Raw genomic sequence first — 60948 nt, 5'->3', positions numbered from 1 at the left:
TTGTGATATAAGAATTATATTAATGAAATTTAAATGCAGATCGGTAAATCCACTAATAAACTCCCGATATGAATATCGGAATTTTTATTACTAGATTCACTTTTATAGATCTTAAAAATATTATTTTTGGCTAATAATTTCTGAGCACGTTTCACCATATTATTTTTCTCTGCTTATTGTTATGTCTACCTAATACTTTACTTTTCCCGTTATTGTCAAAATAAACTATTTACAGGAACAATTATTGTTTAACATCAAGTCATTTATTTAGTTTAATACTGCACTAACATAAATTTCAAACATACAATATGTGCAGACACTATTTTGAATGGAAAAAAAAAATTTAAATAGCTCAATTGCAGTTTTGCATTATTGGAAAATTAAAATGTTCAGTATACTTTTGTAATGCAATCGACAAAGTCACTCATTCTGTGCACTAAATTGAAATAATTAGTTTGTTAGGAATTTTGCAGTATGCCATCGTTACGCCCTGTCTCCACCCAAGAGGAACGGAGAAATGTGTATAGTCAAACAATTCAGATTTTTAAAAGATGACTTGATTATTTTTTCTCGTCATCTATTATTATGAATCTGAGTAGTTGACTGAACACATCTCTTCTCTCCGCTTGGTGGAGACCGGGCCTAACAGCTCTGCAGTGTCGACCACTCTGAAGCTTACCATATTATGTTAATAAATGCGTGACGACTTTGTAATTGCATTAGAAAGTTTAAGACTTTTTTGTCGGTGGGACAAAATGATAAGCTAATATTTACAATAGATTTATTTACAATTAATGACATTTTACTTTTAAACAATAAATAATTTATAATCATTTCAACATCTACAGTTAACTCCTGTGTGTTCTCTCTGTTACCCGAACTACTACAGTTGCCCCACCGCTTTTTTTAAATATAGATATAATTACACGAAATGTTAAATCACAGTTGCGGTTTTCGGCGTGGTTTCAGCACGCACAGGGCCGCCCGGGGAAGTGACTAGCAACAAGTCCTGTGACGGACCCATCTCACGAGTAATAGAGACGCACTGCATTCGTGAACGTCCTTCGGCACATTGGGCATTTGTCCGTGGACAGGGCGCACTTGGCACAGGCAACCACGTGGCCGCACGGCACAAAGCAGACGTTTCGCTCCTCGTTGTAGCAGATCTTGCACAGCTTCGAGTCTTCCACGGGGCTCGCCTCCTTCTCGCTAGGCTTCTCCACGGAGGTCGACGGCGGAGCTCTCGTTTCCCTTTCTTCCGCAGGGGCGGGGATGACGTTCGCCTCCGAAATGACTTTCTGAATGTACTCTTTACCCTTGACCAGCTGAACGTAAGCGCAACGATGGAACCAGCGGGCGTGTTGCTCCCATGGGACGTCGTCGTTTTCCCAGTCTTTTAGACCACCATCGCAATAAAAACACTTCGTTTTATCGCCTTGGCCAGTATAGAAGAAGCCCGCTTCGGCGAGTTCTTCTGGTTTCTGGCGCAAACTCCGCGGCCAATCACTAAAACTTCGGAGTCTGGCAGCTTCGGAAGCGTAACGAGGGTGAACTGGCCCCGGCATACGAATGGGGTTGGGCGTAACGGGCGCTCGGACTCCGCACTCGTCGCGGCCGGCGGAGGTGGGAGAGGACCCCATGGGCACGTTGCCGGAGCTAGCCTGGCGTCGCAGGAACGTACACTGCGGAGCCCAGCGCTGGTGATCTTTGGAAGGGTCGTCGCCTTCCACCCATTTCATAATTTCTACTTTACAGAAAGCGCATCGCACTTCGTCTCCGCGGCCAAGATAATAAAATCCGTTACTCGCGAGAAGCTGAGGCGATAGAAAGGTTACGGGCCACTTGTCGAAAGTCTTGAGCCGCTCCTCTTCGCGGCGCATGTCAGGTGCGTCCGGATAGAGGACGAAAGGGTCGCGGTTGTCAATTTTATCAGCGGAGGAGGAGGGCGAGACTGCGGTGGGCGAGGTCGACGGGCTCCCCGGGTTGGAGTCGCAGCCCGGCGCCACCAGCATCAGCTGGCCGAGAGGCGGACGCGTCTTGAGCAAGTGAGCCAGCATCTCGGCGGCCATCGGCGACGCATTATTCGCAGGCACTGCAACCAAGGAAAATAATCTTTATAAACACTAATTTGAAACCAAAGAACAAACAATAATGAAGATTAAGTTCTTTATATTTATAAACTAAGTGACTTAAAAAAAGGAAAATCTGCTCTATGCGTATTTTTGCCTGTGTACCTTGTTATATAAATGTGTTACACAAGTAAATAGCATGTTTTATATACCCTTTTGCAATATCATTTTTCTGAGAATGCATAGAAACGATATGATAGGTATGCTTTGACAATGAAGTACCTACTGATAAGACAACACATTCTTCGAAAGCCTATTTACTTCTGAGTTCTGGCACTGTCCATAAAGTAGGAGCGTCAAACGTTGGATAGAAGCAGGCGTTGCGTTAGGTACTTAGCGAAAGTCCTTGATATACCTACTTACCTACAAATAATACGCCAAATATTAGGTGGCAAAGTTTTGGCAGATTATATAGTGGATTAATTATTATTGTAGTTGCTTGTTTATTGTCAAATATTGCAGGTAAAAAGAGGCAATTCACAAAATGGTCAATGCCACGGTGTGGCAACCGAGAACAATTGACAAGACACTGGAAAGTCTACCTTCCTCATTTTATTTAACGAAAAAGTTGGAACGTATGCCTTTTTAGGGTTCCGTATATCTAGAGAAAAAGGAAACCCTTATTAGAGTCACTTCGTTGTCAGTCTGTCGGATGTCCGTCATGTCTATCCCGTCAAGGGAATCAAAATTATAACCTATTGGATTTACCTACCTACACTAGCAATGTCTTATAACACAAGTATAGGTAAAATCCGAATACCATGAACCGTGTTATTATTTCTTGTACGATGGTACGGAACCCTTCGTGTGGGAGTCCGACTCTTAATAAATATGAGTAACTGTTTTAATTACATATCTGGAGCAAGCATTACTAGGTAAATTCGTGACTACACTATAGTGGGAATTGAGCATACGTATAAGATTAACTTATCAATTTTATCAAGCAATTGATAGAAAATACTACTTTTGCGACAAAATAATTGATCGGTTCATCTCTTGCAAAGTATCCAGCGGTTACATAGGCCCTTAGCAAAGACTGAAAGCCGCCGACTTTCATATGAACTTTTTTTTCCATAAAATTTGTAGACCAGAGCTTGGTTGCAATTCAAATGTAGATAATGTGATGATGCAGCCTAAGATAGAGCGCGCTTGTCCAGATCATGCCTAATCACACTTGATTTGAAGATATATTAAAGATGGAGGGGAAAACTGAAGTCTGAAGGGCATTCTATATATTATCACGTCAGCCCTCGAGTTGTTATTCTAAGGTCACCCCCCAATAATCTGATTGTCTTCAGTGGAAACGCACCTATAGTCCGCGACAGGATGAGATAGCAATCGGGGTATGAGGGGGGGGGGGGCGCCCCGCACACCCGCGCTCGCCCGCACCGGGTTAGCGCGGGGGCTGTGCAGGTGCGGGGCGTTCCCTCCCCGATTGTCATCTCGACCTGCCGCGTACATTAAGCATCATGTCTAATCCATCCAGTCCTATATTACCTAGAGACACGGTGTAAGTTAGAAAGGTGTAAACTAAAAGGCAAAGCAGCAAACAAGTGTTCCAACAGTTCACATAACAACAAGTTCGCGGCCATTGCGGCCCCGCTGCGTCATCGACATTCCATTCCCGCAGCCTCCCGTCCCTCGCCCTCGCGCCCTCGCTACGTGCACTCAGTGCGCATGCACCAGACGACCGTAATCAATTTTTCTCCTCTAAGTTTCAGGCCTATTGATGGTTTTCAACACTCCTATTTCCGAAATTGTTACCCTTCCTCCGAATACCTACTGAGAAGCATCTTAAAAGTTAGGTTTTATCTGACGTGTTTTTGTCTTAGCCCCATAAACTTCAAAAATAGCCAATTTACATGAGAGTTTAATTGATTTTTCATTAGTCGGCCATTAGTCCTGACTCCTGAAACTTTTACAGTACCTACAACAAACCGATTGAAAATAATGGAAAACATAAGTCAAAATCTCACAAGTGTTTGGACTAGTAATACCTACTTAATGTTCTTGAAAATGATTTCTTAATTGTGCTGATGAGACTAATAATAATAACATTACCGTATTTACAAAGCCCACTACTTTTGTACTTAATTAGGTACTTTTGGTTTCGTTAACTGAAACTAGTTATAGGAAATTTACCAAAACGACGAGAAAAACAACTGAATTAGGGTAGTTAACAAATAGTACCTACTGACTTAAACGTTATCAATGTTTGGTTGGTCTGTAGTTCTATTCATCACTATTCTAGTCGTGGAAATTATAATGGTCATCTCACATACCAATTCCGGTTTACAAAAGGGCATAAATTCCAATTGAAAACAATAACACAAACAGCACCAGGGTAATGGCCGCGAAAAACCGATCGATATTTACCATTCCTAAGCTTGCGATCGACTAGTATCGGCATTTTGACGTTCTTGCACTTCTGTTTTCACGGAACACAAGAAACGCACATTTCAAACTCGGTAATCACGAATAGTATGGAATTGTATTTAATTTTCCAGAATTTATTGACGATTTTCTACGAACTACTAGCATCGTCAGCTTCCCCATTTGTTGTGTCGCAGAGGGTTGGGGCGACATTGACGGAGCAGTTGCGCATGCGTGCTTGCTTTTGGGAGGGTTCATTTTCGCCTACGTGGGGAGCTTTGCACAGCTGTGTGTAGTCTAGTATGGATTGGGGTCCCCCATGCTGAGGCACTTTCTGAGGCATTGTTATGGAAGTTAATAGCTAAAATAACCATTGCATAAAAGTTTCTCCAAAGTCTCTGACTTCCCCAAAAACTTAATTTCTTATACCAGTGCACTACAGAACCAGATTTTCTAACTTGGCATACAAGCCAACAACGATTTAAAAAATCCATTAAAAAACCAATGACTTCTATGTAGAAGTCATTGAAAAAAAATCCAGTCGCATGAACCAATTCATTCCCACACAACATGAACTGAACATATTTTTTTAAAAATAAACGGATGGTGTTAACTATCACGTGTGGTTAACAGATGTGAAATAAGTATGACCACCGCGATTCAAGCCTCGGCTCTCTCTGGTAGTATCGGTCCATTGGTGCACACTTAGATCTACTACATGTCACGAACAAGGCGCTCCTCGCAAGGGACGACGCGGGAGAGATGTAGCTCGCAGTTCTCAATCAGGCGAGCGTCTGGGTGCGAGGTTGCCGCTCCGTTCACCGGCGACCGGATTTCATTCATATTTGAGACGCGACGTTGCCGTCTTCAGCGGAAACCGCGACCACACAGCGTAAAAAAGGGCCTTTGGAATGTGGCGGTACTGCTGGGCGGGTCTAAGCTGTACCAAATAAAAAAGTGACGCTGTGGAATGCGGACGGTACTTAGTAGTCTTGACTCTGTAGAGGTACAAATATCATTGTTAGCTGTCAAAATTTAAGGCATTTAATTTAGATGTTCCGATTCTACTGTGGCTAGGATTTTTGTTTATTTACAAAGAATGCAGTCCTCATTTAGAAAAGATTTGGGATATTGTACCTATGTTCGTTTAATTAGCTAACTACCATTAAGATCCACAAACGCTGATAAACAATCTCTAACGTGTTTTCATCATCAACGTGACATGAGCGAAAAAATTAACGACTTAGGCACGAGTTAAGCCATAAAATTAAAGAAGTGAAGCGAAATAATCAGATCAGATCGAAAGCTTTTAAATAATGACAATATTTCAATGCTGTGACATGTGTTTCATTCGGGATAAAAAGAGCAGACAAGGAAAATAAAACAAAAGGGCCTCGCATCCAAGGTCCATAGCACGTTAAGAGCAAATGAAATTCAGCATTGTGTCTTAAGAGAGCGGCGAGAGGCGGCGCCGAGCCGTGGGGAAGGGGACGCGGCCGTGTTCTCATGCCTATGGGTGGTCGGCGCTCGGCTTTCGAATTCCAATGCCTCGCCTGTAGCACCTACGCAGCACTATGTACATACTGTATACCTACACTGTACACCGGTTTATAACTCTATACCTATGTACAAGACACTTTATCTCCTGAATTAACTTTTTCTTGGAAACGCGCAAGCTGCCTATATTCGTTTAAATCTTGGACAAACACGGAACATTATGTAAGCACTCCTGAATTAGTATTTTCTTGGAAACTCCGTGCATCTAGCCCATATTCGCCAGTAGCCCAAGCCTACCAAATCCTTTTTCTGAGGAGTATTAATAGGTAATTAAGTAGTAGGTACGTAACTCACTTATAGTGAGTCAACTTTTTCTTGCTAACGCGGAAATGTGTATACAGTGCACACATTTCGTTATCACAATCCGCCCGTTACTAGAGGTTAACTAGATAGGCATATGCACCATATAAACAAAAAAAAATTACTAAGTAGCATCAGTCTTTTTGAATTCTAGGAAGCCATTTAGGCAGATATTTGGTTATTCTCTACCTTCATGTAGAACTTTATGGATACAAAAATTCCATTCTCAGATATAGTTGACACTAGGTTTGCAGACCACCCAATTGAGTGCCTACCTATTTCCTAAGAAACATATTATGTGCTTGATAGCGTTTCTTTTGTACCTACTGTGTTGAACCGAACAGAGTGAGTCAATTTGCGTACGAAGTTACGAGTCTACATAAACAATTAAACACTGCTTGTCATCATAAAAGAGAGAAAAACAAACCAAAAGGATATAGCCCGGAAGCGATATCAGAGGAAATGAACATCCGCCAGATGGGGAGATTATTTACAAAGGCGGCGTCCTGTTGAATATAAAACTGAATGAATTAAGGCGACCAACAGCATCAGCTATTTTTGAATATGAATGAACCGTGATGCAGAGGGATAGTGCAATAAAAATGTTGACTATTAAAATATCGATGAAATTATTCAGATATGTACCGAATAGGAAGACATCGTTAATGTAAGGCCGCTAGCCGCGAGCGCCGACGAGACGCTTCGTATAATGATACTCCTAACTCCCACGATTGTAGTTGCAGGGCTGCATTCCATTCTCTAAGTGTTTCTAACCTATAGTTTCCCGCGGCCGTAGAGTTGTTTAGGCAAGTAATTCGATAAGTAGTGTTGGTACAACGCTGTAAAAAACCTATTATAATAAAAGTTTAATTACTGTAATGAATGATAAAAGTGAAAGATGATGAACCTCAATACAGATAGAAAGGTCTAATTTCGAGAAAAAGCTTAGGCATCGAATCCAACACGGCTGAAAGGGAAGCTTCGAGATGTCTCCTCGTTCGGAATTCCTGTGCTTGACAGTCTTCGAAAAGTCAATCTAATCTAATCTAAATCAGCCTGTGCTGTCCCACGTCTGGGCAAAGGCCTCCCTCCGATCCTTCCACAATTTTCTATTTCGTGCCTCTTCAGGCCACGTAACTGTAAATTTATCTAATTCATCACGCCAACGTCGCCTCGGCCGACCACGCTGGCGTTGATGATTCTGGGGCGTCCAAAAAGAAGCAGATTTTGCCCATAACTCATCTGGCATACGGCACACATGACCTGCCCAGTCCCATTTGAGTAAAGCGGCTGCAAGGCCAACGTCAGCTACTGGCGTTTTGGAACGTAAAGTCAATGCTCAGAGTTTTTGTATGCAAACTGTGGAATCAACTCCCATCGGCGGTGTTTCTACTAGATTACAACATTGGGTTATTCAAGGGGCGGACCAATGACTTCTATACTATGTACATATATACAAGTCATTGGGGCGGACCAACAAATTCCTGAAAGGCCAGCAACGCATCGGCAGTTCCTCTGGTCATGCAACTGTTCATGGGCGGCGGTAATCACTTAATATGAGATGACCCGCCTGCCTGTATTTTAAAAAAAAATCTTGTGATCTAATTAGAAATGAAGATATATACGAATCAAGAATCAAGAGCACCTAGTTCAACGGGTTGCAAGGCTGAAGTACCAGTAAGTAGTAACCAGTCGTCATTGGGTGCTAGAATAGCGACCTCGCACCGAAAAACGCAACACTGATAGACCTCTTACAATGTGGACAGATGATATCAAACGAGTCATAGGGGGGCGGGGAGCTGCAGGATTTAAGGCAGTACCTATAGGTTGATGACGATAATGCTACATGCTATTAGGTAGGTAAGTTGTTACTACCTATGTGCCAAAGTGAGGAAACAGGATTCTCTAAAATTAAGAAATTAAGTAGTACCTACTTAATTTCTTAATTTTTACAGTTTATAGGTATTAAGTAAATTACTTATTAGTTATTTTATTACCTATAGACATTTTTAAAGCAGCTAACCATAGACGTAGGAATGTAATATGTTGGTCTGAGCAGCTTTTTGCCACTAAGTACAATAATAATAAAAATTTAAAAATGGCTGTCATGTTTTAAAAAAAATTAAAAGTATATTTAATCTTGTACGATGATACGGAACGCTTCGGGGGCGAGTTCGACTCGCACTTGACCAGTTTTTTAAACTAAGTAAAAAGGCATGTGCTTGACTACAATCACACCAAATAGTAGGTGATTGATGACGAAGTCTATAAAATAGAGCGCGCCTACCTAAGAGGTGCATATTCACTATACCTACCTAACTACTTAGTTTGCTAAAAGTATAATTGAGCCCCAAAACCTTCAACAGATATTTATATAAGTAACTAAGTACCGTCATGTTATATTAACAAAAACATTGTAATGTACTTAATAGGACATAAATAAGTAAGCAAGTATCTTTGTGATTAAAACTTCACGGAAATTGTGATCTACTTTAAAGAACCTAACGACAGATGGCGCTAGCAGGGCTACTACAGCAATATACAATAACTATGTACTTAGTTACAAATTATTATTTGTAAATATTGTTATATATAATATAATTTTAGCATAATTACATAAAATGCAGGCTTACTTAATGACCTAGGTGGTACTTAAGTAGGTATTTTAATTACTTATTTTGAAAATGCAGGTAAAGTGTTATTTAAGTATAAATAAGCATTTATATTTTATTTTATTAGGTAGGCACCCTAATTTTTCAATATTTTCATGGTTGTAAGTACGTAAGTAAATTCATACTTAATCAATCCAAGGGGCGAGCCAAAATATTGGTAAGCCAATTAAACTCACATATGTACCTATACAGAGTTTGTGAGGTCATGCCACCAACTTATTGGGGCTCAGTTGGGTAGACAAGGTCAAATTGTACTATGACTAGTTAGTTGTTATTCTAACAAAAAATGTTTATAATAAGGTAAGTACCTACATAATTACAGTACAGTGCAGAAAGTAATATGCATCTACCTTTAGATAGTAATTTGTAGAGCATTGTCTCTGTCTTGGAGACCGACAAAACGTCAAATAGGTATGAGTGACAGAGACAACACTCTACAAAGCCGAAATGTCATTCTAAAGGCCGGTGTACATTATTTTCTGCCACGTACTGTACTATTTAGTGAGTGACAAAAATAAACCTGTGTGTTTCAATAACATGTAAGTTACTTGTTTTTCAGTCATAGCCTTAAAGGAGAAGACAGAAATCAAAAAGGTTGGCGGTTTAAACCCCACCACAATACACTCTATGTCATACTCACTCCTAGCACCTAGCTCCAAGTCTGCTTAGTAGAGGATTAGTCCTGACTCCTGATAAACATGGTTAATTTTTTTTAAAGGAGAAAATAATAGGAAGTATGAGGGTGCTTCTCTGAGAGACACTAGGTATTGGACAGATTGGCTAGCTTTCTTAATGGTTTTTAATCTACATTTTATACTTTGAAGTGATTTTATATAGGTACAGTGAACTCTAGCTATTTGTTGTCAAAAGTTGTTTCATGTTTAGTAGAATATTATACAGATTATTTAATAATTATTTATATCACTTATATTATTATTTTTAATAGACAAAGCAGCTTTCGCTTTTTAATTAAATAGATTTTGCATACAGTAGGTACATACCTAGTTAATGTAAGCTGTTTGCAAAGATATAAAAGACAAATTCGTATGCTTGTGTGTCTGTAACACAATATGACGTGCATAGCGACACAGACTACATAGATATTAGTGTGGGGTTTACACACCTTTGGACACCTTCAAATGTGCTTCAAAATATGGCAACCCATTACCAATCAAGTTTGCCGTTTGCAACAGCATACTGATTGTAATGGCTAAGAATGAATACTCAAATCCACCCATAATAAGTACTTAATATCTATGATTTCTGATTAAGTTTATTCTGTTACATACTTAATCTTACATGCACATCTGCTAAGAATTTCACACAAAATATAGTTAATGGGTACTAATTACTAAATATACTTAAGTACTAACTTTTGGTACATTTCTATTTTTCACAGTGTGTTAGCAGTTTTCTGTCATGATATTATGAGTATCATAAAAGTTTTGATATTATCATAATTATAGGTTTTAATCATTTCGAAGAATCAACATACTTCACATTTAATGCTGATAGCTTTATCTACTTAATGATAGGTACCATGTGACTAAAGTCTACAATATACAAATACAATTGGAAGTGGGAAGGCACTTACTAGATTAGATAGGAAATATTGCAAAAACAATAATTAATAATTAAAAAATAATGTTGTTAAGTAGGTATTGATATTTGTATTTTAATTAACACTGAGATGTGCCAGAAATATCCACTTTCAAATACTTACTTAATTTATTATTATTGAAACAGCTGACATAATATGTAGGTACCTACTTAAATATTATTTTTATCTTATTTATTTAATAAGTTATTATTGTAGCTGAGTGTACATATATGTTTCAACACTTCAGCAATAGATGGCGCTACATAACACATTTGTGACAAGTCTCTAAATAAAGAAATACTTTGTGTATAATATCTATTTGTCTCGCTGGGTTCAAATCCAAAAGAAGCATTATTCTAATTTCTAAGCACTGAATTTCCAAAAATTAAAGCAGACTCAAAATTCTTGTCCATTCTAGTAGGTTATGTCGATAACTTTCTCATGCTATTTTCTACAAATATTAAGTACCTATACTTAAGTAATGTACATTTACAAAATAAATCTTACAAAGAAAATTAAAAATTATTAAAATAGAGTAGAATGGAAATAGAAACAAAATATTCTTGAAACTTACAGACCTCAAACAGCTGTTTGCAAACCTGTCTTGATTGCCTTAATTAAAAATAAGCTGTTTAATTAGGTTTTTGCTATGTTGTCATGGCAAAAACCAAGCATCAAATCAGCATTGAAATCAGCATTTTTCCAAGTTTCCAATACCATTATTAAAAAATAAAGGAGGTAAGTACCTACAGTTATATTATAAGTTACTAGCTGATCCCCGCGGCTTCGCCCGCGTAGATTTAGGTTTTTAAAGATCCCGTATAGCCTATGTCACTCAGGAATAATGTAGCTTTCTACTGGTGAAAGAATTTTTAAAATCGGTTCAGTAGTTCTAAAGATTACCCCCTACAAACAAACTTAACGACATTACCTCTTTATATAATACAACGGGCCGTGCAGCAGAAATCGTAATATTTTAATTTCGCCATAACTTCAAACCAAACGTCCAATTTTAATCATTCAAAGACCAAATATTATCTCCATAAACTGTTCTTAGTGATGAAATCATTTATTTTGATAAGGATTAATAGCATGAGTAAAATAAACGCGTTTAAATGTAGTCCAAAAAAAATTCAAGATTTTTAAATAAAAAAATGGTTGCTGTGCCTCACTCGACATAGATGGGTATAGTGTGTCGCGGACTTTTTTGTAGATATTTATAAGATCTACAATTAATTAGAACATTTTATGGTTCTATCTTTTATAGTTTAGGCAGCGTACGCAAAATAAGTAACTTTTCTGGTTGATTTTTTACACCTTGTGTCCGAAAAACCCAAATATCTTACGGAACCCTATTTTTTTCCAAAATAAAATATAGCCTATGTTACTCGTGGATAATGTAGCTTTCGAATGGTGAAAGAATTTTTAAAATCGGTCCAGTAGTTTTTGAGCCTATTCAGTACAAACAAACAAACAAACAAACAAACAAACAAACAAACAAACAAACAAACAAACAAACAAAGTTTTCCTCTTTATAATATTAGTGTAGATAACAGTCCATCGGCTGACTACATCTGGTTGAAAAAAATGCGATGATTTGAAAGAATAACCTAAAATGTATTTAGTACTAAACGCAAGCATATTTTTTGTAAAATACATTCCGTAACGTACTTAAATACGTGAACGGCTCGACGGTTATCAACAGGAAAGTCAATTTTAATGACGTTGTCCTCGTTTCGAATCACAGAAATTAACCAAATGGGTAGGTTAGGTTAGTGTAAAAATAATAATCACCTCTTATTGAATCCATTATTGTAACCGGGCAAATCCACTTAAAATAGGCACATCAACTCCCAACTAGCAACAGTTCTTGTTCTCACTCTCACTTTAATTAGGAAAACCCGATAATAAGACTAACAACACAACTCTTCCATGAGCGCGAAACTCGCAACTGTCGGTGGAATCGATGGAAAACGGAATTGTACGGGTGGCGCTCCGAGCAAGCCGTACGTGTGCCACGTTCAGAAATGGTCTGTGGCGCGCACCGCGATGCTACGTTCGAATCGTTCCGAATGACTTGCCTAGACTACTGACTTGCCCGGCGGTACCCCGCGCCCGCCGCCGTCCACCACTCTACGCCGGCCGCGTCTACCAGATCAGTGCCAACTGCCAACTATTTTATCAGCTGTTTATGTAATTTATTTTAAAACATCAACAAAGAACTACATTTTATAAATAATTGTAAGTACAATTTTACTAAACTAACTAAACACTTATTTTATGTTAAGTAGCGCAACAAAATCAACAATTTAATGGTTTTCTTTATATACCTAGTAGGTACTTACTTACTTATTGACCTAATGTTTTTCAATTTTTTTTAGTTGCTCTGTGTGTACCTATTGTGTTACATAGACTTGAATTAATACCTTGATAAATCTAAAATAGTTATTATTTATTTTACTCTGCTTCATTTCCGGTACAATATTGTGATAATACCTACTTTATAGGTAACATACCTACCTAACTATTTAGACAGGTGGGTATTGCTAGGCACCTATTGCCGTACCTACTTGCTGTCTATTCAAGTCAGCTCATAGCCCATAGGGTAGGTATTACATGGCTACGAGAGAATTAGTTTAGTCTTATTTTTAATCTATTTGCACATAATCAAATATATTTATCTAGGCAAAAGCTTACAATAATGCTTGTTATAACAGTTAAATTACTAACTGCTAAGTGGACAAAGGTGAAGCTTATCTCTCTTGGAAATTTCTAGCTTCCCTTGAAAGTAGGTAAGGAAAAATTAGAATACCTAGGTCGAATGGATCTCAAATAATAATTGGACTGACCACCCGCCTCGCCTAGCCAAGCGCGGCAGTTGGCGGGCTTCCCCTCTAGCTATGTTCTATGAATTGTCGTAGAACATACATTATTGATGTATACATACATATTATGTAGTTCAAAACTAACTAAAAAAATCTTGTACGTCGTATTTTTATTTAATTAGCCACCATATTATTATTGAATTTAATATGACGCAAAAATAAATCCAATAAGTACCTAATTACCTACTTAGCTCATTTATCAAAATCTAAGGAGTAGTTTGGCAAAGTAGGTATAGATTTTGTCTTCATAGGAAGAAACCGATGAACCGAAAAACACATGAAACAACTGCTCAACATTATAATTCCTCCTGTGGTCAGATAAAAGATAATAAGCTAAACAATTTAGAAGAATCTAGCGGTTTTGTGATAGGAGCCGAAGCCGAAGCATAAAATACAAAATAAAAGTTACTTAAGTACCTTTATTTACCCGGGACGGTCCAGGTTCAGCTGCTTCATCATCCTGTTCCTCTGAAGACGTTTCATTTTGCATCCCTGGAATGGAAAAACAAACATTTTTATTAATAGGTACCTACCTGAAAATGTAGATCATAATATCAATGAAAAACAGTAAAGTTCTATTTGATAAGTGAGTAGATAGGCACCTTACAGTTACAATCAAGTGATTACAATATGTACATACTCTTTTTTACAATAAAATTAACAAATAGCAAAAATATAATAAAATGTGAATAAAATTGATGAATAATTGTTAAATATTTTGAAAAAAGATTGTTCAGGTTGTCAATAAAACACAGATATACAATAAAATATGTTTTTTGCTGTCTATGGTAAATGGTAATGAATGATGATTGGGCACAGCACAGATCATGTACCTACAGGTAGTATTTAAATCCGTGTGATTGGGTAGGTACCTACCACTTGCGTACCACCAGTTCTTGGCCAGATTCGTGGGCCAGATAAGCCAGATACACAACGACACCAAAATACGTCCGAAATACAACGTAAATATAAGCATGATAATAAGTTACAGTTGACAGATGATGACGTTTCGTTTTAAAGATAACGTTCAAGAATTTAAATACATAATACATGGTTTATTTTGACTTGACTAAACGAATCATTGATAATATTAGTTATATCAAGGTTATATCGATTAAAACCACAGATTAAAATCCTATTAAAAGTAAATAAATCAGTATTTTATTAAGTAACCTAGATTAGATAAGGCTAGCTCAGCTATAAGTTTTATTGTAATATTTTCAAACATAAAAAGTACCTAACTAGTAATTTACCTCAGAATAGGTACAGCAGCTAGCAGCTACACGGTTGTCGTTGTAAGGATGAATGGATTTAAACTGAGTTTGATTGGTGTTGGTGATGATAATATAGGTACTTACGTAATAGGTGACGATTAGATAAATACCTATCCTAAGTACCTATCTACTTACGTCCTGCATGAGGCATTGTTTATTGTTTACGTTTTACAATAATTGTTGTCATGCTTTGGTAACAGAATCTTCTGCATGTGCAGTACCTAAGAGGACGTTGCTAGCTGATGTAGAATAACAGCTATACTATAAGCCTGTAAGCCTACCTCTAGATCTGAGAAATTTAAGTCACATGAGACTACCACTTTAGGGCTTATTATTTCGTAAACAGTAGTTAGTTGAAAGATTTTAAAATACATTTCCATGATGGGCCCACAAGTTTGAAAAGCGCGCCTTAGCTTTAAAAGTCAGTGAGAGACAAAACGTTCAAAAACTTCATAAGTAGGTACCTATAGGTATCCACTTAACATAATATTTCCTTTTTATTAGGGGTAGCCAAATGCCAAAAACGGAACTCTTATGGATTCGCCATGTCTGTCTGTCTGTCTGTCCGTCTACGAAACTATAAGAGCTATACTGTTAAAACTTGGTAAGTAGAGGTATTCTGCGAACTGCATTAAGATTTTAGGGGTTCCCCATAGGTACTTAGAACTGAAACTCAGAAGTGACATACGGACGGACAGACAGACATGACGAATCTATAAGGGTTCCGTTTTTTGCCATTCGGCTACGGAACCCTAAAAATGAATCGCTGACTGTGTTGCTATTAAAAAAAAAACGACTGTTAGGCGGTACGAAGTTCGCCGGGTCAGCTAGTTGTAAATATATCGAACACAGACTCATTTTATCGAATGCTTAATCGAATGCTACCAAGGCACTATATTATATTTTTATCTTAAAGATAAATGTTATTGTGTTTATAATAACCACAGCTTTACGTAATAGAGGGAAAAAACCCAGAGCAGATGTTAATATGCCGTCTGTTAAATTGATAGAGGTTTTTAAAAAAATGCGGTAAAATTTGGCAGGTGCGTTCAGAGCAGCTTGCTAGAGCGCGGGCGTTACGCAGCTGCTGTTCCACGTGCTTCACAGCTGTCGTCTCATCCTCAAAGCCTTATTGTAGATAACATAACTTTAGATCTATACAAGCGCACAAAGAACCCAAAAATTAGTGTCAGGAAGTTGTAATAAAAGTTAAAACTAGGTAACGGGAAATTCGCTCTTGTCCTTATTCTTGTACCTTATATTTCTCATTTACCTACATAATGACGGAATTACTGACGTAGGTAACCTGCCTACTTGGAAATTATGTCCCTATTTAGTGCCCGTTTTAGTCCTATAAGAGCGGTTTCGCACTCATCCGATCCGAATCCGTGAAAATACGTTCCGAAGTTGTCATAGAACTATTTGTATGGTATAGAATACACGTCCTAAATCCGACTCCCCTTATCCGTGACAATACCTCGAATGTGGCTCGGACGTAGGTAAATGTCAAAGATATCCACTGAATAGCTTGGATTTGGATCAGAGATTGGATTAGTGCATAAGCCATATCCGAATTCGGGCCGAGTTTTTTATATCCATATTTTCACGGATTTGGATCGGATGAGTGCGTAACCGGTCTAAGACTATGACCCCCAAAGCACCCCCAGTCGTGTAGTATTGCGCTATCCCGAATGGTTTGGGTTTGAGGCTACACGCCTTCTCGGTCATCCCTAGGCCCTAGTCAAGGGCCCGTCGAACATTGTGCCGCCAAAGCTTCGCCAAAATTTAAGCCACCCACGCTTCCTGGCCTGTAGATTTCCAGCCAAGAGCAATAGGTAACCCTTTTTTGTAAAAATGTCTTAATTTGATCCTAAGGTGATAAACTACCAAAAATAAGTAACTTGTCGACTTAGATGAATGTATACTATCTCTATGCTTGTCGACCTAGGTTACGGATGGATTGATTATTAATTTCATCAGTTAATAGGTAAACAGACCACATAGGCATATTCACCATATTGAATAGAACCCGCGGAGAGAAATCTCGTAGATTTCTCTCCGCGGGTTCTAACATACGTACATAGCTTAGGCTAAGTAGGTAGGTATCGTTTATGTTTTTAAAAAAAAGACAAGCAGAAAGATAGGCAAATCTTAAATTGCATTTTAATTGTTCGAGCCTCAATAGCTCAACCGGTAAAGGAGTGGACTGAAAACCGAAAGGTCGACGGTTCAAACCCCGCCCGTTGCACTATTGTGGTACCTATTCCTAGCACGAGCCTGGCGCTTAGTTGGAGAGGAAAGGGGAATATTAGTCATTTAATATGGCTAATATTCTTTACAAAAAAAAAAAAAAACAGACTGGACCAATACTGACCATTTGAAAAAAAGTTGCCGCTAACTTGTGCGCAGTAGATGGGGAGTGGGGACAGCCTATTCTAGGTCTATTTAGGTTATTACTTATTATAGTCTGAGTCTGAGTACATCTATCATCGTTCATCAAATTATTAGGTAGTGGAACTCGGTTTTAATACTTTACAAAAACAGGTTAGTAAAGATGTTAATATTAATAATTTATTATTATTACCTTCTGAGTTATGAGAGCATTGCGCAGTCGAAGTAGAGGCCACGGAATCACCATCGCAATTCAGCAGTGATAGAAGCACTTTACATAAATTCATTGTTTACACTTTACGCCCAGTTATTTTTGTGGGCGGCATAAGCCTGATTTCAGGACACTCGAGCGTGTGTTCTATCCGGCATTTCCTGGTTCACTACTTTGCTAGTTGCTACGTTTTACGGAATAAAAGGCGGGCGGTCGCGGCACAGGAAAATCGATTTACGTTTACGTTACGCAAAATGATGCAATGGAGTTTCCATCTGAATGTTCGTAAACATATGGATGAAAATATTGAGGTTTTGCGTTTATAGAGGATTGAATGAATGAATAATGTATGACTACGTAATAAGTGTAGGATTTAATTATGTATTTACGCCTACGTTTCCCTTTGTCGCGTCATGGTTAGTGGCCTGGGTACCTAGATAGTTATAATAACGAAGTAGGTAGGTATAATACTCGACGACACGCGTACTATATTTATTATTTGGTTCCTATCTGGTTCCTATTTTACGATAAATGGGTAAAAAGAATCTTACATATAACAGTATTTATCTATCTAAGAATTTTTTGCATTAGATACCTATAACCTACCTATTCCGTGGCCAAAACTATGGAGCCAAAACAAAACATTTAAATACCCTATAGGTAGTTAACCTTAACGCTTTGTTGTTTCAATGAATGGAACAGGTTAACTAGCCCGGTTGCGCTTGGGGTCATTCGTGACTGAACAATAAAAAGAGTACGAGCATGGAGCTCCATATTAGCTTACCACCACCAGTCCACCACCCTAACACCAATGAGGGCGATACACGAACTTAGGTGTTTGTATAGTTGTATAGCCACAAGGAAATTTTATTGAAACATGATGCGACTTCGTCCGAATGAATTTAGAGTTATAAAAATCCCGTGAGAACTCTTTGATGTTTCGTGCTGAAAAACTGGCAGACACACTTTCGCATTTATAAGTAGTTTAGAAGATGATGTAAGAAGCTTGGCTTCTGTTGGATGATCCAACACACGGAACAGAAAATATTCTGTTCCGTGATCCAACACTTGAAATATAGTGTCCCTAACTTTTACATTTTGGACTTATTTTCGCCTACATGAATTCTTAAAAAATCTTAATCCACGCGGACGAAGCCACGGGCATCATCTAGTACCCACCTATTATAAATAATAAAAATTGATGTTTGTCCGTCTGTTCGTTACCTATACATAACATAACGCATACCTACGCAGTAGGTATGCGTTCATCCTTCGTGCATGCGATTGAGTTGAAACTTGAAATTTTGTACGGTTACGGAAAGGCTGCTATCAATACAATAACTAGCGTTAATACGAAATAACTACCTACTTACTTAAATTATTTTAAAGATAATAATACCTAATTAGGTACATATCGTGAGTGCAAAACGACAGTTTTAAAGACAAACAATCATGAAAGTCTCTGCAATACAAAACGGGTCTGAAGAAATACGCCGCTTACGAGACAAGCGGACGCTGAACGGCCCAATGGCGGCCCTCAGTGTGGTATGCGGCCTTCTTTTCCCAGAATCATCTGAACGGCAGACGGCTAAGGCTTGGGCGCACAATGCGAGGGCAGCGCGGCGCGATGAAACAATACAGTTTCATAGTCGTATTCCTCATTGCTGGGGGTCGGGACCCCATTCCATTAATCGCATACATAATAGTAGGAATTTTCTTGGGGTGATGAAGTGGGTTCCCAGATCCATGTAAATAACATAACTCGACTAAGAAACGAGATTTCGACTCTCAGGTTTTACAGTTATTATCAGACTAGCTGATGCCCCCCCCCCCCCCTCCCCGCCTCATACCCCGATTACCATCTCGACCTGTCGCGTACTACAGGTACAGTTGCGACACAAAGCATCCCTGCTGTCACGTTTCGTGTCTGTCCAAGCCCTTAAAGACCATACAAAAATACTTGAATGTAGAAAGCATCCTCTTTGCTCACGCATAAAATGAAACATGAAACTTATTTTCAAACATTAAGCTATTAAATGGCTGCTGTATTGTTTTACATCTCAGCAGTGATGATTAAAATGACTTTGCTCGCGTAGGTACTGGGAGGTTGTAAAATATATTCAAAAGGCCTGTAAAAATCATTAACAATGAATAAGTTGGGTTCTATTAGGGACCTATTTTCGAGCCGGAATAAGGAAAAACTGGTAAAGTGCGTGATGGAACTCAGAACACACAAGAGGTAGGTTTTCCGTAGCCATAGTACGAGTACCTAGGTAGGTAGATACATTTTTGGCGATTATTACTTTTAAAATTTTGTGTGTGTGTGTTGTTTCGGAATGACTATGCTGCGTTGGCCCTACTGGCCGCTGCAGCGTCACTGGGGGAGTGGCGAGCGCGAAGCTCTGTCTGGGGGTGAGCCCTAAGGCCTCCTAAGGGTGCCTCCTGTGAGGCTCGGACCACGGCTTAGAATGACGTTGGGATGGGTGGAGTTGTTGGACTACTGGTTAGTCCATAAGTCCCCGAGGCCGTGGCGTGAGTCCACGTCCGGGTTAAAAGGCTATCAGCTACCTTATAATGATTTTAAAGTAAATAGGTACAGTACGCGGCCAAAAGTGATGGACATTGATCTTTAGAAGGAGACAGCAGATTTGTAGAGCACTGTCACGGTCGTTCAGACCGACAAAGCGTCATTTGGTTTTGAGTGACAGAGACAATGCTCTACAAAGATGAAATGTCATTCTAAAGGCCGATGTTCATCACTTTCGGCCGCATACTGTACCTAAGTACTTTAATGAGGTATCATCTAGGGGATTAACCAAATTTTTTTCAACTCTCAATTTTTATGTTCAGGCGGCCACATTAATATACCTTCACAGTGTAGCGGCACCTAACAAAATGGAGTTCTTGTCCCAAAAAAAATATTATGTGTTCTCTATGTCAGTACGATTCGGTGCTTTAAAAAGACGATGAGTACCCAGTACCTTTATACTTTCTTATGCAAGCTGCCTCATCATCTGTTGCATCATAACACGAGAATTGGAGTATTAAACCCTCACTTTTTTGAGATCACATTGACAACAAAAATTGTAATTAAGTGTTCACTTTTAATAGGATTTTTTAAATTGGAATGCTATACAAAACTTTACACAATACATTTCGATACAATGCACACTTTTTTCTTACCAAATCCGTTACATTGAACATTCCATCCGCTGAAGCTGCGAGTTGGGCACGGAGCTATCTCGGCGAGATTTCGAAATTCCAAGAAAGGCAGAGCCTTATAAATTATCTCAAAAGCGCCGACGCGGCCCAACAACCAGAATACTTTTTTTACTCCACAGGTAGGCTGGCGCTAAGAAGGCGAAGGAATTTATAGCTCGCCTCCTTCGTCTCGAAACTTCACCATTAACTTTATTTTAGATCAAACGTAAATCAGTATCTCTATTTATTCTGTTTCTGGTAAAGCTCAAAGCTCAAACAACCTGGTAACCGTTAAGTTATAACCTAATAAATACTTATCCCCTGTGTTTGTAATGCAGGCACACTAAATCCGCTGATGATAAATATTTACATTTACCTACCTATTACAGTACGCGAAAGGTCGAGATGGCAATCGGGGTGGAGATGCCCCCGCCTTATACCCCGATTGCCATGTCGACCTGTCGCGTACTATACATATTAACTAGGTATAGATTTGTATGAGTTTGTGTTAGTTATTTTATAAATATTTCAATAAGGTAATTTTCTCCTTTATGAACATCGTGCATGCAGGTCTTTCCAAAAAATTAACGCAATAGTGGAAATGTTACCTTTTTTTTGTAACGAAGAGGAAATCTTCATAATATGATACCCAACTTTTTCGGAGAGCAATCGGTTTATGTGAGCTTTTTACCCACTAAAACTCCTTCGGTAACCACTCGCATATTGTATTGGAAAGCTTCGAGATCTCAATGAACGCATGGGTGGCGTCAGGCGTGGGTGCCACTCGGGTGCGCGATTGCCCATTGGGCTCGTCCTGAAGAAAGTGGTCCTCCAACTTCACGTGCCTGACTTGTGCCACAACAAGCTGTTAACTTCCCACGATCTTACAGATGCTGAAGTGAACAGCAAGGACTCACTGGAGCCCTCACGACGATGACTATACTAGAAACGTTACCTACCTCATCAGACCCTAATGTAACCAGTTCATAAAGTTGCTTCTAATCTACGGAGTAGAACCGGCTGCTAATAGGTAAATATCAAACTGGTTTCATCCGTCTATCTTCTGTAGGAACTATAAAAAATGCGCGTTGAGCTCGCGTGCATCACGATTCTCGGAAAATAGGGCTCTTGAAACCATCGAACATTCCCGGGCGCAGCCCTGAAGGTCGCTTCTCTAATAATAGCAACCATTGTACCAAGTATAATGTGGCGCCCTGTTCGAGCGACCTGCCGACTGTTAAAATATTACGTTTAACAAAATATGTCAAAGATACAGATGCTTCGGACTACGACTTTCAAGGTCTAAAATACCTTCTCTATGTTATGCCAATTGCTCGAACATCATACGTATGCGCTTAGTACTTACATGCGTTCATATTATCTAACTCCTTTCATATTTTTGCAGTAAAAATCTGTTTTATACAGCGCTTACCTAAAGTAAACAATTTTATAAAAGTCATGTCAAAATCATGAATTCGTATGTGAATTGAGACAAAATTATTAGATTATTTATTAGAAGCAAGAGCAAATCGAATAGATTTCAACAGCCATAAAGCATCTGCTAGACATTTAATGGTACAGACAGCTAAGCCATGAAACAACGGCTCTTTAACCATTGATGTAAACCATTCTGGCGCTTGTGTTCAATGGGTTTCGAATGGTATTCCATTGAAAGTACCTCTAGCGGATGGTGTTCGGTGGAATTTGGGCCACGACGCTGACTCAACGCCGCTGATCTAATCCCTTCCCTCTCGGAGATATTCTCAATAGACTACGTGGATGATAGCAGCTAGATACTAGTGTCTATAAAAGCTATATTGATGGAATTTGCTAACATATGCAACATCTCTTGAATCATCCTCAATTTTCTATAATATTATCTACATAAAAATACAAGGTTAGGCATAATGCTAAGACTTAGGATGGTCGGTAAAACCAGTTGCAAATAAAAAAACAGACTGTATAAAAGCTTGCAATTTCTTTGTGAATAATGTTCATGTTGTTTTTTTCTAAGACAACCAGTCTCCATTGTTTTAACCCGCATACGAGGGTTATACTTAGTCTTCTTTTACAGATTTTTAGCCGCAAAAAAAATAGTAAGAGAACTAAAAACAATGTAGAATTTTAAATTGCTAGTCTTTATACCTAGTTACCTATGTTTTAATTAGAAGTTAGAAGGCACAACCACACAAAGAACTTATAACATCACGATGATCACCGTCTCTATCTATATACTAGGTATCTTAACAAGTCTATCATAAGTCATAACAACATTTTGTCTTTCCCATTCAGTCACGTTACCGTAATTGGTTCTTTCTATCTGGAATCCGTTCCATGCTACATTTTATTCTTTACCAATAGGTGCACAATACTGATCTCTACTATATAAGTACAATACATCTATTATCTTGTCCCATTAAACATTGATTCAGTGAAAATATATTCTTCTTCTTAATTTGCTTTATGGCTTTCAGTAGTGCCGCACCGAGCACAATGCACTTCGCCAATGTCACGTAGAATGGAATGTGAAAATATATAACAGTGCTCATTGTTCATAATGTATAAAAGTAGTTAGTCGAAAGATTTTTAGAACTAGATTTTTTATACCTGCCTTGTGTATCCTAATCAAAAACTATAGATTTGACGTAACCCTTGTCCAAATAACTTTTAATTTGCATTCTGCTGCACAGCCTATCTTCTTTTCATTGTACCAGTTTTATTTCACAAACTCCTTTATTCTTGACTGTAAAAGTAAGCTCCATTGTAAGGTAGTCCTGATAAAGTAGCAAGCAACCTTGATGTTTAATCACCATGACAATGATTTTCCCACGGCCAAGTCTTTGATTGTCGTGGACACTGCGTGGACATCTACCTACGTAGTGGCTAATAAAAGACATGTTGCAATATTTACGACCTTCAGCCTACACGTAGGTACCTAGTGATCGAACATCTAGGAATAAGTATATCTAGATTTAAATATTACGATTTTCTTGTCCATAGACCAGTTAGACACACTACGTTATAGGTACGTGGGCAATCGGTAGGTAGATCTTTAGGCTGATCCTGAAGGCACCTCTATAGCGCGCTCTATCTTAGGCTGCATCATCACTTGCCACCAGGATTGCAGCCAAGCCAAGCGCTAGTCGATCAATTAAAAAAAAAACCGTTCGTGCTGAACTGAACGCATGTTTTGTACTGAAAATGGAAATGACGTCAGCACAATGTCAGCATGCAGTGAAGTAAACGCATTGAAAGCACCAAATAAGGCTGAGCGCGCATTTGCTCCTATAGTCTATAACCTAGCAACCCATTAACTAGCGTGAGGTATAAGTCCCGCAAATTGCTATTGCGCTGGAACCATGTCTCATTAACATCGAAATTACGTCATTTTGACGTCAGCCGAAATAAAAATATACCATCATCTCGAAACTTCAGTCTAGTGCTGACGTCACTAAAAGGCGGCGACGAATATAGCACCACTCTACCACACTTCCTCTAAGCCTCTAAGGTATTAACGTAGTTTTAAATTTCGGCAAGACTAATGGCTTTATAGGGCCAGCTGAAAATTTTGGTGCGTTAGATCGTTGTGACTCTTGCGATTCTAGATACTAGATATTTTTATTTTTGCTTACACTTTATGCGAAAACGAAATCCTCTAATTTTTTTGATCTCCAGCTTAACGATACTACAAACTTAATTTTAAAAGAATCGCTAAGAACAAGCTCAATACATTTGGGCCTCTTATTGCGCAGTTCCATCATGAAGTCACGACGCCACACCGCGTGTTGCTACAGTTGGAGGTCGAACGCCTGGCATTGCCAAATTTGAAGGGGTGACGTCACCGGGCCTCCCAAATCAAATACAGCTCTGCTTCATCAAAAACAAGGTTCCATTTATTTTATAAGATCCATTGCTGAATTACAACCAAACTCGTCCAAGAATTGATAAAAAGAAGTAACGGAAGACGTTCAATTCAAAGTTAATGTTCCCAATATGTTTGCTTAGGATTATATTAGATTGTTATTAGTTAAAGCAGACAAAAAGATCACGTTGTATTGCGGTCGATGTCTCCTTATGAAACAAAGAACAGCTCAGATTAATTTAGCTACTTACCTACTTTTGAAATGATTATTATTTATGCATCTTCATCTTGATACCTAAGCAAGTTAACAAGTGGCAAGTGGAAACGGAAAACTAAACTAGGTAAGTATTCCTTTATTATTACCTATCCTGCCTTTAAAAATGTCAACCTACCTATTTGTTGTGTTGTTCGTTGTTTTCTTTCACAACGAATTTTATTTCATTGGCGAAGTTTAGCATATTAATAAAAATGTTGTCATAAGCCAGAGAGTTTGTTGAAAATAACAATTACTTGACAATAAATATTGTAAGTAGGTACGTATACCTATTACCTACTTATTATGCTTGTTATTTTTCTTCTGTTTGTTTGGAAGCAAGGAAGAAATAGGCTACTAATATCGAATCAGCAACTCTTGTTTCAAAGTGAAAGGTTAAATGGAATAAATTATATTATAGGTCTCCAAATAATATGATATAATAAATAAATAATAATAATAAATTATTACACACACAGGATATCATTTTAGATATCCTGTCTTCTTGGATTCTTCTTGGCTTGGCTGAATTCTGACTCATACCTAGTTATACATATTGCTAATGAGTAGTGTTTTTTTTTTTTTTTTAATACAAAAAATTAAAGCTAGCCTTATCTAATTACTATATAAATCATGACCGCGTGGAATGGTGCCAAGAATACTGGCTGCAATTCCGCGCTGGACTGCCAGGCTGATCCGCTGCGCAAAAATGAGCCAGCCCTTCTGTCACCAGTTGAGGCTATTAATCGCGGTGAAATGTCTCGTAAAAAATTTTTAGCACTAAGACTCCATGGCCCCAGGGTCTCCACGGCAAACGGCACAAAAATGTAACTCTCTATAAGAGAGGCATACTTGCGCCGCTTGCCGTTTTCAGCTGTTTCTGCTGCGGCTCCCGGTCTTGATGCTGTCTTCCTGATATGACACGGGGCCAATGTGTCAACGCAAGTTGCGTCCCACATTAGCGCCCGTCCCCGTTCCCAGGGAACCAGCGTCAATCCATCAGGTCTCTTGCCATCATCCCGACTAATCCCTGCCGGCTCAATGAGCGCAGGAATATTTATGGTGGCAAGAGCTCTTTTAATTGTATCGTTAAGAGAGCCATGCCTAAACAGCCTACCGGAGCTCCTTTGGCAAGAGAGTCCGTGGATTCCAAATTTATCAACCTCTTTTCCACACGGACATCTGTGCTGATGGCACAGTGGTGTTCCCAATCTGAGACCTAGAGCCACACGAAAACTTTCGTTATCTAAAAGTGTGCCGAGATTTTTTGATGGCAAGGCATGCAGCCAATACCCAGATTCCTTTTCGGATAATGCTAGAAGCCTGGCACGATCTCTGTCACTTGTAAGATTTTGAACCAAATTCGTATGTGTCAGTTGAACCAATGGCAAATCCCAAAGTTTTTGTGTAGTACGTTCCTTCGGGATGTCGACATTGGGACATCTGACCTTCCAACTCTCTAGGGCCTCTGTGGCATAGGTCAATGATGAATTGGATTTGAGAATTTGAGAGCTAAGCTCTTTTATACTATGCACAGAGGACAGAAAAGCCGGAAGAGCTACACTGGAAATTTTCCTCACGCCGATGCCACCGTACTTGACCGGTAAAGTTGCTTGGTTCCAGGAGTGCTCATCAAAAGTTAAATTTAGAATTTGTTCTAGTGTACTTTTAAGGGTGGCATCCATGTTATCGAGTAGTCCATGAAATTTCCAAATTGGGCTCGCGCGGAGAATGTAAATTAATTTAGGTACAAAAAGGCAATATTTTAGGATCGAAAATGCAATGTGAGAATTTAGAGTGCCCAATTTGTCGGTATTAGCCGAAAATGTTCTGACTTTTTGATCCAAGAGTGGTTGTATGCGTAGTGTTAAGATGACAATTTTGCATATGTTACGTTATACGTATGCATTTATGTACAAGGATCTCGTTTCACATCGTTTGTCTGTGGAGATTGCACAATGCTCATTGTGTTCTTCGCCTTCAGATGAACGAATAATGCCCTCACAGTTACACACTATAATGATACAGACCTATTGTGTGGTTTGCACGCATTTGGAGTTTACGTTGAATTTTTACTGATCATAAAATTTCCTTCGGTCACAGAATATATTATGTATTTACATCACAGTACTAGCGTCCTTCGGTCTAATGCCGCGGTGGTATAAGCATATCTGCTACATTTCCTTTAGAATAATTCCTAAACAAATAAATATGCCCCATTGGGTTTTCACTGCATACACCTTCGGAGTAAAAAGTCACATAAATTGAAGGTACCAATGATAATACCGAGAGGAAAGAAAACAAAAGTAAATAGAATATATTATTGCCACGTTTAGCTGTTCGGAGCGGAAAATGCATTTTAATAAACTTGACTAACCGTTGTCGTAATTGTTGTAGGAGGAATCTATGTGTGGTTGTCGTGACCCAATAGATTTATTATTGTGACATATTTTAGCCCTTAGATAAATTATTTGTCTCTGCTGCGTCGTCATCTATCTAACATTTATCTAAGCTTAAGCCTTTTAGACTAAACTATTTCTGTAAAGCATCCATTATCAGACGACATAGGTACCTAATATTATTTTGGTATCTGATATTGAAATCCTTAAAAGTACTTACGGAATTTGGGTATACTTTGATATTGTGAAGTACTATTAGGTAGGTATATAGTATAAACGTTGGTAGTTGGTACCTAATCATGGTACCTATGAAACGTATTAGGTACCTATAGCATAGCTATATCTAAGTCTTAGCTTTCCAATTGACTAGTCGCAACTTGTGGCTTTCGCAAGGTTGGCGCGAGCTCTTGCGAAGCAATGGCGGATAGAAAGCGCCGCGCGACCTCACTTTCACTCTACTAGCATGGTATCTACTGATTCAGTGACTAAGGTAAAATGAAACTTTGAGATTTATATTTTATAGTCAATGCTCGTAACCCACAATATCAATATTTTACCATATTATAAACTTCCTAAATCCCCACAGGTCACAGCCACAGCTTAGGAGTGCAGTAGGTACTTACAAATCCTATACAAATCCAATATACAGTCAATCAAGTTTGTACAATATCAATTTATTATCGACAGTTCATGAATTTTTTTAGGAGTGCATTTGAAATGAGGAGTTGAAAGTTGAAACCAGAATTTTCTGGGACCATCTTGCTAAGTTTGCCATGTTAAAAATGTTGATGATTTACTGTGTGTGAGTTACACTAAAACTGTTCTCGTTTTTTGAAGTACCTAGTTTAATAACGATATAAATTACGTAACTAGTGCCTACATAATTTAAATCCAAAAATAAAAATGCTACATAGTGCTACACAGGTTGGGACGATTTTTATGCCAAATCGGGTAACGTTTCTCAAGAACAAGCTATGGCCTCATTAATATTTATTTTGGGATACTGTTATCAGCGGGGTTCAATATGCAAAGTTAAAATAAAACAAGACAAGCGTTATAATATTTCGATGACAAAGGGTGAACAAAATATCACGTCGATTCAAAGTCCATTTACCAACAGAAGATTTGGCAGCAAACTGCCACTGCAAAAATCTTACCTTTAGCTACCTCCGTGTCTTGCCAATCCCAAAGTCCCAACCAGTAAGACCGCAACAATATCAAATGTTCTTGGAAAATTAATTACAGATTTATTTCTCCGGTACCTACTTGGTAATCATTTGCCCGTAACATGCCCGTATCAATACCAAGTGTTCTTGCATTTGTGCCCGGTACTTGGTAATTGGTAATCATTTGATACTTGATAGCATGATTGATATTGTTGTTGAACGTCATTCATCCAACCTAGTAAATCAATTGAAGTCAGTGTCAATTGATTTCCAATAACTGTTTACAATTGAGACGGACGAGGCATGCGGGGCCGTTTGATTGTTTAATTAACAATCGACTGGGACCATAGTCTGGGACAATTTGTGACGGTAGTGCATATCAACATAAAATGGTAAACACATGTCTTTCCCTGCAGGAGGTTGGTTATCTCGGAACTGGTAAATTGTAAAACAAACATGCCTTACCAAGAATTTAAAGTAGGTAGGTGTTTACTTATTGAGAAAGAAAGTTTTTAAATCTTTTTTTCAAGAAATGACCACCTAACACTGGGTGAATGAAAAATACGTTGTTCCGTGGATGTACAATGATAGGAGAGTTAGAAAAAGCTAATTTATAATGTTTATAATTTATAAATGAACAAGTTATGAATAATAATGAAAATGAATAGTTAACTACTGTTGTTAATATTAATTTTAAATTCTCATTTTATTATTATAATAAAGGTAGTTAACTAAGGACTAATTAAAATAGGAATATCAGTCAATAAATTCTGTGACTTAGTGTGGTCTTGCCTTTAGTCTGTAAAATATTTGTTTAATAGAGATATCGACAAAGTATCCTCGCCCATAATTACTGTTGCTATCTAGCAAGAGTTAAGGATACTGATAAACTTAAACATTCAGAAAATTATACTTTGTACAGTATACATAAGGCAGGATGCACGGTACACTGGAGCGAGACGGTTGCGCGTCGTGGCATGGAAAGTTCACGAATATTATAGTAATAACATTCCGGCTGCAGTTCACATTTGTAAGACTCTAAAATTATCAGGAGTAGGTCTATTTTTGAAGGGCGTTCTAAAAGACATAATACTGTTTCCAAGTATAACGATATAGCGTTTCAAAGCTGTAAACAAAAGACAAGCGTAGATTATATTATCACTATAATTTTCAACCATCAGTCATTACCGTAAGGTTCACATTTGATAGTGACGAAATGGCAGTTGGAACATTCTCGAACTTTCTAGTTGTTCCATGAACCGCTTCCGCCGCTGCTCCTTCCGTCTCGGGTTGCTGGCTGCAGACATTCCTTGGCCGGATACCGGACCCAGTCCAAGAATGCGGACCAAACGAGTGCGCTGATGGCAGGATAGCCTAATGTACCCTTGGGGCAAATGCTCTTACTAACATTCCTTGCAAGATATCCAAGGCTGATCTTCCCAAGCTCACTTTAAAAGTTCATTAAGTTATATGAAAATTATCTAGCATTTGTGGCTTCATTTATCTTATTTATTAGTTTGGGTTTACAACTAATAGAAGTCGGGTGGCTGTTTTTATCTATATTCAGTATCGTGAGAATGTTTATGGGATACGATTTCATATCTCTGTAAGTTAAGCGTCCCATTCAGAGAATGTCGCCGCTGTTGCCTGGTCCCACGCACATTTGCGACCCATGTGTTACAAATTATAATACCACAGTTTAACATGAGAGCTGGTTTTTTTTGTGTTTCATTAAAAGAATAATATGTCCCTGTAAGAATAATATAATGTAAGAATAATATGTACCATGTTCATTAAATTTTCTCAACAAAATTTTCTCCTTTTTTGACAAAGACGTATTGAGTTTTGTCATTTTGTGATTTAAAAGCTTTAAAAGTAGCGGAACTTTTTCCAACTACCTTCAATTACTATTGAACTGCGCTCGTATCTGTAGACTTAGATGAATTATTGTAGACTATAACAGATTGTAGATTCCATTATATCTTTGTAAATTCTATTCTATATAGTAGGTAAGTACATCTTTTTCCTTAACATATTTTTGTTTTGCTTTTGTAAGGTTCCTTATCCTTTATAAAACCCAATATCTTAAGCTCAAAGTAAAAATATTTGTACTTCTCGTATCTATTCATATCTCATAACGTCTTAATAACATAAAATGCTAAATTGAGGTTAACGCGTAGATTTACATTTCTACAAAACAAATGTTCAAAATAAGTATTTATGTATTTTTTCTGTAGAATACGTGTCTTGTTCATAGTACATGAAAGAAAGGTTTTGCTTCTTTTTACATTTCTAAACAATGCAAGAACGAACTAGCAAAGTTGGTGAGGCGTTTACAGTGCCCTGTAGGAAATAATGCACATGGAACTTTAGAAAGAGATAACGCTTTGGTAGAGGTCTGTCTCAGTCGATATAACATAATGTACTGTACCCATTGATATAAATGACAAGATATGATAGATAAGATTCTTAAAACCTGCAGCATTAATGCTGAGCTGGGGCCATTTCATCTTGTGCCAAGTGGGTGCAAGAACTAATTTTAGATTAAATTAATTATTAAGTACTTCTTATTATCTACTAACTACTAACCATTAATTTTAAGTTTGTTTGTACCTTAGGCATAAGATGAATAAACTAGTTTTCTTTCTTTCTTTATATGGTCAAGCGGCGACAAAATTTTTCACAGTTTAGGAACCAAATAAATCAGCGCCACCTCTTAGATACTAATGAACGAACCGTTTGAAATTCAGACGTCACTGAGGTTGCATTGGTGCTAAAGCACCACTGTGTCGGTACCATTTTGTTTGTTCAATAAGCCTGTCCATACGAAGCATCCCAATTCGGGCTTAGCTAGATTTACATAAAACCTGTGCATAAAACATCCCACAAATTATACATTCATGATCATAAGACGTTGCTTATGAAGCAAGAAAAGTAACGCAACATAATACAGAATACAGATTTGTCAATGAGACATTCAAGAGTGATGGGAATATTTTTCGGGAGCGTAACGGTTTTTGTATTATTTTTTGTCCTCTTTGACCGTGTGAAGAAGGTGCCTCAATGGATGCAGTATGTGAACGAGACGACCAATTTCACAGGAGCTGTAACATTGCACATCAGTTCCCTTCGATGACATGAAATAGCTTTAAATTGACGGGACGGGGAGGATCAACAGTTATTGGTTTATTGCTAGGCGTTTTCAATGAAACGTTTCTTTGAGCTGCGTCGTTCTTTAGACCTCATTGTTTGCTGTTTTCATACGTAGCAGTTTCTTGGAATAATCGTGGGAGGAAATAATTTTCTCATGGCTTCGTGTACCTACCTATTAGCTATTACATGGGTACCTAATTAAACTAGGTACTTATGCTAATATTACAAACTATTGTGAAATGCTACAATGCAGTGAATTCAAATAGGAAATATCGTATGCAAATTGCGATACCTATCCAACAATTAGCAATAAAATATGTTTTGATACTCAGAATACAAACAATTTGTTCATTTTTCTAACCTAAGCGATGATAATCGTGATTTCGTTTTCGTTGCTTGGCTAAATTATTATGACGTGGTTATGCCATAATTAATTATCTATATCTCTTATGTTACTTTAGAAGTTAGACGTGATTTTAACCATTGGATTTGTATAATAGGTACCTAATTCCTCAAAGGGTTTTAACATGATAAAGTTTAACCAACAAATAAAATTTGCTGCAACAATCCTTTGTGAGTCTTGGCTCGGAATAATATTCAAATATGAATTTTATAATGGTCTACAATATTCTACTTCTGCACTATACGTGCTATCTCAGAATACAGAATTATTCTGTATTATTCTGTATTCTGAGCGTGCTATACGTCCTTCAGTCAAGATGTTGTACTTATTTTCGTGGGTCTTCTACGCAATGTGTGCACATCTTTTCCGGAGTCTTCCTTTAGCAAGAAAAATTACAGGTCTGTAACCTACGAATATAACTTGGGTAGACCGTAGGCCGCTAGGTTACTTTCATAATATTTTTTTGACCTTCAGCCTAAGATATTTTTATTTCGTAGCCATTTCTTTTTTTTTTTTTTTCGTAGCCTTTAGCTCTTTTTTTCTTAGGTAACTAGGGTTAGTGCCCTGAGCTAGACTATTAATAGTAATAGACGGTTATATCCTACAAACTGCAAAAAAACTAAACCCTTCTCGCTGCAGTGGAATGCAGGTCCGACCGTCCTTCAAGCTATTAAGGGACAACGACACGACCCAAATTACCATAACGCGTTAGGTACTCGTTAAAGGTAAATTAGTTAATTGGTTTAAAAACCCTGACTCGATTGACTGGTCAAATGCAAGTCAAATATATTCGTTCAATATTTAGGTAATCAACATCAAGAATCGTGACCTCAAATTACAAAACAAGAACATCTTAATAAGATACATTTGAAGGGAAAAGGGGAAATCCTGGAAAATACCTAAATTTGTGAATTACAGTACCTACGGCACGGCACGGAAAATAGACTTTACTTAGTTATATATTTTATTGATGTATGTACATATTTCTATAATCAATACTTAACTAAGTACCTAATAATAATCCATTGCAATCAAAAAATTATAAACTACTTATATTTCTAGCTAAGACATGCTTAGACGTCAGAACATGGCGAAAACTTTTTCCAAGCTTTTCCCTTTGTTGGTTCAGACATAATATAAGCGCTAAAGCGCCATCTGTTTTATTTTTAGTGCCAATTTGCAAGGACTTAGTTAAAACTGTGGTTAAAACTAGACTGATTTGACTAAGAATTGTACCTAATACATCTATCCGCCAAAATACTCTAGATTTCGCAAAAGTATCTCGGCGCTTGACCTTTTTCACATGGCATGTGGCGGCGCAGGCGGGGGCGGGCGGCGGGCGGCGCGGGCGCATTGCCGGTCGCGTTCTCACGGGAACGCTCGGTGATTGCACTGCATTACGCCCTGCATTGGGCGGTGGTGGGCCGCTATAACAGGCCACTGACAACCACGAATAACTGTGGACAAGACACATACATTGACATGAATACAAAAATTTTGTTTCAACACTAGAAATATTGTTTCAAGATTATGAAATGCCAGATTACGTGATAATCGACTCGATCGCGATGTCACGCAACTTATATTTCTATCAAATAAAATTACTTATTTTCTACAAACTTTCACATTACAAACATCTTACGCGACGTGCTCTTAAGTATTCTTGGTATTTTTATAGGAAATATGGGAAATACATACCTACCTACCTACAATGACTTCGTTCTATCCTACAGTAAATAAAATCCTAAAATCCTATAAAATCTTAGTAAATCTACTAAGATTTCATCAAATACCTACCTACTCATTAAATAAGTATGCATCGTTTGGGGCAAGTGGCGTATGTTTTCAGAACTATACAATAATAAGTAAGTAGAGTTAAATTTTTATTATTTAAATTTTATTCCAATAAACTTTTACAAGTGCTTTCGAATCATGAACTGTATAATAAGTTCCACTTCGAAATGCTCTCCATAATTCATACCAATGACGTTCATACTGGGAAAAACCAGCAAGAAACTAGGTGGCTGCTCTTTTCAAAACTTCAATTTACAGTGCTATGCCACGTACGTACATAAGTAATTTGCAGCCCTTGGCCTATACTTGCACATCAGGGCGTTGATCAAACTTAAAATGAAACTTTTTAGGTGAGAAGTTAAAGATTATATTGTAGTACCTAGGTAGGTACTACCTAGGCATCATTTGGAGCTACAAGGGAAAACAGAAAACTACAGAGGTAGGTAGGTACTTACGGAGAACATTTTTTGAGCGCACGTATCCGTTGAATTATATTGTAGGTACCTACTAAAATAACTAACGTCACGTAAGTAGGTATCTGAGGAATCTTTAAACCGCTAATGACGTAACTGTAAAATCTCGTAATGGTCTAATGAGGTCACTTAATAAAAAATATTAATTATAAAAAGACTCAATGAAAAAAGAAAGTGGTTAGTTACCACTTAGTTACCGAGTAAAATAAATTCATAAATTAATAACCTATTTACCGAGTCCAAAACTATTTATTTTCTAGTTGCTGCTTCCATTGAGAGTTCCGCGACTTCGTTGCAAGCGCCTGGGTCTCGTTTCCAATCAACAATGGAATGCGTCTACTTTTTGATCGCTCAGCGCAGTTCACTTCACTCCTGTCCGATAGGATCCAGTTTTTATCCCGTTCCTGTATTTACAATCTGTTTGCGCTCGGAAATAAGGACCTGGAATTGTCTTGACAGTTACATCGAAAATTGTGTATCTACTTATCTACCTACTTGATGATATAATTGGTAGGTAAATCGTTACCCAATACTTTATTACCAAAAACTTCTCCTTTATTATGTTTTGGTTTGATCACTTGAATTCGTAAAATGGTAATTAGGTAGGTAAGTACATATATGAACTAATTTTACAAAACAATGTACCTAGGGGTCCATTTTTAAAAATTATATGCAAGTCCTTTACCCATTTAAACATTTGGTCCATTTTCTCACTAACAAAATTAAAAAGCGTGAGTTTTACAAAAGCCAAATTAAAAATCAAGATTTGGACTCAGGTAGACCTAGATCGTACTAAATTTACCAAATTATAATGATAACACGCAGTAGGGCATCTACCTACTTGTTAGTTCCTCGATGTTTTTGGTTTCAAGATCATGATTGGCTAAATAACAAAGCAACTGGATGGCGTAAGTCTGTAGTTAGCCTGTAATTATCTGAAAAAGAAATGTGAATCGATTAAAAAGGTGACGCCTCGAACGTGCTCTCCCTTAGCTTACTTGTAGCCGAAAAAGGTGATAACTTTATTCATCGGTAGTGTTGATCTAGATTCAGTAGGTAAGTTGCCAGCTTCATATAAATTTAAATCGGTTTTGTTAGGTACATAATATAGCATACCTACATAGTCCGCGAAAGGTCGAGCTGGCAATCGGAGTATGTACCTACGTCGTCCGCACCGTCCGCGGGGCGTTCCCTCCCCGATTGCCATCTCGACCTGTCGCGTACATGCTATAATACTGTACTATGTACATGTCTATATCGGTTGGAACTTGGATCATCGCTAAGAAACTTTGTTATTTGTTTTCCATAATATTATCATCCCCGGACCCCGATAGTTTCAACGTAGATAGGTACACTACTTCCTATCTCGTATTGAGCATTTTAATTGATAGTTATTTCTATAACGAAAATCGGAAATAAGCCCGACAAACTAGTGGAAAAATTAAGTAATCTAAATTACTACATACTGAGAAGAAGCTGTTTACAGATATAGGCACTACATAATATCAATATCTCGATCCTCAAGTGACAAAAACTTTCCAATGTGTTTGTATTTATTACTTACTTACAATAATTTATAGCGTTGAAATTATGATTTGTGTGATTTCTGTACAGAAATAACAGTTGCCGGCAAGATTTTTTTTAGTTGATACTTACCTAGGTATATAAGTATTACTTTTTTTAAATACATATCAAAAATTGCGGAACCGGCAAGATTTGAACCTGCGTCTTCTGTGTCGTCTTAGCGGTCAGAGCGTCGTCGGGCGCGATCCCATTATTGATATGTAGGTATTTAAAAAATATTTAGAAATTTCCTTGAACCGTAGGTAAAAACACTCAAAAATTATAAATATAGGTACGTAGTCAAAGTCAAAGTCAAATGATTTATTCAAACTAGGTAATAAATTACTCTTATTGATGGTCTGGTATGGTGTTAGATTTGTAAGATATAGTGGTGATAATTATTACGCAAACTTAAAACTAAAGCTACGAGGGTTCCAAACGCGCCGTCTGAGAAGAGCCCACAACAAACCCTACGTTACGTAAATACCCTAACTGTACTTAAGCATGTGTATTGCATGCACTGAAATGACGAATTAGCACTATATTCAATTCAAATATTGTTATTCAATAATAATTTGTTTATTCATCAGAAGAATATCAAGGACTAGTTCCAATTTCAACTCCAGAAATCTATTGCTCTCCAGAAATCAGAATTTCAGATTCTAAATATACATATGAACAATCATTCACAGCCCACAATCTGGATTCTAGTCATATATCTAATGAAACAAGTCTGGACAAATTCCAGTGCTCATTTTCTTAACACGCATTTGCTAATTGAAAGTTGAACTTTGAAGTAAGTAATGCATACAGCATTAGATTAGAATAACGTCGTGTGACTCACGGTAACACGCCTACGTCTGACCCGAGTCCAAACCTACCGTGTACAAAATGTTTTAATAGCTCCGATACGAGGATTAATTCCGCTCGATATGGACTTTAAACTCAGGGCTGCCGGCTGTTACACGTCTGACGTCTGGAATTGGATACAGGAGATATTAATATTATAACATGCAGATCTTCGTAAGATCTGAGATTAGGTCTTCAGGGAAATTCCAAAGCATAAAAATCTTAATGTGATCAAAATAATAATACTTACTTCTTAAATCAAATTTATAAGGATTTGCAAAAACGTGGTCTTTATTAGGCGAACTTACCTTATGACCTAAAGCAGTTTTGAAGAGGTTATTATAATAGTTTTATGGGTATGATATCAAAATTGTCAACAAATTTCTTATTATGTAGCCACTAGCTACTGACTTCTATACAACAAAACGTTTAACGTATACGCCGCGCAAATTGCTATTGCGCTGGAACCATGTCTCATTTACATCGAAATGACGTCATCCGAAATAAAAATATACCATCAGCTCGAAACTTCAGTCCAATGCTGACGTCACTAAAATGGCGGCCACGCGCATTAGCAATTTTCGGGACTTATATCAAACAAACCTAACCTAAACTCCTATTCTGAAGTTATTTTTTATAAGATTTATCTGAGTAATCAACCACATTGGACATTGTTGTCTCTACCTTGATATATAGACAGGAAAACAAAAGAGATCTAAATACTTACCTGAACTTCGCAAGAATCTTGACCACACTACAATATTAGACAGGGAAATTTTAATCTCAGCTTAATATAAATCAGGCTGATAAGCTCTATCTTTCTAACAATTCTATTTGATACATACAGGCAACTAACAACATGACGAAACCAATTGAAGAATCTAATGAATACATAGTCCGAGCATAATATAACGGTTTTATAACTGAGTTGTCCGAACTAACACCATAAAAATGCTGCAAAATTTGCTGTGAGGTTATTCACCCAAATAAATCATCTAAGTAGGTATTGTACTTTGTAGCAAATTATCGTTCTCTTCTTTTTGCCTATTTGAAAGTTTTTATCTGACTCATCAGTGGTCAGCATCTCTCACTTCGATCTCAATACTTTTTTATCAAAGTTTATTCTGTAAGTGTTACTTTAACTGTTTATACCTACTAAGTATTAGATACACTTATAAGGAAGTTATTACCTCAACATACTGGTCTTGTTTCAAAATTATAATTTCACCCAAAATCTCTCGAGTTAAACACCACCCACATTTTATTTATCAAGTCAAAAGCCAGTTCAATGTACTGAGAGTGATTGTTACGTCGAATTTGTAGCCTACTTAGTGGGAAGCTTTAACAAGCTTCGATAGGAAGCTTAGCAAATATTACACGAGTGATTAGAGGATTAGACCGAGAAAAAGAAGCTTCATTATAACAGCTTCAAACCAAACTTTATTAAATTTACAGCACTGAATTTGGAAAACGCGTCTGTCTATTTTTGCTATGACTATGAAGACTATAAGTAAGAAGGTATTGTAATTAGTTTGAGGATTTTCCAGGCTAGAACATAAAATAGTGCAGTTTGCTCTGACATCAAATCTGTTTGTAATAAATTGTCAGTTTTCGTGATTGCGTAAATCAAATTAGAAGCTTTAATACAACAATAGGTGCACTGTAATTCTTCAATCCTTTTAGGCATAGAAATATCAATAGCTCTCTAATCAATGCTTTTAGGCAATTGGAATCGTTTTAGCCAATTGACTTAATCGATTCCGAATGGCCCTATATTTCCACCCACACATTTCCAATTCGGGAGTTGCATCAGGGCCGGGCTGTCGGTTATTTTGGTCTCGTGACTGCGTAAAGACATGACGAGGCGCCATGAGATCACCGATTCTCATTATTGGCCAAATGGGGATATGTTCGGTCATGACAAAAAAGCAACCGTCGCGCATGTGCAATTGTACTGTCGTCTTGGCCGCCATATTTATTACTTTTATGGATCCTAACGAGCCGTTTTCAGTGGAGTCTTTTATAGCTAAGCTCAGCATTTTTCTTCTTAGAAATTGACTTTTGTCGACAAAACAGTCGACAACTTCATGCAATTAGGTATATTATGTATATCGTACACTTTAGGTACCTATTATTCATATAGGTCTTATTATTTACAAAGATATTAAAATACAATAGATACATGAGAGCTCTTTGGCAGTTTATTTTCCAAACAGTATTTTTAATCCCCGACGTAAAAGAGGGGTGTTATAAGTTTAACGTGTGTATCTGTGTACTTGTGTATCTGTATATCTGTCTGTGGTATCGTAGCTCCCCAACAGATGGACCTATTTTGATGCGGCTTCTTTTATTCGAAGATGGTTCTTACTTTCTTAGCTACGCGCTACGGTTGGTGAAAATCTGTTTAACCTTTTGAAGACTATTAGCTGTTTTCTCAGCCGGTGTAGTGATCTCAGTCAATCAGTTGATATTTATATTACAGTACCTACCCGGCAGTAAATATTTAACATCAACCTTTAGAAAGAGATAGCGGTTTCGTAAAGCGTTGTCTCTGTCGTTGAGACCGACAAAACGTTACATAGGTATGACTGACAGAGACAACAACAACAACAACAACTGGAATTGTTAATTCTGTTGTAAACAATCTCTAAAACTAAACAAAATGGACAGGTCTAGATATAGTGCTATCCTTTTCTGCAGGAAGCATTATGAAAGGGATGGCATCTACTTTAAGACCTGTCATTTTAGTTTAGTTTTAGAGATTGTTGTACAGTGAAATTAGCCAGGCTGTAGCCTGTACACATAGCTATAGAATTTTATATCAGCTATTTAATTTTGGGTAGTCGTTCACAATGAGGTCATTTTAAGAGTTCCTATATTTGGCACAGATTTTTTATCTAGATAATTTAATTAATGCCAGTGTAATAGTTTACCCAATTTTTTACTATGAAATCTATCTAACCTTGCCCATTTTTGCGTCCAATCGTCCGAATCGATCACGGCTCACTGCCGTTGCGTTTTACTTCACATTCAACATTCAGATAACCATTACGTATCTACCTACCTGACTATTCCGTCGTCAATTTGTATACTAATATCAAAATTAACATACGCAAGTAGGTACCTTAGTTTTGTTTTTGTTACATTATTAAAGTGAGTTTTCTTTCAGGTTTATGTCATTATAATCATTGGCTTACGAAATGGCTGCAGAAGGAAATTTTAGTGATATACAATTCACTTTGAGCAATGGGGTCAAGATGCCAGCTGTAGGATGTAAGTACATAACATTATGTTCTTTATATATCGTGTGTATGTCAAAATGGATATTTATGCAGGTTACTAATAAGTATAATTAGAACTGAAGCCGATATATTACATTATTTTAAAATTTACTTGAATTTTCCTTGTTTTAACAGGATTGGTTATTAATTTTACCGTTTCGATCAACTAAGTACCTATATTAAATTAACGCTATGAAACAAATGCTAAAATCCTAGTATATTCTGTACGTTTTCTTTGCAGTAGGAACATATCGTATTCGTAACAATGAGGTTCTTTACAATGCTGTTGATAATGCTTTAGAAGCTGGATATCGATTATTTGGTAAGTAGGCACCTTTTAAGTACAATGAATTTAAAGTTAGATTAGTAGAAGAACCAATGTGGCTAATTCCTTTGTACACAATCTCTAAACTAAACTAAAATATCACGTCTAAATCTATTGCTATCCCTTTCATAATGTTGCTTGCGGAAAAGGAAAGCACTAGACTTAGACCTGTTAATTTAGTTTAGTTTAGAGATTGTGTACTAGAGAATCGGCCCCAATATTTACTTTATGTATTTGCAGACACAGCTGCTGTTTATCAAAATGAACAATATCTAGGTAACGCATTGCGTGATTTATTACCAAAATATGGACTTACTCGTCAGGACATTTTTATCACAACAAAATTGTGTAAGTACCTACCTCCTAGACAAATGTACGTACCTACCGTATTTTACTATTGTACGTAAATACTGATGATATATTTTCTATTACAGCCCCATCTGATCTCGGAGGTAACGTTTCTAAGGCATTTAACACGTCTTTAGAGAATTTAGGCTTGGAGTATATAGATTTGTACTTGATCCATTTCCCGGGCGCTTCCAGAATTCATGCTCAAAATTCCAATAATGCAGAATTACGAATCGAAACATGGAACGCATTCACCAAACTTTATGACCAAGGTAAGGTCAAGGCGATCGGCGTATCGAATTTCACAGTCAGACATTTAACAGAATTAGCTAAGGCAACGACTGTGGGACCTATGGTGAATCAGGTTGGTTTCAATTCAATAATCTGTACAAAGTAATTCGTAAAATGGAGGTATTAAAAATTATTACGTTTGTTTTGGTGCAGGTTGAGTGGCATCCCCACTATTACCAACGGGATTTGCAACAGTATTGTAAAGATCATAATATACTTCTTCAAGCTTACTGCTCTTTTGGTGGTTTGGCAGTAAGCAACAACTCATTAATGGAAGACCTTGTGGTGGTAGACATAGCAGCTAAATACAACGCCACTTCTGCCCAAGTTCTGCTAGCGTGGGCTCTGCATCGAGGTGTAGCCGTCATTCCCAAGTCGACCACTCCACAAAGAATTAAGGAGAACATACAATTAAATTTCAAATTGTCTGAGAGTGATCTTTCACAAATTGATAAACTCGGTGCTGTAAATTGCAAATATGCTTGGGACCCTAATCCAGTTGCTTGAACGCGTAATACTGACATTAAAATGTTCATTTGTATCCATAAGGTTTATGACATAATATTATGGCATCAAAGGTTATTTAAGATTATGAAACAAACTGAATAATTGCATTTATTTTTCTAGAATTTAAGTAAGTATTAATTTTCTTTACCTACTGTCGCTGTTTTTATAGATATGTATTCAGTTTTAGAACTGGGCTATAACTTCCTTTGGGGATGTGGGCTCGTGGTCTGTGTGGTTTATGATATTATATATATTATGTTTTATACAAGATGGTCAGATATAAATGTTACTATGCTACCTTATCAATAACCGCTATGTATTTTTTCAACTTTATAATTTGTTATGTGAAAAAACTCTGGTTTCTTTTACTTGTTCGTTTTTCTTTGTGTAATTTCCCTAACTTCAGGTGTTTAACTATGTATATATAAGTCTAAACTGGTCAAGCGTGATTCATGACTCAGACAAGACTAGTTCTATGTATTTAATTTCTTAAGATAAAATTGCGCTGTAAACGATACCTAATATAACCATAGCTAGAACACCGTAGAAGTCTTTTTTAACAAAAAACAGATGGGCACTATCAAAATGCGATAATCATATCTACTGGTTATGCAAATAAGATGATAAAAAGATGAAATTATAACGTATCTGACCAGTACAAGTTGAAACAAGTTCGATTCTAGCCATTTTAATAGGGGGCCACGAGTGTAAAGTGTGATTATTCACAGATTTCGCTACCTTTTATTCGCCCCCCTAATGCAGGGCCCGTACCAAATTACGTATTAATAAATTCAATCCAGTTTTCATTCATATGCAATTCGATGTTTTTGTAAGAAACACCTATTGGAGTGTCAACTGGGTCGCAGATGTGCGCTGGTTTGAGAAATTAGAATAATATATTCGTGTGAACTCGAAACTTTATGTTTGAAATACATGAAGTGACAGTAATTTATTTATTTAACCTTTGAAAATTCTAAAGCCCTTCAGAGAATACTTACTTATGCCTGAAATCTAGTTACCTGGGAGTTGGAAGTTTTTGTATTTGACGTCAAAAACCGATCAATGCTGTCGTCAATATTAACGTAAGATTTAATTATTTTACAAAGTTAGCACAAAGTAAATAAGAATTCTATTTTGTGTAGCTCACAGACGTCAATGTAATAGATTGACTCGTGACAATGTCTTTAAAAAATTGAATAATTACCACAAAATATTAAATAGGTAGTACGTACTCTGTTACACGAATTTTAAAATGAAAATTCAATTTCATACTACCAAATTGACATAAAATGCCTGGTATAAAAGTGTATCTAAGTATCTAACTAACCGTAAGCTATCGGATATGCGCACGTTTCCATAGATGTTTCTGTGTCATAAAGCGGACTACGATTGAAGCAGTTCCGGAACCGTTCTTCCTTGGGACAAGTTGTTATTATGTAACGCCATATCTAGTAGAACATTTTATATCGCTGGTGCAGTTAGTTAGTTATCTTTATGAAAGTTGCATTTACTTATAAAATATATAAGGTTCAGACAATATACCCCACAGCTATCATTACTTATGCTCGTGCGCACGATCTAAGTACTGTCACACGTTGATTACCATTGTTTTAAGATGCGTGACTGTAGCAGGCCGTTATTGAAATACTAATTAGTTTTTTTAATATAATGTCGGATAGGCAACAGCTACTTTATAGGTATAGACCATTGATGTTGGTAGACTATAGACTTGACCAGCGTCGCCGTACGATTTTGTATGTTATCCTAATTCGATGATTACCTAAATTATAATTTGATTCCAACAAGCGAAGCGAGCGAATATAATATTATACGTACCTGCCTAGTACCTATTATTGCATAATAAATTACATATGAATTCTACTTCACATTATATATTTTTTAATGTAGGTAGGATTAATATTCGCGTGACAAAACATAATATTATGTATCCGAAAAAAGGTCGCTGACTTACAAATCTTTATTTTCGTTTGTTAAACACAATAAAGGGTTTCGCAAACGACAAAGAAAACTGACTAATGCTTATTTATACTTGGCGTTTCTCGGAAAAAGAAGATTTAAAAGTTCTCTTGATTATGGCAATTTATAATTTGCTGTAGATGAAAAGTTTGCGTTTTATAAGTGCCAATGATTAGCTAAGAACCAAACGAAACGATCAAAAGAATTTAGTAAACTACTTGACAGTTGACACTACACTAGTCAAGATATAAAACAAGTCAAGTGCGAGTCGGACTAGCACACGAAGAATCACATGGGTAGTTATAAGTTACCATCGTACAAGATAACATTAGGTACTACCTATTACATATTTTTTTTTTAAATTTGCAAGGCGGCTATTTGAAATTCGCCATCTTGGTTTTTTATTAAGTACCTACAACAAATACTTATAGCGGCTTCGGCTTACGTTCATGAGACACAGCCCGATAAAAGACAGACGGACGGACAGTGTAATAGGGTCCCGTTGGAACCCTTCGGATACGGAACCCTAAAAATAAAATGGATGCCTTTAGAGGTAGCTCAACAAAACAGTATCATTAGTGTCACAAAATCGATCGGTCGCGGCCTAAACCGATGGAATCTAATAGATGAAACGGATGGTCCCATTCCATTCGTGTAACGGTAGGTATACCGTATACAGACTCCGCTCGCGAATATGATGGTAACTCACAATTCTGCTCTAGTAGGTACCTGCTATAACGAATAACAATAGCCGATAGTGTATGCTATACTGTCTGTATATATACGTACCGTATTACTCATGTAACGGAAAAAAATTGTACATTCGTTTTCAAAATAACCCCGATAGGTACTATAAGATCAATCTCGACCTCACTTGCCTCCGATGACGGATTATAGACTGTCATCATCATCATCATCAACTCATCGTCGGCCCACTACATTACTGAACACAGGTCTCCACTCAGAATAAGTAGGATTTAGGCCATCGTCCACCATGCTGGCCAAATGCGGATTGGTAAACTTCGCACACCTTTGAGAAATATTATTATCAAGAACTCTCAGGCATGGAAGTTTCCTCACGATGTTTTCCTTCACTGTTAAAGATACGTTTGCTCCGAAGAGATGCGTGCCTGGGGTCGAACCCCGGACCTCCTAAATAGGATGCCGATGTCGTAACCACTAGGCTATCACCGCTCGTGCATAGACTGTACAACATATCTAATTTTTATGATATTCGTCAAAAAGTTTATAGTACCTACTGTTTATATTATACCAGTGATCTCTGCAGCTAAGTACCTAGGTAGGTACGCGGGCTGCTTTCGGGGCGTCACGCGTCCCCACCCCGATTGCCATGTCGACCTGTCGCGAACTATAGGTACCTAGGTACCTAATGGTCATGCAACGATAATGGAATTCGAGGTTTATATTCTCGGACTCTATGATACACTCATCAATGTCCCATTCGGAGCATTATAGAAAGGAGTTAAGGACGGACACGAGGATTGAAAAGGAGGAAGGGAATGCCATTTCATCTAAGCCTGTTGAAAAACCTGGTTTACCCGTAGCGGGTGTGTGTGAAACACTCCAACGCAATATTCCCAGCCAGCAGCGCGGTTGGCGACATCCACCCGATTAAGGCGAGGACGATCGCGATGGAATGTGACCGCACTTCGAACCCTCAGTATAAATTACAAGCGGAGAGCTTTTGGTAAGCTTTATTATCCTAGTAATATTTTTTTTCTATAAAATAAGACCATTAACGATGGACTTAGTCAGCGGCCCAGGTTGGAGCGGATGAGTCCGGCGGGGCGGCCAGCGGGTGCGATGCCACACTCTCCGACCCGCTCTCGATTAGGACGCGTCCGCGCGTCTTCTTTCCAATTTCTTGTAAATATTAAAGAGTTTGTTCTACACGCTGGCCACCCGCAGGACGCACCTGCTACCACCTGGGCCACAGACTAAAAGGGGTTTTTTGGTAACCTCTTAGATCTTTGGTTAACATTGGGATATAATATCTTTTCTTTTATAGATAAAGAAATAAACTTTTACTAATAGGCAAGGGATTCGTACTTCATTGAATTAATTAACTACATATTATATTCATTCATTATAACAAGCTTACCAGTTTATCGTCGCCTATGCCGAGTTGCCGACCGTAATCATAATAACCATAAAAAACTGATTAGGTATCTTCGTTCTCGTTTGCGTTTCAGCGATAGTGTCAATAAAACTGTTCCAGAGTGTTGTAAAATAGTTAATTAATGCATTGGCAAAGTGCGTATTTTTTACTCCGGTTTACGTTTATTGCCTAAGGGTGTTTGTGCACTCATCCGTGAAATAATGGGTTCCATAAAAATACGAAATGACGGCCACTTCGAAGAATCACGGATACGAACCAAATACGGATGAGTGCACAAACGCCCTAACATTACCTATCTACATGCTTGTATGTATTATTACGAAGTATTTTTTGCAATTAAAAATTATGAATTATGAATTATGAAGAGTTAGTTAAATGTATAACAACAGTTATATGTAGGCACATAGTCATGACTGTTTTATAGATATCAATTATTACGTTTTACGAATTATCATAGTAGGTAGGTAAAAAAAATTGGTCATATCCCGACAAGGCTCTTATACAGGACTAATAAATTACTAAGTATTAGTTTTTTTTATTCCGATACAAGTTAGCCCTTGACTGCGATCTAGGGTGGTAGGTGACGATGCAGGATAAGATGGAAACGGGCTAACTTGGAAGGGGTATGGCAATTGGCAGTTTTATTAAATGTTTCATACGGTATGGGTTTAATGAAACCTGGTAGGTTTCTACGCGACATCGTCCCGGAACGCTAAATTGCTTGGCGTCACGACTTTTGCTAGTAGGGTGGTACTAGCCACGGCTGAAGCCTCCCGCCAGATCAGACCAGAGACAAATTAAAATGTATAAATTCCCAAATTACCGTTGCCGGGAATCGAACCCGGGACCTCCCACTTATAAGACCACAACGCTCAACAGTGCGCCAGGGAGGTATATAATTATTGGTAATTTATACTTCGATTGAAAAGTAGAGATTCGCAAAAATATATGTTTTACTGAAAAATAACTATGGTGGTTAGTTACCTAACCATCTAGAATTACAGTAAGCGGGTACCTGTCCATGTACATCTATTTAGTTAGGTAAGTAGGTAATAGGTATATTATACAGAAAAAAGATTTAGGTATTCTCGAACTCTTATGACTTGGACCACATGAAGTATGAATCGACTCATCCTTGCCAACTAGGTACCTACATAAATGACACTTATGCCCCTTTAAGATGTACAAATAGTTGTTATTTGGCTTTATATCCACTTAGTGCTTAAAGCTTATGACAAAGGACTCTCTTTATAGTAGGAGACACTCATAAAAGAACCTAGTAATTTTTTTACATAGACGGGTAGATGCTTTCAGTATTAAAAAGAAAATTTTAAGCTATATTAAAGGGCCGGATGCTTAATCTAAACTTACATAATATGCTTTAGATTCTAAAGCATATTATGTAAGTTTAGATTATATAACACTAGCGACCCGCTCCGGCTTCGCACGGGTAGCTTATTACTTATTACTAATTTTTGCAGGGATCACCAAATTTTTTAAAAATAAAATGCAGCCTTTGTCACTAAGGAATAATGTACCTTTCTACTGGTGAAAGAATTTTCAAAATCTTTTCGGTAGTTCCAGAGATTACTTTCTACAAACGAACTTTACACCTCTTTAAAATAAATTACTAGCTATTAGATAATACGTATGTACAGTAACTACATAAACAAACTGCTGTCTATATAGTATTGTGAGTGTGGACTGTGGTGTGCAACGAGTAGAACTGGTGGTGTGGTTACCAACTGCTCTGACGCAGCCAAGCGAAATTCCGCCACGCAAGCAAAATGGTTCGAAGGCTGATGCTTGATTGGGCCAATTATTATTTAGTAGATATTTACTAACCATTACTTTAATTTTTCTTGATTTCAGATTCGCTTAATCGTTACGAAACCAATAAGTACCTACTAAGTTTGACGACCTCACTGGCGCAGTGGTAAGCGCTGTGGTGTTATTAGTGGGAGGTCCCGGTTTCGATTCCCAGCTGGGGTTTGGAATTTTATAATTTGTTTTCTGGTCTGGTCTGGTGGGACGCTTCGGCCGTGGCTAGTTACCACCCTACCGGCAAAGCCGTGTCGCCAAGCAATTTAGCGTTCCGGTACGATGCCGTGTAGAAACCAAAGGGATGTGAGTTTAACTGCAGTACCCCTTCCAGGTTAGCCCGCTTCTATCTTAGACTGCATCATCACTTACCACCAGGTGAGATTGCAGTCAACTTGTGACTCAATAAAAAAAGGTAGATATTAAAAAATCCTTAAAATATTAAGCACTAGATGATGCCCGCGACTTCGTCCGCGTGGATATAGGTTTTTAAAAATCCTGTGGGAGCTCTTCAATTTTCCGGGATAAAAAGTAGCCTATGTAGCCTATCCCGGGATGCAAGCTATCCCTGTACCAAATTTCGTCAAAATCGGTTGAACGGTTGAGCCGTGAAAAGCTAGCAGACAGACAGATACACTTTCGCATTTATAATATTAGTATGGAAGTATGGATTTTCAGTGATTCATATTGTTTTATTTATACGTCTTACGAAAAAGAAGTAGGTACAATCTACTAAGTGGGCAGGGGCACCTATACTTATAGAAAGTCCATTGGTTCCATGCCTTGTACGGGTCAATACACAAAGATGCCGCCAACAACTATCTAGACTGCAGTCTGGATACTAGAAGTAGAACAAAGCCTAACGGTACTCAGTTCAAATATTTTACAACTGCACTATTATAGATCGAACTGGTTCACGAGTAGGTTTTATTCCTATTCCTACACTTACTTCAAAGGTAAATACATAAGTATAATATAATAAAATTGTGTTTTCCGAGGTACTTACACATTTGTATTATGGTAACCTAAAACAATTTATTTTTCAAAAATAAACAAAATTATTATTTAATTTTGTAGTTTGTATCTATTGGCATTTGGAGTAGGGTACGTAGGTTTTTGAAAATAATTCAAAGCTAAAACTATTTGAAACACCAAAATTGTCAGATCATCAGTCCTTAGTTTAGACATGTGTTAAGTATTATACAAATACAAACAAATACCTACAAACTTCTTTATTGCGAATATGGGTAAACAGTATAGATGTTACAAAACGAAAAGGTACAGCCAAATTCTGCCTATCAGCATGCAATATGTTATGATATACCTAACAACGTGTACATAGCAGCGGCGAAGAGTCAATATAACACGATTCCTATCGGCTTCCCTTTAAGAATCGGCATAATATAGCGTAAGTAGGTACTATTCACATAAATTCGGTAATACGTTCGTAAATACAAAGGTTCGATCGTCACAAATGCTAATTTTTTTTGTTATTACTAATTTAAGTTAAAAGCATAACAGCTAATGTAGGTAAGTAACATACACCTACAGTCCTACACCATACAAGCCGTAAAATATCGGATTCCCTAGTTAGATTTTTGCTTAGTATTTATCTCTTTCATTTCCCTAGCGAAAGCGAAAGGAGCGAACTAGGTCTGTCTCGCTCTACGGTTGGAGCCCACCAATTTAATCTGGCCCAGTAGCGAATCCGAATTTGGAACTCGGACAGGTCAGACAAATTTGACGTAAGTAAGCCGCTAGAATCCGAGTTACCGTATTATACCTCCAAATTAAAAATTATACTAATATTATTATTTTAACAGGTACATGCTACTATTTTGAGTATTTTGTATTTTGAAGGGTGATTTGATATTGATTTTGATTGATTATTATTTGTTTTTGTGAAGCGTCCATGCACTTTTGTTTTTAAAGTTGTTAGTGGTGTTTTATTTTGATATAATAAATTGGGGCTAGTGATTAATAACTAATAAGTGTAAGTTCGCGGTAATTTAGATTCAGTTTGGTAAGTCAACATCAGAAATTACCTTAATTCACATAAATTGTTGTTTAACAGATTTCCTGTTTGTTACGTAACGATAGTAGGTAATTTTTCTAAATCGAGTTTTGAAAACAAAAAGCGTCTTTAATCGATGGGGAACAGCTGATATTCTTTTAGGTAAGTAGGTAGGCAGGTACCTTTCCGGCTTCCCTTTTTCAGATTTTCACCCTTCGCCACTGGTACATAGTCTTGATAAAATTAGTCACATTATATATTTAGTCACAAAAAAATAATTAAATAATAGTATTGAGTATTGTTTGAGTATATAGTATTGAGTATATTATGTAGTAGGTAACCTTGCAGCATCAGGATTGATGAGTTGTAACCCGAGGCTCAGTGATAAAATCCACTATTTAGCCCAAACAATAAGTTCTGCAAAACAGTGCAACAGTGCCAAAATGCAAGCTAATCAATACCAAACAAAACCGCAAAGTAGTGTAGCTACACTTACAGGAATAGTGTTTAATACGCAACACCAGTCTCAAATAGAATTGATTGCCGTTGTGCGAGGCTGGAATTCGCTGAATCATCCATCAAAGTAAAACGAGCTTTCAACTGTTCGTCAAAGGAGACCACTCACGTAGTTACTCTTATCTTAATTGAAAGAACAATAAACAGTTGTTATGGGGCACAAACTTAACGCTGAACGAACAGCTACTGAGGGAATCAAAATGCTTGTTGGACACTTATCACATAGTGATGGTTCACCTTTAAAATAAGGACTAAAGTCGTACTTTTGGCATGAAATTTGGCACAAAAAGTTAAAATGGCGCGTGAGGAGTTCAATATTACGCGTTATATTAATTAAGATGGTGTACAACACCTACTTATTTCTTGCAAACGTGAACATACGAGTACCAAGTTGGTGATGCGCATAAAGAAGCACGTGAAGCAGATAAGAATTAAATAGAAAAGATGGTATGGATTCTTTATGGATTATGATTTTTAATAGGCACTATAGGCATCTATTTAATTTACATTTCCAAAAATGAAAAGAAGAGTTTGTGTTCAAAGATCATTAAGATCGAATTAATAAAAAGCAACATTAAGTAAATTGTACCGGTTTAATACTTAGGTCTACAAGAGCAGTTTCATTGAACGAAACTACAAGTGTAAGTGACGGCAATTTATTTTCCTTCTATCCTCAAAGCTCGTGAGGTCCGTGCACTGTGAGATATGAGCGTCACATATCGGCTGCATAATGCAGGCTAGGGTCTGTTCACAGTGTTGAGCATTCTACAGCTTTTCTGAATATTTCCGAGCGGATTTGGTACCTGAGGCACCGAGTATGAATTGTTGTTCTCTTTAAACTTACTGTGGTATATCTGTTCTGTGATATGGGTGCAAAAGTTTATTTGTTTCGAATGTTCTACCTATTTCAATATTTAAAAAATCTTTCATCGATTTACTATTCTCTTTAAATAAGACACAAAATTAGCTTGTGAAGACTAAAAATCTTATAAGAAAACGACGCAATATGCATTTTTCTTTATACTTAAAAGCGCCAATGCTTATAAAGACATTAGTAGATTAGGTATTTTTATGTGCATATCTTCTGGTGTGTATCACCGCAATCTAATCTGATTATGAAGATACTGAACGATTATATTATTTCATACGAGTAGGTATTATGAAGGATTAGTGAAAACTTCAAGAATCTTCGTTTACAAGGAACTGCGAGTCTTAGTAAAAATTATTATAGTATACCGGACACATTTTTTATAACCTCTTGTTTTAAATCGAATCGAAAAACACCCGTCATTGTTAATAAAAAATGTACAAAATAAAGCCAATTTAAAGCTAGTTCATAAACCTGGAATCAAGAGTCTTGATAGCAATACTAGAAACTAGCAACATTAGAAATGTTATCAGCCTGCTTGGCAAGCAGTTGAGCTGATGTCAAACAGTGCAATGACCGCTGAGTAAGACTGCTACGATAACCCTGCCTGCCCTGACGGATGCTTTATTTCTGCTCGCCCTGGTGGTAAACACTTGTGCGTCATCCCTGTGGTCCGTCATCCACAAATACTTTCTACACATGGTAATACTTTATAAGTGAGATCTAATATTGTAAAGAAAAAATGTGTGGGCCACATGATCTTTTTATGTAGTACTAGGGTTTCGTAGATTCTCATTTTATTAATTAGTCACTTTTTACCTATGCAGTTTACACAAAGTAAATGACTTCGAACACTAGGTATTGTTATAAACTAGCCCGCGATTTCGTACGCGTGGATAAAATCTCGTGGGAACTCCAGATAAATAGTAGCCTATCTCCAGGTCTTAAACTATGTACCTATATCCATGCAAAAAATCACGTCGATCCGTTGCTCCGTTGCGACTTGATTGAAGGACAAACCAACAAACAAACACACTTTCACATTTATAATAGGGGTAGTGATGGCAAAGGACTGATTATAATGTCTGTTGTAAACGATTATAATGGTCGATGAAATAGGCATCTTTTGATGCCAAATATGGAGAAAAATAAGAATAATTTAGAGATTTAACTTCACATCCAGACGGGGTCCATCACGCCTGACATCCGAAAAATAAGCATAAGAAATTTTTTCTATTGCAATATCAACGATATCCCTTCTTGTAACAATATTTACAGTATCTTCGACTTTGGCTCGTATGTAAATAAGGGGACTTCATTATTGGCATTATGTGTCTGTTAATTAGTATGCAAGGGAGGATCTTTCCTTTAAAATCAGCCCAGAATGCTCGTCAAACACGACCTATGGCGATTCTGAAATTTATGCAAGGCGTTTGCGCATATTACGCGTCATGGGCTGTCACGACTACATTGATGGGTCAATGACGTGAATTTTATCTGTTTGCTAATATTTCCGGCACGTGCGAAATAGAGACAGAGGAAATAGAACGTTGGCGTTCCAAGAGGCAGTATCCAATAGTGAAACCTTATGTATGAAACTACGCACTGTGTCGTTATAAGTATATACCTAAGCTGTCTAATGTCTTTCGAGTCATGGCCAAAGCACTGTGATTAAAGGCCAGAATAATGTAAGTTCGTTAGTGATTTTAAGCTTATTTCGTGGTTTAACGACATATTTTGTAGTCATAGTGAAGTTATGAGTGTATTTTGCCAGACAGCTCGTGAAGTTCCAGCGAAAAGAACAAGAAAGAGGGTAGTTCGCTACTGCCCATGACAGCTCGAACTTCATCTCGTAGCACCGCAGTCCCGGCGTGACCACGACCCGTGCAATTGGGTTGAAATATCGACAAATAAAAACTTCAAATTAACCGATGTATGTACCTACTCGTTGTCTAAATCAAAATAAGTTCGTTAAATGAATTTTGATTTTTTTTTTTTTTCATTACAAGTTAGCCCTTGACTGCGATCTCACCTGCACAGCCTGGTGGTAAGTGAAGATGCAGTTTAAGCTAAGATGATAGCGGACTACACCTTGGAAGGGGTATGGCAGTATTTATATTTTCTAATTTCTAATTTCTACACGTCATCGTACTGGAACGCTAAATCGCTTGACGGCACAGCTTTGTCGGTAGGGTGGTAACTGCTACGGCGTAGCCTCCCACCCGACTAGACCAGAGACAATTTAGGAATTATAAATTTCCACAAATTATAAATTCCCAAATTGTGTATAAACTTTTTAACAAGAATTAGATGCATGATATCTAAATAGGTAGGTATAGGTGATAATTTGTAACGTGAACTACCCTCAATTTCCCCAAAGCATAATATTTTCACTTTTAATGATCGCTCAGTGTAAGCACTAGTTAGGTAGGTACTTAGGCGCCACGACTCATTCGCAAAACAAAGAGCCAGAACATACCGAAATAAAAATATTTACGCAGCGCCGCTGACTCAGGCGCAGCTTTGTTTGGATGAAGGAATAACTCTTGTAAAGAAAAATAAATTAAAGTCAACCGCGTAATATTAAACATGTTAGGATTACGGACTGACTTGAGAAATCCATAAAAACAATTTATTTGATATGGCGTTATACTTGCATCTTTCATTTTCATAGATTTTTTTTGTTTTTAAACAACAACAGCTGAACGGTTGTCCTCCGCGAAAATTCGCCCGAGCTTATTACCTAGGTCGGGTCGTTATTCTAATCTACCTAGGTACACTTTGGTTTCAATGTTGCGATTTTGGGATTTTGATAAAGTACACAGTCTGGGCGGAGCACGTCTGGATTTGTAATTAGTTATTGTAATTTCTTCTTTCTTTCTCTTTCTCTTTATTTCGACCAAAATAATAAATGTACATTTATCCGCTTTACATCCAAAAACTCTTTAGAAGAGTTTGTGTGGATGTTGCACATTCCTCTTATGATACTAAACTAAGCTAGAAATCACAACATCATCAACAAACCTCTACCGTCTCCTACAAGAGATATTTTTCTTAAGTTATTTTCTTAGAAAATCACTTTTCACTGCAGAGCTTTACGTAAACGTAAGTTTCTAATTAATCGATTCTGGCTGCTTTTGTAACTCTATGGTAAAACAGTAGACTCCTTAGTCCTTGTAGTGTCGTGCTCTATTCTGAGGTGTCGTGCAAGTAAAATGTTTCATCGGTTTCCTTTCGTCTTTAACTAGAACATTACTTGCAATCGATAATATTATAAGCCTGGATTTTCATTCAAGGATGTTAGTTAATACACGTTCATCTAAGAGGTATTCGCATTAAAGCGGTTAACATCAATTAAGTTCTATTTTCATTGAGCGTGAGTCACTTAGCGTTCATTGAGAGGTACGAGTATCTCCGTGGTAGGGAGTGCGAGCTATTTGATGCAAATTGTCGTTATTTCAATTAACTAATGCCTCACGTCCGGCGGGACCCGTGTCGCCTTCGCATCACTGACCTTTATTAATACACGCTGGACCTGTGATTGCCGACCTGGTTTTGAAGTATGTAACTTGATGTCCGTTATTTTGGCGCTTATAGCACGAGTGAGCGCACACATAAGGGAATATGAGCGCTTGTCAAGACGAAGACCATTTGAGTTTGACACAAATAGTAGCTCGGTGAGGCTCTTCGAATTAGGTCATTTTGTATGGTACACGTCTTCCAGCGTACTTGTATATGTCCAAGTGCTTCGCATGCTTGAGGCCGCGGTCGCGCGCCGCCTTGATGACGCCATGCACATTTGCAATTCTACATAAATAAGATAAGTACGATAATAATAATCTAAAGTGTTTGATACACTCGTGAAAGAAAAAATCTCAAAAAATCTGGAAAAGCGATTGATATAATATTTTAATAAAATGAAGGTAGGTACCTAAATCCAAATTTTGAAATCTCAGAAATTATTATCTAACTAGCTTATGCTCGCTACTTTATCCGCGTGGACTACACAAATTTCAAACACCTATTTCACCCCCTTGGGGTTTGAATTATTAAAAATCCTTTCTTAGCGGATGCCTACGTCATATAATAGCTATCTGCATGCCAAATTTCAGCCCGATACGTCCAGTAGTTTGAGCTGTGCGTTGATAGATCAGTCAGTCAGTCAGTCACCTTTTCCTTTTATATATTTAAGATTAGGTAGCTACTGATGCCTATGACTTCGTCCACGTAGATTTAAATTCTTAAAAATCCCGCGGCAACTCTTTGATTTTCGAGGATAAACTAGTAGCCTAGCTAATATTATGTCACTTTCCAGGTTTTTAACTTTACCCATACAAAAAATCACGTCGATCCGTTGTTGCTCCGTTGCAACGTGATCGAAGGACAAACAAAAACACACTTTAGCATTGGTTACGAAACTGAAACCAAACTAAGAGACATGAAAAAGAAGATCTTTTGAATACTTATTGATTTAAAAAACTTTGCACGTAGTAACATACATTCACTTTGTTTTGTATCGCTTGGGAACAATTCTTGGAATTGGTTGAGATATAGGCGTATCACTGATATGTTTGATATGTCTAGATTAAGGACTAGATGTAACGCCACTGATAAACTGAGTTTGGACAGAGAGCGGCACTCCTTAAAGATAACAATTGAAAGCGGCTGATTTCAAGGATTTGCAAACATCATTGCTATTATATTATACAAGTCTATGCTCGCGACTTCGTCCGCATGGACTACACAAATTTCAAACCACTATTTCACCCCCTTAGGGGTTGAATTTTCAAAAATACTTTCTTAGCAGATGCTTACGTCATAATAATAGCTATCTGCATGCCAAATTTTGATTTTTTGATAGATCAGTCTGTCAGTCAGTCAATCAGTCAGTCAGTCAGTCAGTCACCTTTTCCCTTTATATATTTAGATTAAAACTTGTTTTTCTTATGTTTCTCAAGATTCTTTTAATTTAAGTTTGTTTGGTGTTAGTTAACAAGTTTACGTTAACTTCTATCAACACTAAGCTAGCAAAGATCGACGTCTTTAGCTAAAGCACAGAAGATATTATAATAGGTATATAATAGATAGGTACTAACGTACCTACTATAGTAGTATAATAATTAGCTAAAGGTTTTTTTAAATTCTTTATTGCACGCAACACAAAGTAAACATTAAAAAACATATACAAGGATCTTAATCTAAGAGCTGTAGCATGCAAAGGCGGCCTTATCGCCTTGGATATGAATAAAATATCTTCGTATAGCCAGCAGCAAAGCTAGGTTTGCACCCGCCAGAACATTTTATATGAAGTAGTTCAGTTCATTCATAAACTGCTTCATATAAGTTCGTGATGTTTTGAATCCGTGCCTCATCCGCGCCTCGTACGTGGCACGGCTCGTGCTCGCCACGTGTTAGCATAAATCATCCCTTATTGTGCGCATTATTATCATCATGCGATTATCAAAATATAATAATAATCGGCGCTATAATAAAACGATAGATTACTTTTAGGTAGGTACGACTACGACCTACGTGCACATTAAAAACGGAAATACTATTCTAATTAAATTGATAACAATTCATAAAACAACAAGGACATCAGCTGCCTGAAAATAAAACAGTCTATTTTATTTTCAGGCAGTAGATACCTATTTTGAAAAGATAACTAACTAACTAAGTATATTATTATAAGTAGGTACATATACTTACTTAGTCTACTGAAGATACCTAATATATTTAATATGGCCAATAACGTTGTAAGTATATAAGGTCCCATCGACTAAGTTACTGCATGTCCTGTAGGGCTAACATGTGCCGCATGAGATATCTCGCGAAGAGAGAGAGAGACTTACGTTAATTTCAATTGTCTAGCGATTTATTCGATGGAAAAACATTATCGATTAAGTCCGAACCTATTCTAGGTAAGTAGGTATGTACGTGCTGCTGTCACGTAATGAATCAGGTATAACGTAAAAAAGACGAGTTAGTTTTCAAGTGCTCTTTAGAATATCAAGTAAGTACCTATTTACTATTGCTGAGTGGCAGATATACAGGTGTAACCAGAACGCTAGCAAAAACTAAGCGTTATTTGTTATACTACCTAAACACAATCCAATACCAATAACCATTTGCCTCATTTTGTAATTTTAGTGATTTAGTATTTTTCAACCTCACAATGTATAGCATGCAAAACTCGGGTCAATGCCCCACTTACGACGCGGCATTGAATCCGAGTAGCCTACTTTCGCAACGTTCGTTGACCTCTAGCGTCAGTCAGATGTTTTATTTGCAATATATCGTAAACTTTACAAAATATAGGATTTTTTTTTTAAAATCGCGTTTTTAGTGGTGTGGTCGTTTTTGCTAGCGTTCTGGTTACATCCTGTATGTGTAGAATGCGATAAAATCGTGCCTTGATATGATATGCAGTTGTTTGTGTACCTTACTAAGTACAGTCTACGGCGTGGTTTACGTACACCTACCTACATAAATAAATGGGCGTCTTCACATTAGCCGGCAACGGCACGGCAACGATACAGAAGTATGAAATATATTGCGTCATCGGGAACGGCACGTGAAAAGTGAAACGGCTGCCGCCCCTATCAAGCCGCCTCTATTGGACGAATATTGAATGGAGGCACCTGGGGGCACAAAGGAAGCTGAATCGGGTTGGTGATCACTGCCGCAGTGCTGCCGCCCCTCGGCATCTGCGTCTCCGGGCAGGATCCGCTTGCTCTCTAACCAGCCCAGCGACCTCTTTCCTTGTTAACATTACGATTTCACAAAAAAGACCACTACTCTCCAAGCTTCATAATTTTACAGCATATACCTAGCCACCAGTGGCGTGCACAGGGTTTGAAGCCAGGGTAGGCATTAGTTAGGTAGGAACCTGTTTAATGGCAGGTCATAATGAAAAATATGCATTGAGCTATTACAACTGGGGTAAGCAGTGCATTTATGCCTCTATGACCTGCACGCCACTGCTAGCCACTACAGTGCCAGCACACGAGTAGAGTGGTGCCAGTTCATACTCACACTGTAATAGATGTCAAAGAAGAATCTGCCTAGAATAATGTTCAGCACCCCGAATCGTCAATATGACAGTAACATTTCTTTGTTTGCATAACTTTCTCATTCTGAGAGGAGACCCGTGCACAGTTGTGGGCCTTTGATGGGTTGATCATGATGATGATAAACACAGATTTAAAACCAATAAGTAGGTAGGAATAAGTATCAGTGAAAACATTAATTCCTTACTGTAAATGTTGGAACAACAGGAAACGATCGGCTAAATATAGGACGCCATCTGCTCCGCTTCCGAACTCACTTTCTATAAAAAAACCTTTAACAGCAGGTGAATTACATTATCGTCTAATTAGAGTAAGTACCTACCTACATATTATGTATATCTACATACTTATACCGCAGAGTAATGAAAACTTTTAAAGCAAAGGTTTGGTGCAATTTGGCCATCAAAAGATTTGTTATGTAGATATAGGTATATACCTATTACCTACCTCTATCTTCATAATATTATGATTTTTAGGGTTCCGTACCCCAAAAGGGAAAACGGAACCCTTATAGGATCACTTTGTTGTCTGTCTGTCTGTCAAGAAACCTACCCTTTGACCTAGAATCATAAAGTTTTGCAGGTAGGTAGGTCTTATAGCAGACGTAGGTACCTAAGGGGAAAAATCTGAGAACCGTGAATTTGTGGATATATCACACAAAAAAAATTGTGGTCATGAACTACCTAGTCTTTACAATTTTTGAAGTAAAATGACTATATCAAGTGGGGTACCATATGAAAGGGCATCTCTAAACAGATTTTTATTTATTTTTATGCATCATAGTTTTTGATTTATCATGCAAAATGTCGAAAAAATACGACTGTAGTACGGAACCCTCGGTTCGCGAGCCTTACTCGCACGTGGCTGGTTTTTTATAGGTAGACACTAGATAAGTAAGATTTGAAAGAGGCAGATATTGTCCTAGGTAAAATCTATTTTGAAAAACTGAATTTGAAACAAAATATCAGTATGTGCAGTCAGTGGCGTGCACAGTGTTTGAAGCCAGGGTAGGCTTTAGTTAGGTAGCTACCTATTAGGTACCTATTTACTGGCAGGTCATAATGAAAAATATGCATTGAGCCATTACAATTGGGGTAAGCAGTGCATTTATGCCTCTATGACCTGCACGCCACTGTGTGCATTTCGTTTCAGCTGGAATTTGCGATTAGTAGGTACCTACGAATAAACCGCAACCTGCATTTACCTGGAAAATATTCAAAGTAGGTAAGTATATCTCTAAGGATATACCTAGGAGTAGAAAATTTTTTATATACCTATTAGGGTAGGATGGCCATCCTACCCTAATAGGTATATAAAAATTGTAAGGTAGGTACCTAATTGTAGGTACGTCTTGGCATGAAAACTACGCATCATACGTTCGAGGACCTGTCATAATACCTAAAAGCATTAGTTAATAACAATCCAGGTCGGTAAACTGTGCTGTGAGTAGTTCTGCATTTCGTAATGAAGGAAAATAAGGTCTCTAACTGATAACACTATGCACCGACTGCTCTGTAAGTTGAATGCACCATTGTCTTGAGTGTTCTTCAGTTACTGCGTATTGCGATCAAAACAATATTTTATTATGTACAAGTACATACATAATATAATATGCTTTAGAGAAGCAAGAGTAACCTTTGCTAGTTTGATTGGTTAATATTCAAATGAGAAGCAAACTACGGTACGTTTGTATGGGAAATCGTAATGTATGGAGTGAGCAACTCGGATCGGATAAGTGCGCACTCATCCGATCTGAGTCCGTGAAAATATGTTCCGAAGTAGACATAGAACTATTTGTATGGTAGTTTATGTCATGACGTGGATATTTTTTACATCCGGATTCGGATCGAATGAGTGCGTGATCGCTTTCAGTACGCCGCCGAAAGTAATGTACAGCGGCCTTTAGAATGACATTTCGGCTTTGTAGAGCGTAGTCTCTGTCACACATACCTATATGATATTTTGTCGGTCTCAACGACAGAGACAATGCTCTTCAAATTTGCTATCTCCTTCTAAAGGTCGATGTACATACTGACATTACTTTCGGCCGCGTACTGTGCTTCTTTTGAGTATTCCACAAGTATGATCGATGAAAACAACGGCACATCTTTCGATTCTTTTGCGAATGGCATCAAATTGTCAAACTCTCCAAAAATAGTAGGTAGTAGGTACTTAGGTTTAGGTACCATTAATATAATCAGTCTATGTTAGGTACATAATAATTATACTGTGGATCAAATTAAAATTTATTTATTTCATGTAGGACAACTTGTGTTTCTTTGACTCTACTTCCGGTTTGGTATGCAGATTCTAGTGAAAAGAGCTGGCAAGAAACTCAGCAGTTGCTCTTTCCAAATCATAAGTGGAAAAAACACATTAACTGCACGTAAACGTGTCGTTATGTACAAAGGCCGTTATATTGTGTGTAAGTAAACAAATAATTCTGAGAAGTTCTAATTTATCGTTCATATCAACAAAATTAATTACTTAATGAGTTTGCTCTCCATGACACAGAAAAGAAACGAGTTTGATATAACATGCTGCGAATTACCTACGATGTTAGATCTGAGACATGTGTGTTGGAAACTACTTATATCTACCTTACTTGTACCTACTTATTTGAAAATAAGTAAATCGACACCTGCAATGAAAAACATCGTATCTCATTTTTCGTAACTTAACAGGGGAGCGCGTCTAAGATTTAAAAATCCTTATTCATTTCGGTTGGTCAGTATCCAACCTGAATTATTTTGTCAACAACAACCCCGTCCTCTCACATATTAGTAGTGAGAGGGCGTGGGCCAGGGAGTATTGTGCGTACCTATTGCATGCTGCACGATTAGGGTTGCCAGGCGTCCGGATAAAGCCGGACATACGTAGGCTTTTTGTCCAGTGTCCAACTTGTCCGACTTTTGTTAGGCTTTTTACATTTCGCAAACGAGCTCGGCCGAGCGCAGGCGAGCCGACTGCCGGTCGCTCCCGCAGGCGGCAGTGCCGCCTGACAACAAGATTTATGACTATTAAAAAAAGCTTAATTATACATTAAAAAAAAATTGTCGTACCTATTAATACTAAGACACAAAATCCTCAATAATGTACCCTACGTCCGGCCTTTCTACCCAAATGTCCGGCCAAACTGGCTGGTCAGTCCGGGTATTAGATTTGGCGACCTGGCAACCCTACGCACGATGCAGACTTGCAGATTCTGTTTTGAATTTTGGCGGATTACAGCTAAAGTGAAAAGCTTGTAGTTTCTTGTAGATACCTGTACCATGGACTTCC

At 37.6% G+C, this 60948-nt stretch overlaps 2 protein-coding genes across 15 annotated transcripts; one reads left to right on the top strand and one right to left on the bottom strand.

Annotated features, from left to right (window-relative positions):
• Positions 1 to 911: 911 nt before the first annotated feature.
• Positions 912 to 17685, bottom strand: LOC117986595 (death-associated inhibitor of apoptosis 1-like). 7 transcript variants are annotated; one of them, XM_034973458.2, is made up of 3 exons: positions 17375 to 17685; positions 13934 to 14008; positions 912 to 2092 (listed from the first exon to the last, which is right to left on the bottom strand). In XM_034973458.2, the coding sequence occupies exons 1-3, from the start codon at positions 17466 to 17468 to the stop codon at positions 1026 to 1028; spliced, it is 1236 nt and encodes a 411-aa protein (XP_034829349.1). In that variant the 5' UTR covers positions 17469 to 17685; the 3' UTR covers positions 912 to 1025. The 7 variants fall into 7 exon arrangements, with proteins under 7 accessions (XP_034829349.1, XP_034829350.1, XP_069357943.1 ...); XM_034973459.2 differs by lacking the exon at positions 17375 to 17685 and adding an exon at positions 14770 to 14832; XM_069501842.1 differs by lacking the exon at positions 17375 to 17685 and adding an exon at positions 14393 to 14507.
• LOC117986599 (uncharacterized oxidoreductase YtbE-like) lies at positions 12740 to 41628 on the top strand. Of its 8 annotated transcripts, none has more exons than XM_069501851.1 (8): positions 12761 to 12872; positions 21484 to 21623; positions 24346 to 24479; positions 39678 to 39781; positions 40031 to 40111; positions 40355 to 40462; positions 40549 to 40826; positions 40907 to 41628. In XM_069501851.1, the coding sequence occupies exons 4-8, from the start codon at positions 39709 to 39711 to the stop codon at positions 41258 to 41260; spliced, it is 894 nt and encodes a 297-aa protein (XP_069357952.1). In that variant the 5' UTR covers positions 12761 to 12872; positions 21484 to 21623; positions 24346 to 24479; positions 39678 to 39708; the 3' UTR covers positions 41261 to 41628. The 8 variants fall into 8 exon arrangements, with proteins under 8 accessions (XP_069357954.1, XP_069357952.1, XP_069357955.1 ...); XM_069501852.1 differs by lacking the exon at positions 12761 to 12872 and adding an exon at positions 17193 to 17334; XM_069501854.1 differs by lacking the exon at positions 24346 to 24479.
• Positions 41629 to 60948: the final 19320 nt, after the last annotated feature.

Source organism: Maniola hyperantus, chromosome 11, assembly GCF_902806685.2.
Source record: "Maniola hyperantus chromosome 11, iAphHyp1.2, whole genome shotgun sequence".
Lineage (NCBI taxonomy): Eukaryota > Metazoa > Arthropoda > Insecta > Lepidoptera > Nymphalidae > Maniola > Maniola hyperantus.
The sequence above is the reverse complement of the archived record's forward strand: the minus strand, read 5'-3'. Positions and strand labels throughout refer to the sequence as shown.

Excerpts from the sequence above, each read along its gene's own strand:
- LOC117986595 (XM_069501842.1), bottom strand. The coding sequence starts at position 14,492 with ATGCTTATATTTACGTTGTATTTCGGACGTATTTTGGTGTCGTTGTGT. Across the intron at positions 14,009-14,392 it reads GAACTGGTGGTACGCAAGTG|GGATGCAAAATGAAACGTCT; the intron begins GTAGGTACCTAC and ends TTTCCATTCCAG. Across the intron at positions 2,093-13,933 it reads ACCGTCCCGGGTAAATAAAG|TGCCTGCGAATAATGCGTCG; the intron begins GTACTTAAGTAA and ends CCTTGGTTGCAG.
- LOC117986599 (XM_069501853.1), top strand. The coding sequence starts at position 39,709 with ATGGCTGCAGAAGGAAATTTTAGTGATATACAATTCACTTTGAGCAAT. Across the intron at positions 40,112-40,354 it reads AGCTGGATATCGATTATTTG|ACACAGCTGCTGTTTATCAA; the intron begins GTAAGTAGGCAC and ends ATGTATTTGCAG. Across the intron at positions 40,827-40,906 it reads TGGGACCTATGGTGAATCAG|GTTGAGTGGCATCCCCACTA; the intron begins GTTGGTTTCAAT and ends GTTTTGGTGCAG.